This window comes from Triticum urartu, chromosome 1A (genome assembly GCF_056163025.1).
Source record: "Triticum urartu cultivar PI428250 chromosome 1A, HENAU_Tu73, whole genome shotgun sequence".
NCBI classification, from domain to species: domain Eukaryota; kingdom Viridiplantae; phylum Streptophyta; class Magnoliopsida; order Poales; family Poaceae; genus Triticum; species Triticum urartu.
In genome coordinates this window covers 480,542,266-480,613,158 of record NC_141873.1, presented here as the reverse complement: position 1 = coordinate 480,613,158, position 70,893 = coordinate 480,542,266, and the positions used below count along the sequence as shown (strand labels likewise).

At 47.5% G+C, this 70,893-nt stretch overlaps 2 protein-coding genes across 4 annotated transcripts; one reads left to right on the top strand and one right to left on the bottom strand.

The window, feature by feature from the left end:
* Positions 1 to 33,762: 33,762 nt before the first annotated feature.
* On the top strand, positions 33,763 to 46,762 carry P5CS1 (delta1-pyrroline-5-carboxylate synthase 1). Of its 3 annotated transcripts, XM_048685323.2 has the most exons (20): positions 33,770 to 34,213; positions 34,889 to 34,960; positions 35,043 to 35,249; positions 35,339 to 35,500; positions 35,659 to 35,936; positions 36,543 to 36,693; positions 36,808 to 36,972; positions 37,095 to 37,172; positions 37,252 to 37,341; positions 37,451 to 37,537; positions 37,629 to 37,715; positions 37,787 to 37,883; positions 38,002 to 38,105; positions 43,869 to 43,944; positions 44,782 to 44,932; positions 45,046 to 45,114; positions 45,266 to 45,332; positions 45,414 to 45,484; positions 46,411 to 46,490; positions 46,572 to 46,762. In XM_048685323.2, the coding sequence occupies exons 1-19, from the start codon at positions 34,154 to 34,156 to the stop codon at positions 46,487 to 46,489; spliced, it is 2,151 nt and encodes a 716-aa protein (XP_048541280.1). In that variant the 5' UTR covers positions 33,770 to 34,153; the 3' UTR covers position 46,490; positions 46,572 to 46,762. The 3 variants fall into 3 exon arrangements, with proteins under 3 accessions (XP_087382342.1, XP_087382340.1, XP_048541280.1); XM_087526214.1 differs by lacking the exons at positions 44,782 to 44,932; positions 45,046 to 45,114; positions 45,266 to 45,332; ... (1 more) ...; positions 46,411 to 46,490; positions 46,572 to 46,762 and adding an exon at positions 44,163 to 44,221 and having other exon boundaries at positions 33,765 to 34,213; XM_087526216.1 differs by lacking the exons at positions 43,869 to 43,944; positions 44,782 to 44,932; positions 45,046 to 45,114; ... (2 more) ...; positions 46,411 to 46,490; positions 46,572 to 46,762 and adding an exon at positions 40,398 to 40,842 and having other exon boundaries at positions 33,763 to 34,213.
* A 5,516-nt stretch (positions 46,763 to 52,278) lies between these two features.
* Positions 52,279 to 54,426, bottom strand: LOC125520391 (transcription factor ILR3). The gene is made up of 5 exons (XM_048685316.2): positions 54,057 to 54,426; positions 53,847 to 53,924; positions 53,210 to 53,287; positions 52,920 to 53,082; positions 52,279 to 52,831 (listed from the first exon to the last, which is right to left on the bottom strand). The coding sequence occupies exons 1-5, from the start codon at positions 54,164 to 54,166 to the stop codon at positions 52,538 to 52,540; spliced, it is 723 nt and encodes a 240-aa protein (XP_048541273.1). The 5' UTR covers positions 54,167 to 54,426; the 3' UTR covers positions 52,279 to 52,537.
* Between the last annotated feature and the right edge of the window lie 16,467 nt (positions 54,427 to 70,893).

Sequence of the window (70,893 nt, the reverse complement as noted above, 5' to 3'; positions counted from 1 at the left end):
TCCAAGTCCGGCTTTGTGCCGGACACCGCGCCGGAATCTTCCACAGTTCCGGACCGCGGTAGGCGAACTCCTTCCAAGAGGAGCAAGCCTTCTGAGCCGGCGGCCTCCGTCCAACCGGAGGTGCCGGACAATCTGCTGGAGGTGCTCGACGGCGCCTCCATCGACGAGGGGCACCGTACTATTATGAGTACGGTGATCCAGAAGGTTCAGTCCGTCAAGAGCGGACTGACTGAATATGTAAAAATATTACCGCATAGACAGTAGCCCCTGATGCTCTGTTTGGCGTTCGGAAAGAAAAGCCGAATAGAGGATCTATTAAATATCACACGAGTCTAACAAAAAAGAGTCAATATGCGTATGCAGGCTTCGTTGCTATCCACCGCTGCACTGACTGCGGAGGTGGGTGTCCTGAAGCAGGACCTCGAGCGGACCGAGCAAGAGCTCGGCCTTGCCAAGCGGCGGCTCGAGGAGAGAGAAGGTAAGAAATACCTTACAGAAAAAGTGCCTATAAAAAGGCGTGATTGCAAAATAATAACAGGATTGTACTGCTTATTGTAGGGGCCACGACTGAGGTGGCGACCCTTAAGCAGGCTGTCTGAGGCCGAAAAAGAAAACGACCGCGGAGCGCACCGAGCGAGACAGACTTGGGGCTCAAGTCGGCGAGGTGCAGCAAGAGCTTCAGGCTCTCATGAAAAAACATGAGAGTTTGGAGCTTGAGTCAAAGGCGCAAGCATCCGAGCTCGCGACGGCCCTTGAGACTACCAAGTCTGCCAAGGCCGAAGCCCAAAAGGCCCTCCGAGAGTTGGAGGAGATGAGGAAGATAGCAGCGGGTAAGGCATTCTTTATGCAAAGCAGAAATATAAAAGTAAACTACTTGTTACTTACCCGAATCCGGAGCTCTCCAGGGGCATTCACAGATCTTCCCCGCAGCGTATCCGACGCCGCCGCATTCTACCGAGCTGAAGAGGGCAGCTCGACGGAGAAGGTGTTCTGGTCTCAGTATTCTGAGGCCGGACACCCTGTGCCTTTGAGCGACCAGCTGAAACAGCTGGTCGAGCTCCACAAGGCGGCCGAAAAGGCCATGAAGGGCTTCATAGTTCGGCTGTGGCCCGGAGAGGCCCTGCCTGGGAGCTATTTCAGGCTGGTGCGGCGGCTGGTGGAGGCCTGTATGAGGCTCAAGGTCATCAAGCGCTCCGTCTGCATCGAAGGTGCCCGTCGGGCCCTTGCCCGTGCAAAGGTGCACTGGGGTAAGCTGGACGGTGAGAAGCTTGTGAAGGACGGGCCGCCGCCGGGGAAGGAGCATCGCAAGCCCGAGAACTACTACAAGGATGTTCTTGCAGGTGCCCACCTTGTGGCGGATGAATGTACCAAGGATGTGATTTTTGAATGAACTCGCTCGTGTTTATCCTGTGCGCTGAAAACTTGTTCATATGCGCTAAGCAATGCTTATTGAATTTAAAATATTACTTTCTGTGCGGCCGTTTATCAAAAAAATGAGAGATGGCCAGTCGTCGGCTTCTGCCCCCATGCCACTAGTGCTGGGGTGTTCGGGATAAACCTGAGCGCTCTTTTTCCCATAGTTGGGTCCTTCGAGGGAGGCGCTCAGCACAACGAACTAGGCAATCGGACTATAATGCTTGAACACTCTCACTTAGCCATAGAACTCTATAATTTTAAATTTCGGCGAAGCCCCTAGTTCGGAAGACCGAGTTCGGGGCGCTATCCACGCCTTGGTCGGACAAAGCCAGCTCCTCGCTCGAAGCGGCATAAGTCTTTAGGGACTCGAAAAACCTCTCAAACAGCGACCGGTCTCTCGCCTCATCATGACAGTCAGTTTTAGCTTTCTCCACTGAGGTTCTTAACCCAGCTGAACCGGGGCACAATCGCAGTGGTTCTCCTAGTGCTACCTTAGCCGATATAGCGGAATGTAAGGCACCAAAACATAGGAGCCGGGCAAACCCAACTATTGACCCAAATCATGATTCGGAGCCGATGCATATAGTGCTATAAGTTCGGGGTGCCGCACTTGTGAAAGTGTACTGACTTCTCACACCATAATGAGGGGTACTGAAGCCCCTAGCATGTTTGCCGTACCATGGTGTACGGGTGCAATCATGTCATTTAATAAACATATATGTGAAAAGAGGATAATGCGAAAAATAGACAAAAAGCTATGCATTGTTTATAGAGAGGCTATTTATCAAAGCCGAAAGATACAAATAGTGCGATAAGCAAAAAGATATTGGACTATTTAACATGTCCTGACCAGGGGCAGGCCGCGGAATTGTATTCAAAACAGGTATACCGCTTGTAACAGAGACCACCTGGGAGTTCCATAATGCGGCATGGCTTGTCTGCCTCCCTGGATCTTGCATCGTTTGTGCGGCAGTCGAATTGCCGAACAGGTCGTTCGAAGTATGGAGTCCTGAAAGTAAGAAAAAATTAAGAAAAGAATCCGGCAGCCCCTAGTACGTTTGAAGCCGTATTTTGGGCGTGCCGTTATTGTGCCCCTTCCCCTGTGCCCATGGTATTTCAAGGGCGTAGTTATGTACGCGAGGCACTGGTTTCGCTATGTCGCGAGAGCTGGGGTTGGGGCCGCATTGCTACGCTTGCTCAGAATGTGCCAGGCGGTCCTGCTGTGGGTTACTCCGGGCGCGCTTGGTGGTGTCTGGCTTTTTAACGGCCGGACTGGAGAATTGCCTAAGAAGGCTACTTTGTACTTCCGCTGCGAGAGCCGCCGTGTGCTCCTCCGTACAGAGGGAGCGTTCGGTGTTTCCATTGACCGTGATTACTCCTCGAGGACCTGGCATCTTGAGCTTGAGATATGCGTAGTGCGGCACCGCATTGAACTTTGCGAATGCGGTTCGTCCGAGCAGGGCGTGATAGCCACTGTGAAACGGGACTATGTCGAAGATTAACTCTTCGCTTCGGAAATTGTCCGGGGATCAGAAGACCACGTCAAGTGTTACTGAGCCTGTACAGTTGGCTTCTACACCTGGTATAACGCCTTTAAAGGTTGTTTTTGTGGGCCTAATCCTTGAGGGATCTATGCCCATTTTCTGCACTTTATCCTGGTAAAGCAGGCTCAGGCTACTGCCGCCGTCCATGAGGACTCTTGTGAGATGAAATCCGTCGATGATTGGGTCGAGAACCAATGCGGCGAAGCCGCCATGACGGATGCTAGTGGGATGGTCCCTTCGATCAAAAGTGATCGGGCAGGAGGACCATGGGTTGAACTTTGGGGCGACTGGCTCCATCACGTATACGTCCCGTAGCGCACGCTTCCGCTCCCTCTTAGGAATGTGGGTTGCGTATATCATGTTCACCGTCCGCACTTGTGGGGGAAGGCCCTTCTGTCCATTGTTGTTCGGCGGCCTGGGCTCCTCCTCGTCGTCGCTGTGCAGCCCCTTGTCTTTGTTTTCGGCTCTTAACTTGCCTGCCTGCTTGAACACCCAACAATCCCTGTTAGTGTGATTGGCTGGCCTTTCGGGGGTGCCATGTATCTGGCACAAGCGGTCGAGTATTCGGTCCAAACTGGACGGGCCCTGAGTATTCTTTTTGGATGGCTTTTTCCGCTGACCGGATTTATAGCCTCTGAATCCGGCATTGACTGCTGTGTCTTCATTGTTGTCGCTGCTAACGCAGCGTTTTTGCTTATTCCGACGTGTCCTGCCACTTTTGTCCTTGGTATCCAAATTACCAGGGTTCTTTGATAAGTTGTTACTGCGAGCTAGCCAGCTGTCTTCTCCCGCGCAAAAGCAGGTCATGAGTGTCGTGAGGGCTGCCATAGATTTCGGCTTTTCCTGTCCCAGGTGCCGGGCAAGCCACTTGTCACGGATGTTATGCTTGAAGTCTGCTAGGGCCTCTGCGTCTGGACAGTCGACTATCTGGTTTTTCTTTGTTAGGAACCGTGTCCAGAATTGCCTGGCCGATTCCTCTGGCTGCTAAATTATGTGGCTTAAGTCGTCGGCATCCGGTGGTCGCACGTAAGTGCCCTGGAAGTTGTCGAGGAATGCGGCTTCTAGGTCCTCCCAAGAACCGATTGAGTCTGCTGGCAAGCTGTTAAGCCAATGCCGGGCCGGTCCTTTAAGTTTGAGCGGGAGGTATTTGATGGCGTGTAGATCATCGCCGTGTGCCATGTGGATGTGAAGGAGATAATCCTCGATCCATACCGCCGGATCTATTGTGCCATCGTATGATTCGGTGTTTACAGGTTTGAAACCCTCTGGGATTTTATGATCCATTACTTCATCCGTGAAGCATAGCGGGTGTGTGGCGCCTCTGTACTGGGCTATATCACGACGCAGCTCGGAAGAGCTATGTCTGTTGTGTTCGGCCTGGCCGGATTTGTTGTATTCGGAGTGAAGATCATCGTCACGTGCTGTAGGGCGCCTGCACGATCCATAGATCGATCTTGTTTGTCTTGCCTTATCCTCCAGTACGTCTCACAGGTCTGGCACATTTTCCCGTGCCTTAGTTGAGCGGCGTCGGGACATGGCTTGGGTGGAGGACCGAGAGGCCTCTCTGTCGCGGCCGCGAGGTGGCCGGTCTGTTATGTCATGCGCTGGTGATGTAGGTGCTTCCTCCTCTAATCGGGGTAGCGGCCTGCGCTTTGGGTAACTCTTGGAGGGGCGTTCGAGTTCATACTCTTCGGCTGCAAGGACTTCAGTCCATCTGTCAGCTAGCAAATCTTGGTCAGCTCTAAGCTGTTGCTGCTTTTTCTTGGGGCTGCTTGCCGTGGCTAAAAGCCTATGTTTGAAACTCTCTTGTTCCGCGGGGTCTGATGGTACGACGAATTCGTCGTCATCGAGGCTTGCCTCATCTTCGGAGGGAGGCATATAGTTATCATCCTCTACCTCTCAGTCTGCCGCTCTCTCATGAGGGCTGGCTTCTCCATCTTCCTGTGCCGAATCTTGCTGGGGTGGGTGTTCTTCGGCGCTATCCAGGGTAGTATTATCTCCCGTGCCGGAATCACCGTTTTTGCTTTGGCGGGATTTAGAGCGGCGCCGCTGACGCCGGCGCTTTGGCTGTTTCTTGGAGGTGTCATCCCCCGCTGTTCCATCGCCATCTCCATCTTTTGGAGTATCCACCATATATATGTCATATGACGAGGTGGCCTTCCAGCGCCCTACAGGTGCTGGTTCCTGTTCGTCTCCTACATCATCATCCATACCGTCGATGTCTTCGGAGCCGAAGTCAAGCATGTCGGTTAAATCGTCGACAGTGGCTACAAAGTGGGTGGTGGGTGGGCTTTGAACTTCTTCATCGTCCGTATCCCATCCTCGCTGACCATAATCCGGCCAGGGCTCTCCTGATAAAGAGAGAGACTTGAGAGAATCCAGGATGTCGCCAAAAGGCGAGTGCTAAAAGATGTCCGCGGCAGTGAACTCCATTATCGGCGCCCAATCGGATTCGATTGGCAAGGGCGCGGGGGGTTCGGAGTCCGGGGGGAGTCCGGATCCTCGGAGTCACGGGTCATGCAGAGTACGGGGCTGGCGTTCGGCTCGATCGCCTTTGAGATCGCAGCCCCCGAGGTGACGTCCAACCGCTCATCCTCAATTGGTGCAATAGGCTCCGAGTTAGGGGTCGGAACCGGTGCGTGTGTGGCCTCCAGGACACTGTCCGGAGGCAGAGCTAGATCATGCCCCTCGGGATAGTGCGGCGCGCTTGGCCGTGGCTCGAACCCGTCGAAGATCAAGTCTCCGCGGGTATCAACCGTGTAGTTTAAGCTTCCAAACCTGACTTGATGGCTAGGGGCGTAGCTTTCGATCTGCTCCAGGTGGCCAAGCGAATTGGCCCGCAGTGCGAAGCTGCCGAAGACGAAGATCTGTCCGGGGAGAAAAGTCTCACCCTAGACCTCATCGTTGTTGATGATCAAGGGAGCCATCGGGCCTAAAGGCGACGACACAGAGGAACTCTCAATGAAAGCACCAATGTCGGTGTCAAAACTGGCGGATCTCGGGTAGGGGGTCCCGAACTGTGCGTCAAGGCCGGATGGTAACAGGAGACAAGGGACGCGATGTTTTTACCCAGGTTCGGGCCCTCTCGATGGACGTAATACCCTACTCCTGCTTGATTAATATTGATGATATGGGTAGTACAAGAGTAGATCTACCACGAGATCAAGGAGGCTAAACCCTAGAAGCTAGCCTATGGTATGATTGTTGTATATGGAGTTGATGTCCTACGGACTACAACCCTCCAGTTTATATAGACACCGGATAGGGTTAGGGTTACATAGAGTCGGTTACAATGGTAGGAGATCTTGAATATCCGCATCGCCAAGCTTGCCTTCCACGCCAAGGAAAGTCCCATCCGGACACGGGACGAAGTCTTCAATCTTGTATCTTCATAGTCCTGGAGTCCGGCTGAAGGTATAGTCCGGCTACCCGAACACCCCCTAATCCAGGACTCCCTCACTCTTCCCAGCTTCCATGGAGCTTTTGGGGAGGCTTTTAAGCCAGTGCCGAGCGGGCCCTTTGAGCTTGAGGGGTAAGTACTTGATGGCATGGAGATCGTCTCCTCGAGCCATATGGATATGGAGGATGTAGTCCTCAATCCAGACCCCAGGGTCTGTTGTTCCGTCGTACGCCTCTACGTTTACGGGTTTGAATCCCTCTGGAAATTCATGGTCCAGCACCTCATCGGTGAAACATAGGGGGTGTGCGGCACCCCTGTATTTGGGTGTACCGTGGTGTTCGAATGTTTGTTGTGTTGCATTGCATGCCGGAGCGCCCTTGCGTGGTCCGTAGATGGATCTGGTTGCGCCGTCATTTTGATGCGGGCCCTCGCGTGGATCGTGTACTGGCTTAAGTGCGGCATCGTTTGCCGCTCTATATTGGCCACGAGGTCGTCTATCCGACTGGATGGCCGTTTTATTTTTTAGTTGCGTAGGATCTAAGGCTTCCTCATCGAATTCAGGTAGCAACTTTCGCTTCGGGTAGCTCTTGGTGTGGCGATTACTGCCATATTTCGCTGCAGTGTTGAGTACTTCACTCCATCTGATTTTGAGTGTGCCTTGTCCAGCCCTGAGCCTTTGCTTCTGCTTCTTCAGACTCCTCGCAGTGGCAACCAGCCTTTGGTGGGCATTCTGTTGCTCCGGGTGCCTGTCCGGTGTGATGTTGTTCGGACTGCTATCTTCGACGGAGTCGGGTTGTTCGGTTTGATTCTCCGTGTTGCCCTGGCCGGGCGATGGTTCACCCTGCTCTATCGCTGGGTCTATATGACCATTGTTTCTGCCGAGGTGGGACTTGGAGCGGCACTTACGTCGCCGCTTTGACTGCTTCTCGAGGGAACAACCCTTCGTTGTGTCCTTCCGTTCCTCGTCGTCGTTTTTTTTGGGTGTGTCCACCATGTATACATCATATGATGAAGTGGGCGTCCAGTGCCCTGTGGGCAGTGGTTCCTCTTCGTCTCCCGTGTCGTCGTCCATACCGTCGATGTCTTTGGAGTCGAAGTCGAGCATGTCGGTTAAGTCGTCGACATTGGCTACTAAGTGGGTGGTGGGTGGGCGGCCAACTTCCTCGTCATCCGCATCCCAATCCTGTCGGACATAGTTCGGACAGGACTCTCCTGACAAGGGGAGAGACCTTAATGATTTCAGTATGTCGCCAAAGGGCGACTGCTGAAAAATATCTGCAAAGGTAAACTCCATGATCAACGCCCAGCCGGATTCGATAGGCACGGGCACAGGCGGTTTGGAGTCCGTGGCCGGAGAAGGATCCGGCAGTTCGGCAACACAGATCTCGTGAAAGGTAAGGTCGATGCTCGGCTCGATCGCTGATGAGAGTGCGGCCTCCGTGGCGGGGTCTATCCACCCGTCCATGGATGGCGCAACCGGTTCCGAATTGATGGTCGGAGCGGTTGCCGATGCGATCTCCTGAACACTGTCTGATGGTAGAGCTAAATCATACTCATCGTGACCATGTGGCGCACAAGGCAGGGGCTCGAATCCGTTGAAGATCAAGTCTCCGCGGATATCGGCCATGTAGTTTAAGCTTCCAAACCTGACCTAGTGGCCAGGGGCATAAGTCAGTTGGCCTGCAGTGCAAAGCCGCCGAATACAAAGATCTGTCCGGGGAGAAAAGTCTCACCCTGGACTGCATCGCTATCGGTGATTGAAGGAGCCATCAAGCCTAATGGAGACAACACAGAGGAACTCTCAATGAAAGCACCAATGTCGGTGTCAAAACCGGCGGATCTCGGGTAGGGGGTCCCGAACTGTGCGTCTAAGGCGGATGGTAACAGGAGGCAGGGGACACGATGTTTTACCCAGGTTCGGGCCCTCTTGATGGAGGTAAAACCCTATGTCCTGCTTGATTTATTCTTGATGATATGAGTAGTACAAGAGTTGATCTACCACGAGATCGGAGAGGCTAAACCCTAGAAGCTAGCCTATGTTATGATTGTATGTTGTCCTACGGACTAAAACCCTCTGGTTTATATAGACACCGGAGGGGGCTAGGGTTACACAAGGTCGGTTACAAAGGAGGAGATATACATATTCGTACTGCCTAGCTTGCCTTCCACGCCAAGTAGAGTCCCATCCAGACACGGGACGAAGTCTTCAATCTTGTGTCTTCATAGTCCAACAGTCCAGCCAAAGGATATAGTCCAGCTGTTCAGAGACCCCCTAATCCAGGACTCCCTCAATGTGCCTGTTGTTGTTGCCAATGTTACTATTTTGACTGACTTTGTTATACTTAAGATGCCCGAGGACGACAACATATCGATTATCCTTGGTAGACCCTTCTTGAATACTACAGGGGCTGTTATCGACTGCAATAAAAGCAAGGTCACTTTTCATATCAATGGTAATGAGCATACGGTGCACTTTCCGAAGAAACAATTCCAAGTGAATGGTATTAATGTTATTGAAAAATCTCTGACAAACACTACTGGAAGTTTTCAGCCACCTCTACCTACTGTTGGGGACATTCATATCCCCATTGAGGTAACTTAGTGATTTATGAAAGTTCTTCGGTTTCATGCTAATCGAAAGTGGTTGTTAATAAGACTTGATCAACCGTATTAATTGATCATTTTTTAGAGGTATGAAGTTGATGAATTTAGTGAGCACTACCTTCTGTCCCTACCTTTTGTTTTCTGTTTCTATTAGTTAAATAAAATAAAATGCCATGGTTTGTCTGTTTTTTGAATTTCCTATGCAATAAAAAAATGACCTATAAATAAAAGTTCTCAGAATGCTCTGAAAATTTAATATGATTTTTTCTGAATATTTAAGAATTTTTGGTGCAAATAACATCAGAGGTTGGTGCACCAGGTGGGTTGTGGTCCCCACGTAGGCCATGTCGGTGTCAAAACTGGCAGATCTCGGGTAGGGGGTCCCGAACAGTGCGTCTAGGCGGATGGTAACAGGAGACGGGGGACACGATGTTTTTACCCAGGTCCGGGCCCTCTCGATGGAGGTAAAACCCTACTCCTGCTTGATTGATCTTGATGATATGAGTAGTACAAGAGTTGATCTACCACGAGATCGAAGAGGCTAAACCCTAGAAGCTAGCCTATGGTATGATTATTGTTCTTGGTCCTATGGACTAAACCCTCCAGTTTATATAGACACCGGAGGGGGCTAGGGTTACACAAAGTCGGTTACATGGAAGGAGATCTACATATCCGTACTGCCAAGCTTGCCTTCCACGCCAAGGAGAGTCCCATCCGGACACGGGACGAAGTCTTCAATCTTGTATCTTCATAGTCCAACAGTCCGGCCAAAGGATATAGTCCGGCTGTCCGGATACCCCCTAATCCAGGACTCCCTCAGTAGCCCCTGGACCAGGCTTCAATGATGATGAGTCCGGCGCGCAGATTGTCTTCGGCATTGCAAGGCGGGCTCCTCCTCTGAATACTTCATAGAAGATTTTGAACACGAGGATCGTGTCTGGCTCTGCAAAATAAGTTCCACATACCACCGTAGAGAGAATAATATTTCCATAAATCTAATCTGCTGACGTACCCCCCAGTGTGACATCACACCACAGCCAGGTCTTTATTCGAATCGTTTTTCATAACCAATCTCAGCGTGTTTCGCGAGGCGGTTTCCTTGGCACGTCTTGTCGAAGCAGAGATCGTGTCCCCTTTATTACGAGATTCTCATCAATACGGACGTGGGTAACCCAACCGTGCCTATTGGTAGGACTCCTAGATCTTAGGCAAGTCCCAAACGGCCACGAGGAGGACGCTTGATATTCACCCTCTTTATAAAGGGGACAAGGCTTTTTCTTTTTTCCCTCTAGTGCTCAATCAAATCCTTCCCCCGCCTCGAGTTCTAACACCCAAAACTTAGGTCAGGTGCTTCGGACCTTCAACTATGTCCGGATCCAACCTTCAAGGTCGGTGGATGCCTTCCTCCGTCATGGAGGAGGACATCAAGAGGTTGAGAGAGGCCAGATATCTGACCGCCAAAATTTCGCATCGGCTGCCCGCCCGTGGGCAGATCGTCCCTACTCCCGAACCCAACGAGAGCATCGTGTTCGTCTCCCACTTCCTCCGAGGACTAGGCCTCGCTCTGGATCCCTTTGTTAGGGGCCTTATGTTCTATTATGGGCTAGATTTTCACGATCTGGCCCCGGATTCCCTTCTTCACATTTCGTCATTTATTGTCGTATGTGAGGCCTTCCTCCGCATTACCCCTCACTTCGGCCTGTGGCTCAAGACCTTCGATGTGAAGTCGAAGATGATCGAGGGGCAGCACGCAGCGTGTGGAGGCGCTTTAATAAGCAAAATTGCTGACACCCCATGGCCTGAGGGTAGCTTCCCAGAGGTGTCCGGATTGTGGTAGCGGGAGTGGTTCTACATCACAGCTCCCCGAAGTGCCAAGTGGGTAGCTGCCCCCACCTTTCGCTCAGGCCCCCCCACCACAACTGACGTCATGGATCAGCAGGGGCTGAGCTGGGGTCCAGCCAAGGACGTGCCAATACTGCAAAGCCGTATCCGAGATCTCTTTGAGAGAGATTTCAGTCTGGTTATGGTGTTGCAAGTTATGCTAGTTCGTCGAGTCCAGCCTTGCAAACGCTGGCCCCTCCACATGTGGGAATTCAACCCGGAAGGACCGCAAGCTATTCAACACTTCCTTAGAATGACGCCCGATGAGATGTACAAATTGTTCTTCGAACCACAAATAATGTGTCCGAACATCACTAAGGATGCAGGTCTGAGCTGCAATCGCCCGGATACCCAAGTAAGTAGCCCCGCATCCGAACACACTGTCCGTTTGTTTATCGCAATGTCGCCCTAAAAAGCCGCTCTTTGAATAGGATTGGATAGTGAAGGCAAAGTTGATCAGGTGTCCGGCCCCCCTCCCTGAGACATCACCAAATCCCGTGCTAACCAGGATGCTGGAGATCGCGCCTTATCAAGCGCCCTCAGGAGAAGATAAAGGGGGGACAAGGAGGCTAGCGCCTCCGCGAAGGAGGTTAACCGGGGAGGAGGAACTGAAACTTCCTCTCCCCAGGGAAGGAAGAGGAACGCCTCTGAGGACCCGGAGACCATGGTCTCCAAACAGGGGAAGAAATCTTCGTCGGAGGGTCCTGCCCTGGGGGATACCCCGGCCGCACTATGCCCTCAAGGGGATCAGCCCTCCACCAAGCTGTAAGTAAAAGGGTACTTAATAATGAAAATATCTCGCCTTACTTCTGAGGAAAATAACCGAAGCATTTATCTTGCAGTTCGGATCTTAGCCCTTCTTAGCAGAGCTCGTCTTCAAGGGATCTTCTTCCAGAGATGATGGAGAGCGAAACGCCTCCTCCTGCCATACCGCCTCATGAGGCGGGCGACCCTGAGGTGTCGTCGCGGAGGGTTTCTCCTGATCCGGCAAGGCCAGAAGGTAATCCTATGGCCACCCGAAGTCCTCAGTATCCGGCTCTTGAAGAGGACAATCGAAAGAGTCCGGCACCGTATGGTGTACGGTCGGACGTACTGAGGGATCTGCTAGAGCAAGCGGCTATCTCAGAAGAGCACCACACATTGATGGGTACGGTGATTGAAAGGATTTCGTCCGCCGAAAGCGGGTTGCATGAAGCCTTTATGAGTCTACTGATGGGTTTTGAGGTACGCGAAATGGTGTACATTTTTTACAGTTTCGCACATTTTTTTAGATGTGCCCTGTGTAGATAGTAGCCCCTGAGACTCTGGGTGCTGTCGAAGACGACAGCGCACAGAGGATCATAGTCCCAGGAATAATCGTGCCGCCTTAATATGCAGGTGGCGGAGGGTCTGGTGGCCAGCCAGACTGATGAGTTTGCCGAGCTAAAGCGACAGCTTGACGTGGCAGACGCCGACATCGTACTTGTCAACAAGTGGCTTGACGAGGCACAGGGTATGTGATTCCTCCGGTGACACATGGGAAGAGGAGCATGATGCTAGTATCTATAACATGTGTGTGAATGCAGATGAAGCTGCGGCCATGGAGAACCTTCAGGCGGAACTTGCCCAAGCCAAAGAACAAGCCAGGAAAAGCGATGCGGCTGCCCTAAAGGCAATCGAGGAGCTGAAAGCCGAACAGGCTGCTCACTGCCAAAGCAAGGAGGAAATAGCCAGGATAGCTGTAGAATTGAAGAACGCCGCTGACCGTTATGAGCTTCTTGAAAAGGAAGATCGAGCGAAGAGGACAGACCTGGAGAAGGCCACGATGGCGACCAAAGACGCCCGCTCTGTAATGAGACCGATGAAGGAGGAGCTGCGTCAAGCCGGGGATATCGCGGCTGGGAAGCCCTTTATGCTGCGGATGAAGTTTGGAGATCCTCGGTACGCCCCTTTGGACCGGCTGTGGAGTTCTGCGGACGCATATCTGGACTTAGCGGCGAGTGTTGCCGATGCAGCCGAATACTTCCGAGATAAAAAAGATCGCGAAGGGGAAAAGCTGTTCTGGTCACAATTTAACGTTCCAGAACGTCCACTTCCATTGACTGATCGGTTGGCCGAATGGGCCGAGCTGAATAGATTGTCCGGACTCGCCATGAGGTCTGTTGTGGATCATCTGTGGCCGGAAAGGCCAAAGCCGAACAGTTATTTTAGTTTGGTGCAGTAGTTCCTTGGTGCGGTGCCGCACATCAACACGATGAAGAGGTCGGCGTGCGTAGAGGGTGCGGATGGCCCTTGCCCATGTGAAGACATACTGGGCGGAGATGGAGGCCACCGCCATTGCAGCCCAAGATTCGGACGAGAGCCGAGTACCTGCCGAGCACTACTTTCGAGAAGTTCTTGAGGGCGCTCGTTCGATATAAGCGCAGTGCTCGAAGAATATTATGTTCTAATGACATGTATTCCCATTGTAAAAACAATGTTTTATTGAGTTTATCAAGGCTGTATTTATACTTTTGCCCGAAAGTACTATGATGCCTCATGTGCGGCCGTTTATGTATATATGTATATAACCTGAAAGATGGTAGTCGTCGGCTTCAGCCCCCACGCATATAATGTGGGGGTGCGCGCAGAAGACGCATGTTCACACTTGATCCAACGTCTTGGTCCATTAAGGAGGTGATAGCGCAGCGAACTAGGCAATCGGACTATAATGCTTTAACACTTTCACTTAGCCAGAGGAGTTTGACAGTGGGGCTACTATATAGCCCCTGGTGGCTCCGCGCTCATCCGAATTCGGGGCGCGTACATGCCTGGCCGGGAAACGGCCCTTCGTTAAGGCGGAAGAATCCCGAAGATTCTGCTAGGTCATCGAGTGGTTGACCAGTCTCACGCTATATCATGATAGTCAGTTTTCGGCTTTCTCTACTGAGGTGCTCATCCGGATGAACCAGGGCACAATCGCAGTAGTTCTCCTGGTGCCGCCCTAGCCGATAGAGCGGAACGTAAGGCAGCAAAACACAGGAGCCGGGCAAACGCAACATTTCACCAAAGACATGATTCGGAGCTGATGCATATAAGGCCAAACTCGCGACGTTGAACACTCCCTAAGGTATCCGGTCTTTATGATGTAAACCGGGCTAAACAATGCCCTTTGTAATAAGCCCCCGGTGTCCAGGTACGTGCAATATTCTGACATGGCCACATGCCAATACGTCAGCATCCTTCTTAGTTGTACTGAGAATCTGGGGGATGTGTATCAACAAGAGACAGTAAAAAAGGTTTACGCAGGGTCTTAATCTAAAAAGAATCCTTGGAACGGGTCCCTGCTGCATGTTTGTGCCTGTGTCTCCATTGTGCCATATCCTGGACGGGTGTAGCACGATGGTCATCTGAAAAAGAGAGGAACTTAGTTGAAAAGTTGTCGTGCAAAAGGTAGGTTATACTAAATAAACCATGTATAGTTCTAGATGAGTAAAGTTGAGCCTAATTGTCACTTCTTCACACGCGTTGAGCCCCTTGTATTGTTGTAGGGGTATGGCCATCAAACCTGTATCAATTATATATAGCTACACCGGACTCGTCTAACCGTGTCCGTGGTCTTAACGACCTGTCAGATGCTCTAGTTGGTGAGGTCGTCTAGCATGCGGCTGCCAGCCGCACGGTCTTTCGCGCGCAAGGAGCGCTCAATATTTCCATTTACTATAATGATGCCACGTGGACCGGGCATCTTAAGCATGAGAGAAGCGTGATGTGGTATTTAAAGTGAGCGAAAGCTTCGCGTCCGAGTAGTGCTTGATGGCCACTTTGGAACGGAGCAATGTGGAAGGTTAACTTTTCGTTGCGAAAGTTATTGGGAAAGCCGAATATAACCTCTAGTAGCAGGGAGCCCGTACAATGGGCTTCTGGGCCTGGCGTTACTCCTTTAAAGGTAGTATTGCTATGGCTGATTTTTGTTGGGTCTGTCCCCATTTTGCGGACTGTCCTAATATATCATGTTTAAACTACTGTCGCCGTCCATCAGGACTCGTGTGAAGTGGTATCCGTCAATTATCAGGTCTAACACCAAGGCAGCCCATCCTGCATGCCGGATACTTGCCAAGTAATCCCAATGGTCAAAGGTGATCGGTTTGGACGACCAGTGGCAGAACTCCGCAGTGATAGGCCCTGGGGCATGTGTCTCTAGGAGTGCCGCTTTGTTTCTCCCCTTCATCACATGTAACACGTTTACTGTTTTGACTTTTGGTGGGAATTTCTTTTGTTCCCCAGTGCTTTGCTTGCGAGGCTCGTCCTCGTCTTTGCTTGGTGTATCCTGCCCCTTGTGTTCGGCGTTGAGTTTGCCGGACTGCTTGAAGACCCAACATTCTCTATGGGTATGATTTGCAGGTTTATCGGGGGTGCTGGATCTGACATAGTTTGTCCAGAATCTTGTTCAAGCTGGACAGTTCATCTCTGTTGCCTTTGGAGGGCAGCTTTTGCTGACCTGGCCGAGAGCTTATGAATCTGGCGTTTACCGCCGTGCTCTTCGGGCTGTCTTCTTTATTCTGGCGCTTGTTTTTGCTGCATTGTGGCTTCCTGTTTCCGTCCCTGACTTCGAATGTACTTGGGTCGCTGGTGTTGCCTCGGGCTAACCAGTTGTCCTCGCCCACGCAAAAGCGGGTCATGAGGCTTGTTAATGTTGCCATTGTTCTCGACTTGTCTTGGTCGAGGTGTCTGGCAAGCCATTCGTCTCGAACGCTGTGCTTGAAAGCTGCTAAGGCTTCGGCGTCCGGACAGTCGACTATTTGGTTCTTTTTAGTGAGAAACATGTTCCAAAGCTTTCGGGCTGACTCTCCGGGCTATTGAGTTATATGACTTAAATCGTCTGCATCCGGTGGTCGAACATAGGTCCCTTGAAAATTTGCCCGAAAAGCGTCTTCGAGCTCTTCCCAGCTTCCAATGGAGTTTTCGGGGGGGCTTTTAAGCCAGTGCCGAGCTGGCCCTTTGAGCTTGAGGGGTAAGTACTTGATGGCGTGGAGATCGTCTCCTCGAGCCATGTGGATATGGAGGATGTAGTCCTCAATCCAGACCCCAGGGTCTGTCGTTCCGTCATACGCCTCTATGTTTACGGGTTTGAATCCCTCTGGAAATTCATGGTCCAGCACCTCATCGGTGAAACATAGGGGGTGTGCGGCACCCCTGTATTTGGGTGTACCGTGGTGTTCGGATTTTTGTTGTGTTGCATTGCATGCTGGAGCGCGCTTGCTTGGCCCGTAGATGGATCTGGCTGCGTCGTCCTTTTGATGCAAGCCCTCACGTGGATCGCGTACTGGCTTGTGTGCGGCATCGTTTGCCGCTCTATGTTGGCCACGAGGTCGTCTATCCGACCGGATGGCTGTTTTGTTTTTTGATTGCGGGGGATCTAAGGCCTCCTCATCGAATTCAGGTAGCATCTTTCGCTTCGGGTAGCTCTTTGTGTGGCGACTACCGCCGTACTTTGCTGCAGTGTTGAGTACTTCACTCCATCTAATTCTGAGTGTGTCTTGTGCAGCCCTGAGCCTTTGCTTCTGCTTTTTCAGACTCCTCACAGTGGCAACAAGCCTTTGATGGGTACTCTGTTGCTCCGGGTGCCTGTCTGGTGTGATGTCATCCGGACTGTTATCTTCGCCGGAGTCGAGTTGTTCGGTTTGATTCTCCGTGTTGCCGTGGTCGGACGGTGGTTCAATGCCGTGTTTGTCATCCGCTGGCTCACCCTGTTCTATCGCTGGGTCTATATGATCACTGTTTCTGCCGAGGCGGGATTTGGAGCGGCGCTTATGCCGCCACTTTGACTGCTTCTCGAGGGAACGATCCTGGGCTACGTCCTTCTGTTCCTCGTCGTCGTTTTCTTTGGGTGTGTCCACCATGTATACATCATATGATGAAGTGGGCGTCCAGTGCCCTGTGGGCAGTGGCTCCTGTTCGTCTCTTGCATTGTCGTCCATACCGTCGATGTCTTCGAAGTCGAAGGCGAGCATGTAGGTCAAATCGTCGACAGTGGCTACTAAGTGGGTGGTGGGTGGGCGGGGAATTTCTTCGTCGTCCGCATCCCGATCTGGCCGGCCATAGTTCGGCCAGGACTCTCCTGACAAGGAGAGAGACCTTAATGAGTTCAGTATGTCGCCAAAGGGCGAGTGCTGAAGGATATCCGCGGAGGTGAACTCCATGATCGGCGCCTAGTTGGATTCGATAGGCACGGGCGCAGGCGGTTCGGAGTCCGTGGCCGGGGAAGAATCCAACAGTTCGGCGTCACGGCTCCCGTGAAGGGTAAGGTCAATACTCAGCTCGATCGCCGCTGAGAATGCGGCCTCCGTGGCAGGGTCTATCCACCCGTCCATGGATGGCGCAATTGGCTCCGAATTGAGGGTCAGAGCGGTTGTCGGTGCGGTCTCCTGAACACGGTCCAATGGTAGAGCTAAATTATGCTCATCGTGACCGTGCGGCGCACTCGGCAGGGGCTCGAATCCGTCGAAGATCAAGTCTCCACGGATGTCGGCCGTGTAGTTAAAGCTTCCAAACCTGACCTGGTGGCCAGGGGTGTAACTCTCGATTTGCTCCAGATGGCCAAGCGAGTTGGCCCGCAGTGCGGAGCCGCCGGATACAAAGATCTGTCTGAGGAGAAAAGTCTCACCCCGGACTGCATCGCTATCAATGATTGAAGGAGCCATCCAGCCTAACGATGACGACACAGAGGAACTCTCAATGAAAGCACCAATGTCGGTGTCAAAACCGATGGATCTCAGGTAGGGGGTCCCGAACTATGCGTCTAGGCGGATGGTAACAGGAGACGGGGGACCCGATGTTTTTGCCCAGGTCCGGGCCCTGTCGATGGAGGTAAAACCCTACTCCTGCTTGATTGATCTTGATGATATGAGTAGTACAAGAGTTGATCTACCACGACATCGAAGAGGCTAAACCCTAGAAGCTAGCCTATGGTATGATTGTTGTTCTTGGTCCTATGGACTAAACCCTCTGGTTTATATAGACACCGGAGGGGGCTAGGGTTACGCAGAGTCGGTTACAAGGAAGGAGATCTACATATCCGTACTGCCAAGCTTGCCTTCCACGCCAAGGAGAGTCCCATCCGTACACAGGACGAAGTCTTCAATCTTGTATCTTCATAGTCCAACAATCCGGCCAAAGGATATAGTCCGACTGTCCGGATACCCCCTAATCCGGGACTCCCTCAGGCCCCCTCACTTATCTCTTCATCCCACATCACCACCTACCTCTAGAAAAAATCACCATTGCTCTCTCTCTCTCGTGTTCTTGCTCCCGAACCCGCGGATTTCGATCTCTTTGCACAAAGCTCTGTTTCTGAAACTGTTTCGGGGTATTGTTGCTTGATATGTGACTCCTCCGTTGGTCCAATTAGTTTTTACTTTAGTGGTTTGTATTTTGAATAATTAGCTACTCTTGGTGCTGATGTAGATGGGCTTGCATGTTGAATTCTTAGAGTTCTAAGTAGTTTGAATGCTTGATATGGCCTCTATGCATACCAATGAGTTGTTGCTACCAATCTTGTAAAGTTTTGTTAACAATTTTTTGTGACCCAATTTTTTAGAAAATTGTACGTGAATATGATGAACCTCTTTGGAAGGAGTTCTTCGAGGAGGAGATCCTTGGAGGCATCTTCTAGTAGCAGCTCCGCTCGTCGGTCTTATGTTGAACCAAGTGAAAGTTCCATACGAGATGCCGCCACCAAAACATGCTTATGGCCATGCAACAATTATATGGTGCGTGTAGGCACTAAGGAAGAATTTTGTCGGATTACGGGTTCCGGCAAACCCTTGTGAGGTTCGAACTCTGGGGTGCGCACGAAGAACACTCTCTTCCTAGCTCGCTCACTCAACGATCCCACGGCCTAGCTTGACGGACCCAAAGAACAAGAGACACAGGGGTTTATACTGGTTCGGGCCACCTTGCGGTGTAATACCCTACTCCAGTGTGTGGTGGATTGCCTCGAGGGGTAGAGGATGAACGAGTACAGTGGATGAACAGCCTCAGGAGGTGAGGTGTTCTTGGGCTCGATGAGCTGATGTGTGTGAGGATGATCTCAATGCTCTCCCTTCGCTACGGTGATGGCTAGGTCCTATTTATAGTGGCCTTGGTCCTCTTCCCAAATGTTAGGCGGGAAGGGATCCCACAATGGCCAAGTTTGAAGGGGACAACTAGTACAAGCTATCCTGATGAAAGGTGGTCTTCGCATGCCAAAGGCTCTGGTGGTGATGCTGTTGTGGGCTCCGCGATGACCTCCGTCCTATCGTCCTGGCGGTCTTGGTCTTGTTGCACTGATATGGAAACCTTTGCCTGATGCCTCGGGACACCGCGCCTGTGCTTGCCTCCTTAGCACCAAAGAGCAAACTGGTACACTGCGCCCCCACATGGCCTTGGTCGTCATGGCTCATGTCACGTGAACCTCGCGAGATGCCCCTTGCATAGATATCTTCGCTCCTCGGGAGCCGGCCTAGTGAGGCCACCCCCAGGGAGGTCTTGGTGTCGTCCTCCTCGTGAGGCCTGGCCCCTCGCGCGGGTCTTGGGTGGTTGCTTCTCAAGTTGGGTCGTACCAGGCCGTTGGTGTAGCCACGCTTTGGGCCGCAAGCAGGCAAGTCTGGGCACCCCCGGTCCCAGAACGCCGACAAATTTGAGCAGTATGTTCACAATGCCGAACTCGGTCCCTACATTTCAGATAAGTGCAACCAACACCTCAACCTCACTGAATCATTTACCAAAGGGTTTAAATTCCATCCCCGTGAGTCTAGGGTGTCATTTAAACAGTATGAAAATCCATTTACCATATCTCTAGAGAGATTTTCCCACTGCTGCAAAATCCCATTCTGGGGTTCGCTTGACGAACCACCAAGGTCCGAGTTTGAGATATTCTTGACTAGTCTTTGTTATGGTGAGACTAGGGGAGTGATGCAAGGTAGAATAAAGTGCATTCATTTTCCCTCAATCCAGTACTTTGCATTATTTAATGGAAAATGCATTGTAGGCAAACAAGATTGTAGTACAATTTGTGCTCTAGACTTGAGCCTCATACGCACCGCTCTCACCGGTGACAAAAGTTATAACCTTGGAGCTATTGTTGCATGCAGGTTGCAACACCACGCTGGTAGTGGATATTTTTATGATGGAATTTGTGCCACACGCTTAGCAAGAGAGTTGGGTGTTTCACCTTGTTCTTATGACCCTATTTTACCCACGTAGTACTTGAACTTTGATGCTATGAAACGTCATAAGATCCTTAGTGGTGAACCCCATAATTTCACTTATAACTTGTTGTTTAATAAAAGTTCCATGGTGGACACATATTTGTCTGCACCTGATCTCTTTGATGTTCACAGTAGGGGAAGATATTATGTTCTTGAGAGCGAGGCCCGAGCTCATAACACGATAGTCATGGCTGCACGGCGGGCTGAGGCATCCGCACCGAGAGCCTCCATGAGCTATCACTCCGACCATTATGCAGGCTACCGACTGATTACCAAGTTAGGCCAAAAGCCTAAGCTTGGGGGAGTACCTATTTCCACCAACATTACATTCATGTTCACAAATTTCATTCCAGTTGTCGGTGTCCACACTTTTTCATTGTATTATCCATGCTGGATTTATTTTCTCGCCTTCTTCTTGTGTGTTTGAAAAACTTTGAGAAAATACAAAAATATTTCCTACTTCTTTTTTATTTTTCTTTCTAGTGTAGTTAGTTGTAGTATCTAAAAAGAAAACTCAAAAAGATTTCCTTATTATTCTTTTACTTGTTGGGAGCATTCCCGGGTAAATAGTCTTTCTCGTTTTTGTTTTTCCTTTTTATTTGCTCGTTCAAGAAAAACCAAAAACTCCAAAAACATTTTAGTGTTTCTCATGCCATGCATAAGTATCTAGGAGTGGATAATGATTTATCTTGGATGTCAACATTCCGTTAAAATGATTGTGATGTAGTATGATGATATGGTATCCTCCTCTGAATGTTCGAGTGGCTTGACTTGGCACATGTTCATGCATGTAGTTGAATCAAAACCAACATAGCCTCTATTATATTTATGTTCATGGTGTCCATATCCTACTCATGCTCGAGTGGCTTGACTTGGCACATGTTCATGCATGTCTATTATGCATAATGTATGATCATGACCATCGTTGCTCTCCAACTGGCCGCTTCCCAACCTAATTGCTAGTCATCGCATGTACTAAGCGGAAATACTGCTTGTGCACCAAAATCCTAAAACCCAAGTTATTACAGATGAGTCCACCATACCTACCTATATGCGGTATTACCCTCACGTCCTAAGTAAATTTGCATGTGCCACATCTAAAAACTTCAAATAAATATCCTTTTTGTGTGCTTGGATTGTTCACAAAGTGATAGGAGGTAGTTAGTATCTTCCATGCTAAACGGGTTATTCTCATGACGAGTGTTTATTCACTTGTCCTTGCACGAGAGGGGCGGTAATATGGATCCCCGGTCCCAAACTGCAAAAAGAAAAGAGCTTACAAATAATCAAACAAAAACTCCTATGGAGTAATAATCTTTACTTTATCGCTTGGGAACTGCTACTAATGTGTTTAGCATGGAAGATATTGATAACTGATGGTCGCAAAGTAAATATGAAGGGTGCATCTCTCAAAATTTCATTCACCTATGTTTTAAAAACCTGATCTCTGGCACCTCTGCAAATCCCTGCTTCCCTCTGCGAAGGGACTATCTATTTACTTTTATGTTGAGTCATCACCTTCTCTAATAAGCGCCAGATCTGAGAGCATGGTTGTCATGCTCACGCATTGTGTGTAGTGAATGTTGGGTGTTAGCATGACTGGATTTTTTAGACCATGAATTACAATGTTTAGTCGTTGCTTGAACTTTGGAGGTGCTCTACATTTATGTTTTGCGGTCTCACAAAGGGCTAGCGAGATACCACTGTTGTCATATTATATCATGGTTGCTTTGACAAAGTGTTGATATTTGATATATCTTATTATTGCTCTCTAGTTGTTTATGTTATTGATATGGGTTAATATAATTTCTAAGAGTTATTGTTGACATGGTTAGTCATGATCTTTGCTGAAAACCTGGGTGCTACTTAAGCTTATTTATGTAAACAAGAGAAAAAGAGTTCGTAAAAGTTTTTCTTTTTCACTTCCAGTTTATCAACTGAATTGCTTGAGGACAAGCAAAGTTTTAAGCTTGGGGGAGTTGATACGTCTCCGTCCTATCTACTTTCTCTAACGCTTTTCCTTTTGTTTTGGACTCTAATTTGCATGATTTGAATGAAACTAACCCGGACTGACGTTGTTTTCAGCAGAACTACCATGGTGTTATTTTTATGCAGAAATAAAAGTTCTCGGATTGGAACGAAACTTTGCGAGGATTTTTTATATAAATAAAGAAAAATATTGGAGCCAAGAACCACCGGAGGGGGCCTCCTGGGTGAGAACAACCCACCAGGGCGCCCCCCTCCAAGCGTGCCCAGGTGGGTTGTCCCCACCTGGTGGCCCCGCAGACCCTGAAACCGACGCTATAAAACCACATATTTCTAGAAAAAAACAGAGAGGAAGAATTATCTCATTTCACGATACGGAGCCGCCGTCACCTCCCGTTCCTCATTCGGAGGCCCAGATCTGGAGTCCGTTTGGGGCTCCGGTGAGGGGAATCTTCGGTCTTCATTATCACCAACCCTCCTCCATCACCAATTCCATGATGCTCTCCACCAGGAGTGAGTAATTCCTTTGTAGGCTCGCTGGTCGGTGAGGAGTTGGATGAGATTCATCATGCAATCGAGTTAGTTTTGTTAGGGCTTGATCCCTAGTATCCACTATGTTCTGAGATTGATGTTGTTATGACTTTGCTATGCTTAATGGTTGACACTTTGGGCCCGGGTGCCATGAATTCAGATCTGAACCGTTTATGTTATCACCATTATATCTATGTTCTAGATCCGATCTTGCAAGTCATAGTCACCTACTACGTGTTATGATCCGGCAACCCCGGAGTGACAATAGTCGGGACACTTCCCGATGATGACCGTAGTTTGAGGAGTTCATGTATATGTGTTAATGCTTTGTTCCGGCTCTCTATTAAAAGGAGGCCTTAATATCCCTTAGTTCCCAGTAGGACCCTGCTGCCACGGGAGGGTAGGACAAAAGATTTCATGCAAGTTCTTTCCATAAGCACGTATGACTATTTACGAAATACATGCCTACATTATATTTATGAACTGGAGCTAGTGCTATATCACCCTAGGTTATGACTATTATATGATGAATATCATCCAACGAATTCACCGATCCAATGCCTACGATTTTCCTACATATTGATCTTGCTAAGTTACTACTGCTGTTGTTACTATTGTCACCGCTACAAAACTATTACTATCACTGTTACCGTTACTGTTGCTGCTACTACTACTATCAAAACTATCATACTATTTTGCTACTGATCACTTTGCTACAGATAATTAATCTCCAGGTGTGGTTGAATTGACAAATCAACTACAAATACTTGCAAGTATTCTTTGGCTCCCCTTGTGTCGAATCAATAAATTTGGGCTGAATACATTACCCTCGAAAACTGTTGCGATTCCCTATACTTGTGGGTTATCACACCATGGCAAAATCCCCTGATTTCGTTTTGAGTTGTTTCTACAACAGATTTAGAGCGATATGTCATCCCAAGATTCGGAGGGAGAGAGCCATGTAGCTGATTACATTGCAGACCCCAAGGTCTATGGGGACGTGGAGCATTATGGTTGGACCACGGAAGAAGAAGAAGACTATGATCCAACGGGAAAGGAGGAGACAAGCTCAGATGAAGATGAAGCCCCATTACCCCAACCTGGGGACATGCACGTGGAGTTCAAAAAGTCAAGTCTCCCTAATAAGACAAATAAACCTAAGATCGAGTTTATCCCTTTCCGTCTTTTGCAGGAGAACAAGCAAGAATTATGCAAAAATATATTAACTCTGGAACAGGAGACTGATGATTTGAGGGGGGGAAATCTCATCCTCAACTGTAAGATGAGAAAAAGGGATACGATTTCATCGTTAACAACTCCATCATCACCACCACTAAATAAAGAGACATAAATACTTGGGTATGGGCACCCCCCTTGGCAACTGCCAAGCTTCGGGAAGGTACCCCGGTATCGTATCACCATCATACTTTTACCCTTATCATTTTTCTTAGTTCGATCCTTTTGGTTATATTTTGATCCAGTAGAATAAAGTTTTAGTATGATCTAGCTTTGAGTTTTGCTGTATGTTCCCTCTATGTAATCGAGTCCATGAGTTATATATAATAAAAAGTAGTTTTGAGTTGAGGGCTTTGCTTTCTTGCTATGATCTTGAGGGAATAAAAATAAAAAGAAATAAAAGGATCATATATTGATCTTATGGAGAGTAATGACTTCACATATAAAGAGTATGATGAATAAAAGTTATTGAGAGTTGAGAAACATAATTTTGGTCATTGTTGCAATTAATAGGAAGTAATAACGAAAGAGAGGCTTCACATATAAATATACTATCTTGGACATCTTTTGTAATTGTGAGCAGTCATTAAAATATGATATGCTAAAAAGTTGATGTTGGACAAGGAAGACAACATAGTGGGTTATGTTTTCTTATATCTGAATAGAAGCTATGTTGTCATGGATCCTACAACATGTTGAGCTTGCTTTTCTCTCATATGCTAGCCAAATCCTTTGCACCAAGTAGAGATACTACTTGTGCTTCCAAACATCCCTTAAACCAGTTTTGCCATGAGAGTCCACCATACCTACCTATGGATTGTGTAAGATCCTTCAAGAAAGTTGTCATCGGTGCAAGCAATAAAAATTCCTCTTTAAATATCTATGATCTATTAGTGTGAAGAAAATAAGATTTATACGAACTTGTGATATGGAAGAAATAAAAGCGACCAATTGCATAATAAAGTTCTTTATCACAAGCGGCAATATAAAGTGCATCCAACCATAAAAGCGCATGACCACCTCTGCTTCCCACTGCGAAGGGCCTATCTTTTACTTTTATCTTCTACCCTTATACAAGAGTCATGGTGATCTTCACCTTTCCTTTTTACACTTTTTCTTTTGGCAAGCACTATGTCTTGGAGAAAGATCTAGACATATATATCCACTCGGATGTAGGTTTTCATAAACTATTATTGTTGACATTACCCTTGAGGTAAAAGGTTGGGAGGCAAAACTATAAGCCCCTATCTTTCTCTGTGTCTGATTGAAACTTTGTACACATAAGTATCATGTGAGTGTTAGCAATTGTGAAATACTAAATGATAGTTGAGTATGTGGACTTGCTGAAAAGCTCTTATATTGACTCTTTTTGATGTTATGATAGATTGCAATTGTTTCAATGACTGAGATCATAGTTTGTTAGTTTCCAATGAAGTTTCTGATTCACACTTTACCTTGTGAATGAATTGTTACTTTAGCTTAAGAAATTATATGACAATGTATGTTGCTATTCTAAAGATGATCATGATGCCCTCATGTACATATTTTATTTTATCGACACCTCTATCTCTAAACATGTGGACATATTTTTTGATTTCGCCTTTCGCTTGAGGACAAGCGAGGTCTAAGCTTGGGGGAGTTGATACGTCCATTTTGCATCATTCTTTTATGTTGATATCTATTGCATTATGGGCTGTTATTGCACATTATATCACAATATTTATGCCTTTTCTCTCTTATTTTATAAGGTTTGCATGAAGAGAGAGAATGCCGGCAACTGGAATTCTGGACTGGAAAAGGAGCAAATATTAGAGACCTATTCTACACAACTCCAAAATTCCTAAAACTTCACGGAGAATTATTTTGGAATATATAAAAAATATTGGGCGAAGAAAGCATCAGAGGGGGGCCACCTGCCATCCACAAAGGTGGGGGCGCGCCCTACACCCCTGGGCGCGCCCCCTGCCTTGTGGGCCACCTGGCAGGTCCCCGACGCCCATCTTTTGCTATGTGGTGTGTTTTGACCTAGAAAAAATCAAGAGGAAGCTTTCGGGCTGAAACGCCGCCGTCTCGAGGCGGAACTTGGGCAGAACCAATCTAGGGCTCCGGCGGAGCTGTTCTGTCGGGGAAACTTCCCTTCGGGAGGGGGAAATCGAAGACATCGTCATCACCAACGATCCTCTCATCGAGAAGGGGTCAATCTCCATCAACATCTTCACCAGCACCATCTCCTATCAAACCCTAGTTCATCTCTTGTATCCGATCTTTGTCTCAAAACCTCAGATTGGTACCTGTGGGTGGCTAGTAGTGTTGATTACTCCTTGTAGTTGATGCTAGTTGGTTTATTTGGTGGAAGATCATATGTTCGGATCCTTAATGATAATTAATACTCCTCTGATTATGAACATGAATATGCTTTGTGAGTAGTTAAGTTTGTTCCTGAGGACATGGGAGAAGTCTTGTTATAAGTAATCATGTGAATTTGGTATTCGTTTGATATTTTGATGAGATGTATGTTGTCTCTCCTCTAGTGGTGTTATGTGAATGTCGACTACATGACACTTCACCATGATTTGGGCCTAGGGGAAGGCATTGGGAAGTAGTAAGTAGATGATGTGTTGCTAGAGTGACAGAAGTTTAAACCCTAGTTTATGCATTGCTTCATAAGGGGCTGATTTGGATCCATATGTTTCATGCTATGGTTAGATTTATCTTAATTCTTCTTTCGTAGTTGCGGATGCGTGCGAGAGGGTTTAATCATAAGTGGGAGGCTTGTCCAAGGAAGGGCAGCACCCAAGCACTGGTCCACCCACATATCAAATTATCAAAGTAACGAACATGAATCATATGAGCATGATGAAAACTAGCTTGACAGTTATTCCCATGTGTCCTCTGGAGTGCTTTGCTATATATATGAGTTCGTCCAGGCTTGTACTTTTCTACAAAAAGGATTGGGCCACCTTGCTGCACCTTAGTTACTCTTGTTACTTGTTACCCGTTACGAATTATCTTATCACACAATTATCTGTTACCGATAATTTCAGTGCTTGTAGAGAATACCTTGCTAAAAATCGCTTGTCATTTACTTCTGCTCCTCGTTGGGTTTGACACTCTTACTTATCAAAAGGACTACGATAGATCCCATATACTTGTGGGTCATCAATAACCTTCACTGCCGTGCAGGGAGATTATCTTCGTCATTTGCATCAAACTCCTCGATGCTTCAGGGACCTGTTAATCTGTGTGCACTGGCAAACACATAACTCTCATATTGTTTATGTCAACCAACCCCAAAACATAAGGGGCCTATCATTGCACCAACACTAGGGGGTGCTAATCACGTCAACCCCCCAATAGTGGGCAGGGCCGAGGACCCCCGGATAATCAACAACTGGGCCACGTTTACCATACCCCATGGCGTGCTCAAGATGGAATCCTCTGAAGACTTAGCACATACTCCAAGACATGTTTAATCATCGACATGTTTATCCATATGCAATAGACCTACATGTAACCCTTGGTTCCCCCATTGTGTATATAAGGTGAGGGGTTTTAGACCATAGGGTAGAGAATAATCCATTCACATACGATCTCGAGGTAGATCATCCTGTACTTTGTACTTCATCGCAATCAATTTAATAGAAGCATGACGTATGGTTTTACATATTTGAGAGGGCTCAAACTTGGGTAAAACATCGTGTCCCTCTTTGTCTCGTTACCATCTAGCTCAGGGCCCCCTACTCGAGATATGTCAGATTCAACTCCGACATTGGTGGCCCATGTAGGTCCCGCTATGCTCGTCTTCGGATCGATGACACCATTGGCTGTGGGAAGAACTTATTTCTCGAACAACCTTTTGTTTCCAACAACGTCACGCTCTAAGTCGATTCGACTAGCCACCTCGGCCAGATCGAAAATTTCGCTCCAAGCCAGACCATCGGGTTTGAAAACATGGAATATGCTACGAATGCCCGCGACGAACTTACGTTTTTGGGCTAGTTTCAAACCAGTCCGAGCATCTCGCCAACACCTTCACTCCGATCTCAGATTCAATCTCGGATCAAGACCACGACAAGGATCATGCCTCAGATCTGGCTTCGAGCTTGGAGCCGAACACTACCTTGTCAGATCAGACGTCAAGTTTGGCCAACGAAACCCCCAAGACCATGTCAGATGGGACATCAGGCAAGCTTCAACTAAGCCCAACCTTAAGTCAGGATATGGGCGAGGCCGGCAAAGTGCTTCTAAACGAGATGTTAGAGTGGATTCAGAGCCTCGCAATCTCGGGCGGTCGGACCTCGGTGTACGATTAGATCTAGGATAAATCTGGAGGAGTCGGAATTTGCAAACCCACCCTCCACCCACCTAGTCGCTACCGTCTAGGACTTAACTGACGTTCTAGTGTACGCATCCGACGAAGAAGCTGACATGGATGAAGATGTCGACGAGATGTCAGACACAACCTCACCGCATGTCGCTACTCAAACAACGGTCTCATGCACCGAATCAAACAACTCGTAGGGCGACCAATTTTCTACGTGCATCAGCCGACTGACGGGTAGTGTGCACAATTTTCTATGCTTATTTGCACTAGTTTATTTAATGCATAGCTGGCCAAACGGGCCGCCCGACACGACACAGCTGATAGAGGCGAAGATGTCCCGATGTTTCGATGAGATATTTATCGTTTTCTATGGGAGTCGTCTTTGATGATCCGACTACGAACGTGCGAAGACGTCGTGCCTTAGCAATCGCTAAACCAACTTCCGAGGGGTTATTGGTCACGCCGGAGCACGATCGACCTGACCATGAGGGTCTATTTCCTGGGAGCAAACAAAGAACAAGCAAGAAACTGAGATTGTAATCGGGATAATGCGAATATAAGAGGAAATCTTTATTGATGAAAGTGGGGTCCTATGACGCCTTGGTCTGGTCGTTGAACACAAACGAAGTACGCAAAGTTGCAACTATGACGAACTTTTAATATAAACAAAACCCAATGTCTAAATGGTGCCCTAAGGGCTATGTATATGAAGAAAGAGGGGGGGATTTCGTGGCCCTTGGAGGAGGGGTCCGAAACCAACTCTATGTCTTGTTTCCCCACACATACGGATTCTAAAAACAGCCTATACTCAAGTATTTCGAAATTACATAGGCCTGACCCAATCATAAGGTGACGCAACACCTATAATAGTCTCTGAACAAAATTTATGAAGTGACATCTTGTATATATTTCGTCCAAGGCTTCATGCACTTATTATGGTGGCTTCAAAGTCCTGAAATTATCACTTGTAACTCCGTTCTTATTCCTCTTCTGCATGCCATCATATCCATGCTTGATCTTGCTCCAATGTCCATCCTTCTTGTCCAAGCTAGGCCCTTCATTTGTAAGCAAGACAAATATATATATGCAATTTAGACATCATCATATTCTCATGAGTATTAGAATCATTACCAAGAAACGAAAGTACCTGATAATTTAATTGGCATGCGCGAGCTCTAGTAATTGGTCCAGTATGTATAGCAGCAGGGGTTGTGGGTGTAACAATGGTATTAATGTCCTCATCAACAGCCTGGCCGATTGTAATCATGTCTGGCCCGGTCTGACCCGCTGAGGCACGATTACTATACGGACCGTGTCGTGCCAGCCCGTATCCTGCACCTTAGAGCCCAGGCACGACTCAGCTGCTAATCGGGCCGGCCCATTGGCATGCCAGGCCCACTGGCCCGCATGCTGTTTGGCCTACGGGGCGTTTTTAGCCTATTTTTACTTACTGAGCTAGTATTAGGCCTTATATAGGTATATAAAAAAATTAAAAAAAATAATCAGGTCGTGTCGTGCCGGCCCACGTGCTCAGCCTAGCAGCCCAAGCACGGCCCAAGGCGTGCTGCGTGCCGGGCCCGGCCCGTTTAACCCGTGTCGTGTCTAGCCCATGGCGGGCCGTGCCGGCGTGCTCGCGGGCTCGGCCCGTTTGGCCAGCTATAATTTAATGCTAACATTACGACATCTATTAGAACTTGTTTTTTGAAACATAGTACAGACATAGGCGCTCATATATGCGCACATACATTCATCTTTATAAACGCACGCATGTACACGCTAACCGAGCAGGCGAGCACCTTTGATAGACTAAACTGACACATCATTTTGAGATTGACGAAGTCTCCAACCATCTAATCACATATTGGTTCGTAACATCTATTAGAACTTGGCATTTGTTTTCAATTACCACGCGCTGAGAAAGCAAAGAAAGTGTCCGACACTTGAAATTTCTGTTGCGGCGGCCGTACCAACTGCCATGTGCGCTCGTCGCTACCGTGACAACCACCACGTATACAAATGTAGAGTATAATCTTATTGATCTAATCCTCACTCCACACTCATCAGCCAACCAAGGAAGCAAAGCAACATACGTGTGTTGATCAAGCACAAATTAAGCTCCCGCTGGTTACGGCTGGCGCTCTCAGAGGTTGCTTCAAACGATTCGCCGCAGCCAAGCTCAGATGGTTATCCAGTGTGACGGTGGAGTCGACTTCTACGACGGCACGACACGGGCCACAAACTGCACAAGATGGAAGGCCATGGCACCACCCTGAACCACACGAACGTGTTGGTGGCGTTACGCAATCATCATCGACAGTTTGTTGGTGTCAGACGATATACGATTCTTGATTGAGTACGTAGCGGAGCTACACACTATCCATGATCTTTTTTCCTTGTAGACACACTTCTTTGTTCTCCATTCACGTGTGTTTGAGAGGGAAAAATGCCGAGCCTAGCTAGGTGCGTGCTACTCTGAGCCGAGCACATGCGAGCTTGTGCCTCCCCCGCTACTGCCAACCAACTAGATGAGCCGTGCTGCCCTTCGGGTCTTCAAAACCCAAAAGTCTTGCGCCAACTTTGGTGTGTCTGCCACCTGTTCGGACGCGAGCGAATCCTGCGAGCCCTGTCGAGCTTTACGCCGGGAAGGGGCCAGCCCCCGCCGCGGCCGTGATGAGTGGGCGGATATCCTTTCCTTTCCGGCGGGGTGTCAGCGGCGCACGAGCGTGACCACGATCGATGTCGATCAGAGCCGCATCGTCGGGTTGCACACCGCGACGGATCCCGCCCGACCCGACCCACGCGATCCCAATAAAATGTTTGTCGCGCGCACAGCGAGGCACGGCCCGGCGGCCTCACACTTGTCGCGCCGCACGGGGAGCCAGATGTGCGCGACAGTCGTCCACTGACGGCGACGATCCACGTCGCCGGCCGCGGCGTCACCGCGTCCAGATCCACTCCGCCGCTGTCACGCCGGACACACGTTGCAAGTACGGTGCGTCCAACAGCGACCCGCCCATCTAGTTCCGTGGCGCTCACTCGGGTCGGGTGAAAAAGATGCCGTGCACGCTGGTCACTGGTCACTGGTCACTGGCTAAGGGCAACTCTAGCGAGAGTCGCTGTATTATCACGTGTGCGAAGTGTGTTTCATACTACTATGGAGGCCTCGAGACGAAGCGCAAATTTAGAGCCGTCGTAAACCAAGCATTCAATTTTGTCCATACAGGATCCATTTGACACTGGCCACAAGATCTCTTCCTTTTCCATCTCAGCGATAGAAGTTTTTCTAATGGATTTCGACAAAAGTTACAACTAGAAGTTCGACAAGCATTTAAACTACGGCTCTCTATTAGAATTTGAAATGCATGCTCTTCCTCCGTCTGGAAGTGACCTCGCAGACGAGAGAGGCTACGCTGCCATGACTTCCGCCACTACGCGGTCGACGAGTGCATGGGCGCCTTGATGCAGGAGAAGCCCAAAATTTTGAAGGTCGCCGTGACTGCGAGATCCATTTTGTCAAGGCGGCCGCCGACAATGGTCAAAGGAGCGGAGGATGACGGGGAGGCACTCTAAGCCAATGGTTGACCAAACCTTATATAGCGCACGCTCCTCGACCCACTGGGAGTAGTCTTATACCCTTCCCAAAAATCTCTCTCGGCAGTCCGACGGGGCTGAATGTAGTGACGAGAAAGGGATGATATGGTGGCAGAGTGGCGCATGTGAAGGGGTGCGATGGGAGTGAGTGTGGTGGCGACGAGGAAGGGGAGATAGGGGTGGAGTGGCGTCGCCGAGCCGGGTGCCCAGATTTATATACGCGCGAATGGGCGCGCTTCGGCAAAAGAAGGCCCGAATTTGGGGCGTCGGGTTGGGAAAAGGGTGAGAAAAGCGGCGACATCTATTAATTGACGCTCTTCCCGGTGAAAAAGCGAGTGCATCATAGGTAGTGGGTAAGCAACAGTCTTGTATATGACAATGACATTAACCAAGCGACGCGCGAAAGGAAGAGGTTGGACTGGAACCCTCCTCCCATGTGAGCGATTGCTTCTGGAGGCCATTACATATCAGCGTCCCCCAACCTTCAAATATGGAGACTCGCACGCTTAGTTTGCAGCGGCCTCCGTAAATTATGCAGTCTGAAGGGCGTATAAAGACTCTGCTAAACCGCCCATTTCGGTGGCAGTTCCCATACAAATCGTTATTATGGCGATCAATCTGATATGGCGACTCTTGTATAGTTGCTCTAACTGTGCGGTTGGCTGCATGTTGGTAAAGAGAGCGTATGAACCTTCAGGTGGCGGCCTTGTTCGCCACGCTGATCTGTGGTGGCATACAGGGGATGTATGACAATATTTATGAATTCGTGAGCATGAAGGAGGCGTTCTTGATCGAGCCCATACAGGTGATGGCAACAACGTCGTGCCGCCAGAGGCTGAGGGGCACCATGCCATGTGGATCAACTTTGACTTCTTGTATCCGGTTTCGACGACAACATGAAGAGTCCGACCTCGAGTTCGCTAACCGCCTAGCTTAGCGTTAGTTGAGGACACATGGCACCCCCTAGGAGATGCCAAAGTCCTCACCAAGGTTCAACCACTCTCGCTCCACCATCTTCTCCATCAGCTTTCATCACGTGATTGCCCATGGGCGTGTCAAACATGTCGTACTTGTACGTTGCACGCATGTGCCCTTGCGAAGCCATCGAATGTCGACTTCCTGTACTCGCGTCGATCAATGTCGTCGAGGAAGTTGAGACCGTAGAGCAGCATGCCCCATACCTTGATGTGGAGAAGGCTACATTTTTTAAGGTCAGCGTGAGTACTCTGTGTCGACAATTATTCATCCTTACGCATCCTCCTCAACCCAATGGGAGTATTGCCATACCCTATCGCAGAACTCTCTCTCGACGCGATTCTCTTGTGGCCGAAGGGCACAATGGCCATTTGGATCAACATCGACTTCTTGTACCCGGTCTTGGCGACAACGTGGAGAGCTCGGCCTTGGCCCGTTAACCGCCTAGCCCTGCATTAGTCGAGGGCACGCGGAACCCATTGTAGGAGATGCCAAAGCACACAGTGAGGTTCAACCAGTTTCGCTCCATCAACTTCCATCCAGTGCCCATGGGCATGTTGGACACTTATGTTGCGCCCTTGCGACGCCAAATTTCATATGAAGCCGACGAATGCCATGTTTTCCCACCAGTGTTGATCAACGTCGACGATGAAGTTGCGACTGTAGAGCAGCATGCTTCATGCTTTGACTACCAGCGGGACTAGTAAGGCGCGTTGGCAGCGGCGATGCGGCCCTCGTCGAAGGCTGAGTAGAGGGCGGGGCGGCGCTGGTCGGCGACGACAGCCTAGGGGCCCTCGAGGTGGCTGAATCCAGTTGGGATCGTCCTTTTTCTCGGTGCGCCAAACATGTCTATAGGTTCTAAAGAAGTGTAGGGACCCGCTAATCCAAGGTTTTCCCGACTCACTCGGCTCGTCTCGTCACTCGACATACGTTTCCCCGTGCCAGGTGTGGACCCGAACCTGAACCTGGACCCAGAAGAGATGATATACTCCAAGAGATACACGCCATCTCTCAGTCAGGAGATATACTCCAGCGACCTACCAAAAAACTCTATACGTGCTGCATCGTGCGCTCCATCCCACAAGAGATCGGACGGCCAGCGGCCTCCGTGGGGCACTCCACCCCGCGTCTCCTCCGTCGAAGGTGGGGTGACGCGCGCGGCACGCACGCCAACGGGGCACGGGGCGGCGGCGGCGGCGGACGCAGAGGATCACGGGGGGGTTCGTTGGGCAAGCAGCTGGAGCTGGGGTTTCTGCGCCCCTCGCCACGCTCACGGAACCAACCCCCCCTTTAAAACCGCTCGGCTCTATCCCCCTCCCTTTTCTGACCCCCCCACACATCGCGGCTGCGGCGACGAGGCGACGAGGAAAAAACTCACTGCAGATAAGAGAGGGAGGGGCGAGCGAGAGAGAAGGGAGAGGCGGCGCGCCGAGCCAGCCCACTTCCGCCCGCGGCCATGGCCGGCGCCGACCCCAACCGGAGCTTCATGAAGGACGTGAAGCGCATCATCATCAAGGTTGATTTGTCTGTTTGTTTGTTTGACTAATTTATCAGCCCGTCTCTGCTAGATCTAAGCTGCTGCTCTGCGCCGCATTGCTGCGTCTCTCCGAGGCCTATCTGCATCGAATCGAGGAGTAATCGTGTAGAGTTCTCGTGATTTGTTCTCGGGGAGGGCGGGGGGCGGAGGGGTTATGCCTGGGGTTTGGGTTTTAACTCTGACGCGTTGATGGCGGAGTTCTCGTCATGAATAAACTTTTGAGGCGCCCAGGATGTTTGGGGCCTTCCGTAACCAGGCATCGGAACAGCTTCAGGGGAAAGGTGATTCGCGTCAGATGGGAAAAGGTGATTTGTGTCAGATGGAAATGGATGATAGAAAGGCGGAGAGGAATTTTGGGATGTTTCTCAAATTTCGTTAAATGGGAGGACCTCTTTAGTTCGTGATTTCGTTGTTCAGATACGTGTTTTCATGGAAATCTATGGTGTAAAGGGTAGAACTGTGTTTCCTTGTTATGTTTGGAAAAAAGAACAGTACCTTTGTCAGTTTTGCTGGCTCGCCTCAAAGTGGTCCATTCTGGGAGAGCATCTTAGATACGCTTAAGGAATCTAGTCAAAGATGCAACACAGGAGACGTAGATGGAATCCTTGTCCCTATCACTTTTATTTTCTATTAATTCCTTTTTTTGGATGTCAGGTGGGCACTGCAGTTATCACCAGAAATGATGGAAGACTGGCTTTGGGCAGGATTGGAGCCCTGTGCGAGCAGGTAACATTCTCATCTCCTACCTTCTCTACTCTGTATATATGCAGTCTGAAGCGAATCCTGAATCAGCTAAATGGCAATGTAGGTCAAGGATCTTAATGCTCAAGGATATGAGGTGATTATGGTCACCTCGGGCGCTGTTGGTGTGGGGCGACAGCGGCTCAGGTACCGCAAGCTCGTCAATAGCAGCTTTGCTGATCTGCAGAAGCCACAGATGGAGCTGGACGGGAAGGCCTGCGCTGCTGTTGGTCAGAGTGGGCTGATGGCACTCTATGACATGTTGTTTACCCAAGTGTGTTTATTTAGCCTGGCATCAACTTTACTTGGAAGAAATTGGTACCTTGTGTGTCTGTTTGTAACATCAAACCTCTCATGTTGCAGCTTGATGTGTCATCATCACAACTTCTCGTGACAGATAGTGACTTCGACAATTCAAATTTCCGGGAGCGACTCCGCGAAACTGTCGAGTCATTATTAGAGCTTAGAGTTATTCCAATATTTAATGAAAATGATGCCATCAGTACGAGGAAGGCTCCATACGAGGTGCGTATTGTACAATACATTACCCTGTAATAGCGATATTGTGCTTACCTGTACAGTTTGAGCTTGATTGTTTGCATACATAAAAATCCATGTCTTTCCAGTTTCAATACCTTCCATCATTTTCATTGTGATGTTCATCAACAACAATTCTGTTACAGGATTCATCTGGTATATTCTGGGATAATGACAGTTTGGCAGGTCTACTGGCATTGGAACTGAAAGCTGATCTCCTTGTTCTGCTTAGTGATGTGGATGGCCTCTACAGCGGTCCACCAAGTGAACCTTCATCAAAGTTAATACATACTTATATCAAGGAAAAGCATTATCATGAAATTACTTTTGGAGACAAGTCCCGTGTTGGTAGAGGTGGCATGACAGCTAAAGTCCAAGCTGCTGTGTGGGCTTCAACGGGTGGTGTACCTGTTGTTATTACAAGGTAACTTGAATATTTGCCTTTTTTATTGCATGTGAAATATTGATGCCTAGCATTGCTCATATATATACTTCACACATTCTATGGTATTTATTTGTGCATCATATGCAAGCAATAATGTGCCATTTGGCTACTTGCAATTCTGATTCCATAGACACCAGATCTTATTGAATCAATTCACTGCTAATATTACAGTTAAGTCATATAATTTGACACTCATCAAGGACCTTAAAAGAGTCAGTTGAAAGTTTAAACCATGTTAACAATAAATCTGAAATAACATATGAAGTCCAATATTTAGTTATTTTTATATTAATGACGAACAGTTCTGATTATAACACCATGATAAATCTGCCGAAAATGTATTTGCTTTTGAGACCCATGCACCCTGCATGCTATTGTAATTTTTCTTGTGATGCTTACTGTCTGAACATGGTCTGAAATTATTGTTAAGTAAAGAAGCTTGATAATTGCATTTCTGTTTTTTTTTCTTAAAGAGCTACCAATGCTTCAAACCCAAATAATGAGTAGTAAACTCCATTTTTTGCAAGCTATTTTTGTTTTCCCGGTGAATGGCAGAGTAATTTGACTTGTTTACTGTTCTTGAAGTGGATGTGCATCTCAGAGCCTTGTTAAAGTTCTCCGTGGGGAAAAAATTGGTACCCTTTTTCATAAAAATGCAAGTTTGTGGGAACCATCCAAGGACACCAGTGTCCGTGAAATGGCTGTCGCTGCACGGGATTGTTCAAGGCGTCTACAGGTATATTTTTTTCTCGTACAAATTTCCTGCTCATTGAACGGTCCATACTGTCTTTTCGCTCTTTTTTGCCTGGTTCGTGATACTGATTCTATATTGTATGGATACCTGAAACAGAATTTGTCATCAGAGGAGCGCAAGAAAATGTTATTAGATGTTGCGGATGCTTTAGAGGCAAATGAGGATTTAATTAGATCCGAGAATGAAGCAGATTTAGCAGCAGCACATGAGGCTGGGTATGAGAGTGCTTTGGTTTCTAGATTGACTCTGAAACCAGGAAAGGTAGGCAGTTGGATAGTCTTGCTTGTTAGAACTAAATTGATTTGTTAGATAGGTGACACTTGCTTCTTTTCATTTTTGGATATTATTTATTGGTTGATCCTGCTTATATTCATCATTTGTAGATAGCAAGCCTTGCCAAATCTGTTCGCACTCTTGCGAATATGGAAGACCCTATTAACGAGATACTGAAAAGGACAGAGGTGAGTGCTTATATTTGAACTACACATTGGAACTCTGGGAAAAGCTTCCATGTTTGAACGCATCGGTTTATTTTTTCAGGTTGCTGATGGTTTAGTTCTTGAGAAAACATCTTGCCCTTTGGGTGTTCTATTGATTATTTTTGAGTCCCGACCTGATGCCTTAGTCCAGGTATTGTTTGTTGTTGATGTACTTTAGTTATTTTTTCTATAATCCACATGCTTGCATTTGGTTTGTACTCAAGTATATTAAGCAGCTTGGTTTGAACACCATTGTTTAGATTGCGTCTTTAGCCATTCGAAGTGGTAATGGTCTTCTCCTAAAAGGTGGAAAAGAAGCAATGAGATCAAACGCAATATTGCATAAGGTATTATCTTTTCCTATGTAGTAGCTTCCTTTTGGCATGGTATACTATTGTAGCCTTTAGTGTCCTTAAAATATCTATTCATTGTTTACAGGTTATAACCAATGCTATTCCTGACAATGTTGGTGAAAAATTGATTGGCCTTATTACAACTAGAGATGAAATTGCGGATTTGCTAAAGGTGAGCATTCGTTTCTATTATCTAAATAATTATTCTACCAATATGCCTAATAAACATATAACACCATACAGCATGATGATGTCATTGATCTTGTCATTCCAAGAGGGAGTAATAAGCTTGTTGCTCAAATCAAATCATCAACAAAGATTCCTGTTCTTGGCCATGCTGGTATTCTCTTAATGAACATTATTGTTGCTGCTACTACTGCTTTCTAAAATGTTAAATTCTTAGACTGCTGTTTAAGATTTGAGTTTGTATTGAATAAGTCTTTGCATCCCCTGTGCAGATGGTGTTTGTCATGTATATATTGACAAATCAGCAGACATGGATATGGCAAAACGTATTGTGATGGATGCAAAAATTGATTACCCAGCTGCCTGCAACGCAATGGTACTTGTCTAATTTGATATTCCCTCCGTTGACAAATATAACATGTTTTGGATATTTCAATATGGGCTACATACAGACTGAAATGAGTGAACAAAGACACTAAAACGTGTCTATATACATCCAATTCAGGAAAAAGTTGGAACATCTTATATTTGTGAACGGAGGGAGTAGCATATAATTGCATTGGATAGCTTGTTTTGTTGGTTTGAGGTTTTAAGTACTTCATAGAGCATCTTTTACCGTGAAGCAATGAACTATATATATATTCTTTAAATTCTGCTTGTTGATAATGGCTGCAGTTTTCTGTTGCCAATAAAAAACTTATTTAAATTGTTGATCCTGTCAACTCGACCAATCTGGGGCTAGCCTCTAGTGGCATTTCCCGAATAAGGAAAAACATGAGTACCCACCTGATGGAGTTTGAGCCTCAAAAGCTGGTGGGCAGGCCTGCAAAGCACATCAGCTTGCTCCAGCTAGCAACCTGATCAGACGCTCACTCACGTGTTCTGATATACTCCCTTCGTTCTGTTAAGTATATATGTTGTGTTTGTCTTGTACAGGCCCAGGCCCATAGTCTAGAGTGAGGCCCAGGCCCATAGTCTAGAGTGAGGCCCAGGCCCATGTAACCTTGTATATATCTCTCTCCTCCTCAATACAGAAAACTGTTCGGTCATTCTCTCTTCCTCACGTTTTCTAACATGGTATCAGACCAGGACCAAACCCTAGTCCCTCTTCCAGCCGCCACCCATGAAATCGCCGCCGGTGAGGTGATTCAGGCGGATCTGTCTGGTGAGGAGACATCCACATCGCTGCCCCATCCCATCTTCGTCATCAACCTGTAGGAGCTGCTCTCCAGCAGCTCCTCTGTGTGTCCTCACAGCTACTCTGTGAGAATACTTCCCCTGCTCTCCAGCAGCCATCTCCAGCAAGCTCTTGGTGCCTTCCCTGCTCTACAGCAAGCTCCAGGCGTTCCCCTTCTATCCAGCAAGATCCAACAAGCTCCACCTTCTATCCAGTGAGATCCAGATCCAGCTTCTGTTTGTGGCTGTCTGCTGCTCTTCTCTTGTTGCTGCCTGCAGCTGCTATCAGATTGGGTGTTTCCAGCTGCTGACCGCTCACCACTATGGCAAGAAATGATTTCGGATTTGGTTCTTTGATCATAGATATCAAGCTTGATGGTTCAAACTACAGGGAATGGGCATTTTCTGCCCGGACTGTCTTGAGGACAGCTGGTTTTGTTTCTCATCTGACAGATGATCCACCTAGTCCAAATGATGATGCAGCAAGGAAGTCTTGGCAAAAGATCAATGATCGTGTGATGGGAGTTTTAATTCTGGGTGTTGAACCCTCACTCCGAATGAGTCTTGAGCATCACACTTCAGCTAAAGAGATATGGAAGTACTTTGAGCAGCGCTACCTTCAGCCCAGCAGTGCACTTCATTTCTCCTTGTTGCAGAATTTACACAACACTCGGCAGCCAGAAGACATGTCCATAGAAGAGTACTATGGAGCTTTCACTCGCATCACTGGGCAGCTAGGTTCCATGGTTCCAAAGGGTAATTCTGGTTGTGAGTCATGTGCAGCAAAGGAAAAGTATGACCATCAGACTCTCATGTTTCAGTTTGTGATGGGTCTCAAGCCAGACTTTGAGAACATTCGCACTCAATTGCTTGGTCGTACGACTCCTCCCACCTTGACAGAGGCACTTGCTAGCTTGATCGCTGAGGAGACTCGTCTCCGTTCTCTTGGGGCTACTTCTGCGCAGACTCTACACACTAGTGTTCTGGCTTTTCCTCAGCGGCCAGGTGCCTCCAAGGCCACACCTTCAACTGTCGTCTGCTCGTTCTGCAAGAAGGCAGGACACCACAGAGATGGTTGTTTCAAGCTTCATCCAGAGCTGTTAGCTGAGTTTCAGGCTAGACGGGCCCTCAATCAGCAGCGTCGTGCACCCCAGGCTCCTTATCAGCAGCAAGCGAGGGGTGCTTCTACATCTGTTCTCTCTCAGCCCGCTGTTGCTGCAACCCAGCCTTGGGTTCTGGACTCTGGAGCTTCTTTCCATGTGACCTCTGATCACTCTCAGCTTGTGTCTTGCCAGCCAGTGCGGGATGGTGCCTCTGTTCAGACTGCTGAACACCTTGTTCTATTACTCATCAGGGTTCTCTTTGCACATCCAAGTTTTCTGTTCCTGCCATCTCCTTTGCTCCAGAGCTGTCCATGAATCATATGTCTGTTGGCCAGCTTGCTCATATGAACTACTTTGTTGGTTTTGATGACTCATTTTGTTATGTGCAGGACCGTCAGAGCAAGAGGGTCATTGGAACTGGCCATCGCTGTAGAGGATCCACATCCCTCTACATCCTTGACACCTTACACCTTCCTTCAGCTTCCACCACATCCGCGTTCTAGATGGCTGCATCAACATCAAGATCCACTTCGTCGTTTTCTTTTGCCCAGTGGCACCATCGCTTAGGTCACTTGTGTGGTTCTCGTTTATCTACCCTTGTTCGACAAGGTGTTTTGGGTCATGTTTCCATAGATGCTGGTTTTCACTGTAAGGGTTGTAAGCTAGGGAAACAAATACAGCTTCCATACTCTTCCAGCACTACTCATTCTAGTCATCCTTTTGATTTAGTGCACTCTGATGTATGGGGTCCTTCCCCCTTTGTTTCGAAAGGTAGCCACAAACATTATGTCATATTTGTTGATGATCACTCTCGACATACTTGGGTCTATTTTATGAAGCATCGTTCTGAGTTGTTTTCTATATATAAGGCTTTTGTACATATGGTCCATACTCAGTTTTCCAGTGTTGTTCGTGTTTTTCGTTCTGACTCCGGGGGGGAGTATCTATCTACTGCTTTTCGCGAGTTTCTCTCATCTGAGGGTACTCTCCCTCAGCTTTCATGCCCTGGTGCCCATGCTCAGAATGGCGTTGCTGAGCGTAAGCATCGCCATATTGTTGAGACAGCTCGTACCCTTCTGATTTCTTCCTTTGTCCCCACTCATTTTTGGGGTGAAGCTATCTCAACTGTTGTTTATCTTATCAATCTCCAACCTTCTACTCGCCTTGAAGGCAAGTGTCCTGGTGAGGTTTTGTTTGGTTCTCCTCCCACGTATGACCACCTCCGTGTCTTTGGTTGTACTTGTTATGTTCTTTTAGCACCTCGTGAGCGTACCAAGTTGACTGCTCAGTCTGCTCAGTGTGTCTTCCTTGGATATAGTCTTGAACATAAGGGCTACCGTTGCTATGATTCTTCTGCTCGCCGCATTCGCTTTTCTCGCGATGTCACTTTTGTTGAGGACCAACCCTTCTTCTATTCCCCTTCCACTAAACCATCATCCTCAACTTCTTTAGAGTCTACCTCGTTTCTTTCACTTCCACCTATCTTTTTAGATGAGTCCATAGCTGAACAACCTTCCTCTGTCCTAACATCAGAACCATCTCCACCACATGTTTCATCTCCTTCCTCACCAGCTCCTTTCTCTCTTCCACTAGCTCCACCTCTAGATAGTCTTCCTTTCCATTACACTCGTCGTTATTCTACTCCTCCAGTCAATACTTTCCATTACACTCGTCGTTCTAAAGTTCCATGTGACACACAGTCATCTATGTCTTTGTCTTCTACTCCTCCAGCCAGTACTACTGATCCTTGCACTGACGGCTCTTCTCTAGCAACGCGATACAAAAAGGACTTATATGCAGGGGCTGTTTCTGAGCCTAGTACCTATCAGGAGGCAGTTGTGTCACCTGAGTGGCAACTGGCTATGTCTGAGGAGCTTGCAGCCTTAGAGCGTACTGGTACATGGGATTTGGTACCATTACCTCCTCGTTCAGTCCCTATCACTTGCAAATGGGTGTATAAGGTTAAAACCAAGTCAAATGGTTCTGTGGAACGCTACAAGGCTCGCCTTGTTGCAAGAGGTTTTCAGCAGTCTCATGGGAAAGATTATGATGAGACATTTGCTCCTGTTGCTCACATGACTTCAGTTCGAACTCTAATTGCTGTGGCTGCTACTCGGTCATGGAAAATTTCCCACATGGATGTGAAGAATGCCTTCCTTCATGGTGATTTACATGAGGAAGTATATATGCAGCCACCTCCAGGTATCAAGGTTCCATCAGGTCATGTTTGTCGTCTTCGAAAGGCTCTTTATGGGCTTAAGCAAGCCCCTCGTGCCTGGTTTGAGCGGTTTAGTTCTGTGATTCAAGCTGCCGGTTTTTCTCCTTGTGAACATGACCCTGCACTCTTCATTCATACATCTGAGCATGGCCGTACATTGCTTCTACTTTATGTAGATGACATGTTGATCACTGGAGATGATGTTGGGTATATTGATTTTGTTAAGAAAAAATTGAGTGAACAATTCCAGATGTCAGATTTGGGGTCTCTCAGCTATTTTCTCGGGATTGAGGTTGAGCATACTGATGATGGTTACTATATCCCCCAGCAAAAGTACACTCACGATTTGATTCTTCGCTCAGGTCTCACTGACACGCGCATTGCTGCTACACCTATGGAGCTTCATCTGCAGTTGCGTCCTACTGATGGCACTCCTCTTGAGGATCCCTCTCGCTATCGTCACATTGTCGGCAGTCTAGTGTACCTCACAGTGACCAGACCTGACATCGCACATGCAGTCCATATTCTCAGTCAATTTGTCTGTGCTCCCACCTCAGTTCATCATGGTCACCTATTCCGAGTCCTTAGGTATTTAAGGGGAACTACATCTCGTCGCTTGTTCTATGCTAATTCCAGTCAGCTCCAGCTTCATGCTTACTCTGATTCCACTTGGGCGAGTGATCCTATTGATTGTCGCTCGGTCACTGGCTATTGCATATTTCTTGGTACATCTCTCATTGCATGGAAATCAAAGAAGCAAACTGCTGTGTCTCGCTCCAGCGCCGAGGCAGAGCTTAGGGCTCTCTCTACTACTACAGCAGAGATTGTATGGCTTCGCTGGCTATTGGATGATCTTGGTGTCTTATGTCATACACCAACACCTCTTCTTTGTGACAACACTGCTGCTATTCAGATTGCTAATGATCCAGTCAAGCATGGGTTGACCAAACACATTGGTGTGGATGCCTTTTTCACTCGATCTCATTGTCAACAATCCACTGTCAAGCTACAATATGTCCCATCAGAGCTTCAAGTCGCAGATTTCTTCACCAAGGCACAAACTAGAGATCAGCATAGGTTTCACACTCTCAAACTTGGTGTATCAGATGCTCCTGACCCACCCTAAGTTTGAAGGGGGGTGTTAAGTATATATGTTGTGTTTGTCTTGTACAGGCCCAGGCCCATAGTCTAGAGTGAGGCCCAGGCCCATGTAACCTTGTATATATCTCTCTCCTCCTCAATACAGAAAACTGTTCGGTCATTCTCTCTTCCTCACGTTTTCTAACACGTTCCAAATTACTCGTCGTGGTTTTAGTTCAAATTTGAACTAAAACCACGATGAGTAATTTGGAACGGAGGGAGTACATTCAGTGTCAGGACATAAAATGCAAACAATATATTTTATGTTCCCAATGTTGAATGTAAAAATATTGTTTGCAATTGATAATCATATGTTTGTGTCATGCCTGCTTCACTGTTAATCTCTTGATATCGCAATGTATTCCCATCAATCACCCTTTTCTTTGCCGCAGAAGATTTACCTACTAATCTTGGTAGTTTTTTCTTCTAACATTTTTTGTCTTGATTGTAGTTTTCCATTCTATTTTTATATGTTGACTGATTTTGGCTGTATTGTCTGTAGGAGACGTTGCTTGTTCATAAAGATCTTATGAAGACTCCAGAACTTAATGACATACTAGTAGCACTCAAGACAGCAGGTTTATCTTTTGCTCTCATTCACTGTAGTTGTATCTTTTTTGGTTGATTCATATATAGTGTCCATTCAAGAGTTGACACTATCTTTCACTCACTTTTAGTATTCAGTTGAGTGGAAATGTTACATTCACATTTCACAGTATTATCATCCGCTTATGATTATGTTTGTTATTAACAGTATCGTGTAGAAGGAATTAATTGCCAAACATTAATCTTGTAGAACCTGACATCTACAATTGTAGTTTGAACTTCCAAGGTCTGTAGGAAAGTTCAAACTAGGATGCTATTGTCCTGTGAGATTTTTGTTACATAGGTAACTCCTGAACCATGGCTTCACAATGGGTTTCCTGGCAGTGTATTGAACTCGATTCTCCCATTTCTCTCTCTTTTTTTGCGCTCTTGAACCGCTCGTTTCTAGTATGGAAGTAACGGAAAACAGGATTATACCAGTTTGGGAAAAAATGTATTCTGAATCAGAATAACAGCTACCTTCACTGTGCTTGCCAAATCTAATAATCCACTTAGCAAGTACGACCTCCGTCCGGAATTAGTTGTCGCTGAAATGGATGTATCTAGATGTATTTCAGTGCTAGATACATCCAATATATGCAATTCCTTAGCTTTTTGCATAATTGCTGCTTGCTAGCAGAGTACTAGATGATTGGTTGTAGCTTGGTAAATGTTTGTAATTTTAGGTGCATCATATTCTATTAGTCCTTGTGATTTTTGTTCTTCCACTTAAAGCATGTGAGGTTTGGTTCAGTCAGTACAGTCAAACAAAATACTTTAGAGACATGTGGATTGATGATTCTCCTGTTTTAACTAATGATATATCGCAGGAGTTAATCTTTATTGCGGGCCTGTTGCGCATAAAGTATTGGGCTACCCGAAAGCAGATTCATTACATCTGGAGTACAGTTCTATGGCTTGCACAGTTGAGATAGTTGATGATGTACAATCAGCAATTGACCATATACATCGCTATGGAAGGTAGCTTAAGAGTTATTCTATAGTCTGTCTCCCCGATTCGATTTCTAAGTATATTCAGGAAAACTGAGATTTGGTTTTAACCAATTTCTCTCTGTTGTTTGTCCTATTTTCAGTGCACATACAGACTGTGTGGTCACTACAGATGATAAAGTAGCAGAGACCTTTCTACGTCAAGTTGATAGGTATTTCTGAACAAGTCCATGTCTTCAATTTTAGATCTTGTACAGTTTGAGGCAACAGATACCTTATTTCATTGTTTGTGCTACAGCTCACTTTGATATTCTGTGATGATTAAGTGTCTAACGATACTTTTTACTTGTAAAATTTCAATAGTGCTGCCGTATTATACAACGCGAGTACAAGATTCTCTGATGGTGCTCGTTTTGGACTCGGTGCTGAGGTACTTCTAACATTATATGTTATTTTTTTGATAATTTACTACTATGTCTGCATCTTTAATCCTTTGGAATATCTTAAATAGGTTGGCATAAGTACAGGCCGTATACATGCACGTGGACCTGTGGGTGTTGAAGGTCTTTTAACTACACGATGGTATGTTGCTAACTGGCTATTCTATGTAGTCCCTTTGTTATGTCCATTGCTGTATCTTCAAAAATTGATAGTCCAATCAACCAAACTTTGTAGGGATAAGATTATATGTTAGACTAATCATGTCACTAAGCTACTGAACAGACATGAAATATATTTGCTATTGAACAGTACAGACCTACTCCAAATTAATCCGGGAAGTTGATGCCTAAGTTCTGAAGTAATTTAAGAACATTTTAATAACTGGACTCCAATTTTGATATTCAAGTAATTTAAACTGTCCATCTATAGGAATTTAGGGGACTGCAAATTAAATAGTTATGGCTATTTAGATCTACTAACAAATAGATAAACTATCTGATTTTTTAATTGCATTTAGGTTTTAATCCCATCCATGGCTAGTATGATCAACATGTCCTCCCATACTGCTATGTCTTCTGGGAGATTGTACATCCCCTTAGCTATGTCGTTGTTCTACTGTGCAGTGCAAGCTGTTCATCATTTGAATCTTCGCTGGTTCTATTAGATTTTGAATCTTTGCTGGTTCTAGTTAGATTTTGCTCTTATAGCTGCAAAAACATTACTTTTAACCAACTGCAATACTGCCATGTTTTGGTCAATTTGTAAATCTTAAGTAGCTTTCTAATTATCTCATAAGCATTGTAATGAAGAAACTGTCATCCTTGCATCTAATGTAGTCAACAGGTGGCAATCACAAATCATATAGCTAGAATAAACCTCCCAATTAAATAGGAGTAATTAGCTTTCGTGATAGCAAAAGGACTACATATCAATACTAAAACTGCGCTGGTGGTTCAGTCTTTTATTACTTGTTCTACTATAGCTAATAAATTTTATTATTTTTGAAACAAAATGCAATGAACATGAAAGAATACTGATTGTTGGATCGATTGATTTTTGACATGTAGGCTCTTACGAGGGAAAGGGCAAGTGGTGAATGGTGACAAGGATGTTGAATACACCCATAAGAGTCTTCCTTTGCAATGAGGTGTGCTTGTGATCTCACATATTCTGCTTTAAGAATTACACTACTGTACTTTCTAATTCTCATGTTTGGTTAACTCTTCAGAAAATGGTGTGGTAAGGATTCCGCGAAAACCCTCTGAAGTATGAGAGTCTCATCAGACTAAGGAAAGAAAACCAGTCGATCAATTAATTTGTGTACAAACCATCTTATTGTGGTGGATCGGTGGATCAATTTGTATGAGCTTGGAGGCTTCGGCTCTCCGGTGTTATAATAAAAACAAATCAGCAATTCTAGGAGTGAGAGTACTAGTGTGCCGATACTATAAGCAGTATGTTTGTTGGTCCCGGTAATCCAGCAGATTGGTCGTTCTTGCTATTAAAGTTGTGCATTGAGGCCACCTCGGACGTGCCATCCTTCACTCGTACTCCCGGCCTGGTTACATTGACTGAAATGTCAGTTCAAATAGAACATGGCTTGGGCTAAATCAAATCAAGCAGACAGACAAAAATCTTGGCCCAACCGCTAACGCAAATGGACGTGTCTTTTTTTGCCTGCTGGCGATCCATTTCTGGCCCAAATTTTGGTTGGGTTTGTGTCGGTGTGGATGCACACAACGCCCACCCTTATCCTTCCCCTTTCTCGTCCATTAGTGACATGATGCCCATTCTTCCCTCTCGCTTCCTCCACAATCGACCCCTCTGGCCATGTTGCCATCTGCGCCGCCTCCCACTTTTGGCTGCTTGGACACTGCCCAGGCCGCCGCCCGCATCCACACTCTTCCCCCACCTTCATGCTGCATTCGATGCCTGTTGTTGCCAATGTTGGTTACTTGTTTTCGATGTCGTCTTAACACCTCCATGTCTGCGTCGCCCCCTCACCTTCTGTCTCCACGGTCGCCTCCACTTTGACAGACCAGCTGCTTGTATGGGGAATAGGCCCGGGGCACTTCACCGCCCTGTTTTTCCACCACGCCTGCAAGGTGTTCGACGTCTCGCCCGCAGGGTATCATGGATAGTGGGATGAGTTCTTTTTTCAAAATTTTCATGTGTTCATCGAATGATAAGGATTTTGTGGATACAACTATGGTCGTCAGTACCACATTGCTAGGCAGTGGTTGAGGTTTAGGGGATCGATCCCGGGCCATGCTCCGGCGTTGAACTGCAATAGAGAGATCGACCATTGCCTACTCTTCGCCGATTACTTTCAGTGCACGTACCCATTATTCAACCCCATGCTTTTGCGGGGCCGCTTCCGGATGGCGAGACATGTGTTCAACCATATTTGGGAGGGAGTGATGGCGCATGATGATTATTTCGTATGCAAGGAGGATGCCCTTGGAAAGGTTGGCTTCTCCTCTTATAAAAAATGCACTGCAACTATTCGGATGTTTGCATACGGAATTCTCGGTGATTTTATTGATGAGTATGTCCACATGCCTTGCATCATTGTACAAGTTCTGCAAGGTTGCGGTAGTAGTGTTTGGGCCGAGTACCCGAGACAGCCAAATGTTGCGGATACATCCCGGTTGTTGGTGATCAATGCAGATAGGGGCTTTCCGGGATGCTTGGTAGTATAGATTGTATGCAGCACCAAAGGTGGAAGGACTGTCCATCTACTTGGCAGGGGCAGTACAAGGGGCATGTCAAAGGTTGCACTGTCATACTTGAAATTGTGGCTTCACAAGATCTCTGGATTTGACACTCTTTTTTCGGCATGGCTGGTTCTCACAATGATATCAATGTGCTTCAACGCTTTCCAATATTTGGAAGGCTTGCATAAGGAAACTACCCAGAGGTCAACTTTGAGATCAATGGCCACCATTATAACAAAGGATACTATCTAGCTGATGATATATACCCTCAATGGTCAACTCTTGTGAAGATAATCTCCAATCCGGCAGGAGAGAAGAGGGCTAGGTTTTCTCAAGCACAAGAGAGTGCTAGGAAGGGTGTGGAGCATGCTTTTGGTGTGCTTCAATCTAGATGGGCCATCATTCCGTGTACTGCTAGAACTTGGAGCACCAAGAAGTTGCGGGGTGATGACTGCTTGTGTGATCATGCACAACATGATCGTAGAGGATGAGCGTGAGGACAAAATCTTCGACCAAGGGTTTCACTTTCAGGGTGAAAATGTTGTGCCTGAGAATGGACCGGCAACGTTTGCACAATTCACTCAATTTCATCATGAAATGCATGATTGGGCAACTCACATTCAACTCAAATTATTTGGTTGAGCATATGTGGAATCACCTCGGCAACCAATAGATGTATCAGATTTTTTTTCTATGTATTTGTGACAATTTAAATTTTATTTGGTTTGTAAACTATACATTTTATTTGGTTGTAAACTATTTATTATTGTGGTACTACATGATTTATTTGGTTATAATAAAACTATGTGCAATGTTGCTTATATATATATATGCACATTTGCCAGTCGGCTAGTTGGGTGCACCGTAGACACAAATACAGAAGCACACGGACGGCGCCCATTTGCCCTACCCAAACGAACGAAAAACGGACAACAACCATATCTATTTGCGGCGGCCGGTTGGAGTTGCCCTTAGGCCATAGACACGTGGGTCATGACCGCATGCAGTACCGGATTTTTTTGTTTTGTTTCATGAGAGGTGTAAAATTAAGGAGTTTGTTCTCTATTCATGAAGTGTCATAAATATTGGCGATAAATTTTTTTTTGGCATAACTTACTTTTCAATTTTTCCCTTTCAAACAACTATATTATCCGTGAGTTCAACATGATAAACTCAATTATATTTAAATATCATTTTGTTAGATTTTATACCTTATAAAAAAATAAAGTAGACGCAAATACTTTGTATTGATTTAAAACAAAAATAAATGAAATTTTGAGTAGCTATTTGAATTTTAAATACCACATGCTAGTTAATTACAAATATTTGAATTTATCGATAACTAACAATGAACATGTTAATTCTGGAAGGAAAAAGATATTTAAATTTGAGTTCAAAACACATATATTTGACAATATAATTAATAGTTAATTTTATATTTTATGTCTTAGTTGACTACAAGGACCAGTGAAAGCTCATTTATCAACTATTTGACTCTCTGCCGAAAGTGTTGTATATCCACACTTATTTTTATCCCACAAAAAATAATAATAAATTTACTCTCGTTCTAATACATGTCCAAAAGAACAATATTTTATTTTCATAATTCGTCATTAAACATTTTATTTTAAATAACACTGATATCTATTTATCCATTTTGATTAATTCAATTATATTCAAATTCATACTTGTTAGATTCTCGCATAAAATAAATCAAAATTTCCAACTTTTTTGTTTCTCTAATATTTAGATTCGTAATTTTTTTAAATTCTGAGCATGCAAACATGTGCCTAACTACTATTACTCCATCTGATCCATAAATAAGTGTTCTGGTTTTCGTTAAATTTGAACTAGAACCGCGACGCTTATTATGAATCGGAGGGAGTATTAAATATGCCCATACGTCATGGTGTAAACCTAATTGTACTTAGGTGCAAAATTATTTAATCTTTGGTGTGTTTAAGGGAAGTGTTTTGTTACAACAGAATTATCCAAAAATCTAAGCAAACCAAAGCATCATATTAATAAAAAGTTTAACCATGCGCCCTTAATGTATTATGGTGCATTGTATGTGTCTTTTGTCCATTGTATATTGAAATATCTATTGAACTTGGTAGAGCATTCTTCACTGTATTAATCAAAGAAATAAGCCGATATATGGGGATCTTCTACATGAGAAAAACTTTTTAACAAAATAGAGAATTCTAGATTACATTAACAAACAGTTTGTTCTCTTTGTTTTTGCGAGAACAAACAGTTTGTTCACGAAACCCCTCATCTTCTCTTGCTTGTTGGCAGCGGTCGTTTATTGGTCTTTTTTTAGAAATCATACCATCCGTAACATGAATGATATTCAGAATTCAAAGGAGCAGAATCCTTTTTGTGTACATTTGATCATTATAAATTGTTACTATCTATTTTTTTATGCACATGACACATTTTCTCCCAAAGGGCATCTTGTAACTGATGTTTATTAAGGAAAAATGGCAATTAATACAATGAAAAGATAACAACACATAAACAGCCAGAAAAATAAAATAAAAATATGACCGAAATCACACTAGCCGTCTTGTTTCTTTGATTGTACGCCACATACCGGAGCTTGAAAATTGCACCAAACCGACAGTTTAGGAAAGGGACACTGACAAACACCATCATCATATAGAAAATTAAGTAAAACGTTTGTAATTCTTTGAAGGTCTAGCATTATTGGGCATTACCCCATCTAGTGCAGACTTGCAATCCTTCACCATCTGTCTAGAGAGTTGAAGGAACTAGATCATGTTGCAAAACAAATCAAAAGAAGAAGTCAAAGCTGCCGCACCAAAAGTCAGCCAATTTTGATTTACACAACAACTATCCAGATGCGAACAGAGCCAACAAATCTGGGCACGCCTACCCTCATGGGACCTTAGTCAGCGCCGGATCGGACATCGTCGAGATAGGGAGAGGCTGAAGAGACCTTATTTCAACACGCCATCATCAGGACCACCTCACTAATGCTGCTGACGCGAGGGTACCAAAACATAAGGGAAAGAATGATCTACTAAAACTGAGGAAAACAAGAGGCGCCATCCCCACAAGGCCGCAACACAATTGTTACGACACGCCCACAAAGGGCACCTTCGGCCGATCTAGCTACCTACAAGACCCACGCATGCCATCGAGGATAGAAACACTGCCAAGGCCGTCCACAAATGTCATCGCTATTACTTCTCCCCGAGCAAGTGACTCCAACTTCAGTGCGAATAGCCAACAAGGAATCCCCGACCACGACGAGCAAACGAGAGCCATGTCAGCCACGCCGATAAGCTTGCAAATGTCACAGTAGAAGAAACAATGAGGAACGTACAAATGGTCGAGGGCGCTATTGAGGGCCAGGCGGACTAATTTGATGGTAAATAGACACGCCCACAAAGGGCATCTTCGGCCGATCTGGCTACCTACAAGACCCACACATGCCACTGAGGATAGAAACGCCGCCAAGGCCGTCCACAAACTGTCAACATTATTGCCTCTCCCCGAGCAAGTGACTCCAACTTCAATGCGAATAGCCAACAAGGAATCCCCGACCACGACGCAAGCAAACGAGAGCCATGTCAGCCACGCCGATAAGCTTGCAAATGTCACAGTAGAAGAAACAATGAGGAACGTACAAATGGTCGAGGGCGCTATTGAGGGCCAGGCGGACTAATTTGATGGTAAATAGACACGCCCACAAAGGGCATCTTCGGCCGATCTGGCTACCTACAAGACCCACACATGCCACTGAGGATAGAAACGCCGCCAAGGCCGTCCACAAACTGTCAACATTATTGCCTCTCCCCGAGCAAGTGACTCCAACTTCAATGCGAATAGCCAACAAGGAATCCCCGACCACGACGCAAGCAAACGAGAGCCATGTCCGTTAAGCTTGCAAATGTCACGACAAAAGAACAACGAGGAACATACAAATGGCCGAGGGCGCCATTGAGGGCCAGGCGGACTAATTTGATGGTAAATAATCACCTTCGGTAAGCTTGCCTGAATAAAGTTGGGTTACAATGTAGAAGAGCGGCATTATCAAAACTCAATGCACTCTTTTTCGTTAAGCTCGATTATCATTTTGTTTTTTCTTGCACGTGCATGATTCTTCCTACATTTGCGTTAATGCCATCCAAAGCAGGACACAATTTCCATCGTTCCCTATATAAGCATCATCATCTATCGACCCTATAATTATGAACCATATTCATCGCTATCACATTAGAGCTGTTACACAGACCGCTCCAATGAGCAATGATCACCAGGAACCCGCGTCAGGCGAGCCCTGGATCATTATATCCACAGCATAATCATAGCAACCGCTACACAATCATCAGCGACCCGGCGTTATCTCCGGGCGCGCGCTTTGGTCAACTTCTACGGTACGAGCAAGCTTCAACACACGCATATCCTCCGACGATCGCCGCCGCGCGTGCGTCATCGAGCTGATGAATCACGCGACCGGCGGCCAGTGCGCGGGGTCCTTGGACGTGTCCAGCGACGTCGGCGGTATCCACTGCCAGAACGCGGCCGGCGGCGGGTAGCCCGCGGCGTACGCCGGGACGAACTTGCCGGCGTGCGCGTACGCCGCCGCCGGGTGGAACTGCGGCGCGGCCGCGGCGGCCGGGTGCGGGACGAACTGCCGCGGCGCGGCGGCGGCCGCGCTGACGCCCTTGAGCATCTGCTCCAGCCTCTCCCTCTCGGCCTTCAGCTGCGTCTTCTCGTCCCGCAGCTCCGACTTCTCGGACTATATACATACAGCCACATCGAACCGTAAGATCACTGAGCTTTTCTGTGCCATGAATGGTGCAAAGTGCGACGAGTTGCTGGTTTACCTTGAGGCTCTTGATGGAGTCCTGGAGTGACTCGTTGGAGGCCTTGAGCTTCTGGGCCTCGGCGCGCAGCTGGTCCAGGAGGCGGGTGGCGTCGCTGAGGATGGCGACCTTGTCGGCCTTGGGTGGCTTCCCGGGCTCCAAGACAGCGCAGAGCTCATTGAACCTGGTGGATCAGAGCTGATCAGATTTGGTGGGGCTGCTAGTGTAACACGTCGACCACTGAAGCAGTGGGAGACTGTAATTTTCACTTTTTCAGTCATATAACTGAAACTCTCAACTCTGGAACATACCTCTCGTTGAGCCTGTCTCGCCGGAGCTTCTCGCGGCATGCCTTGGTGCCGGGCTGCGCGCTCGACTCTGGACGGGATCTGCAGATACATATACAGAATAATAACGTCAAACTTTGGTCTTACAATTTGTGATCTGTATGTCATTTAGCACCAGTGATTCGTCATCATTGACTAAGATGTTTTCAGTAACCGTGCTAATTCTGACAGACTTTCGGTTAAGCTGAATCCAGGCTGTGAAGACAGGGGAAAATAGCCACATCTGTAGGTTCCAGAATTGGGTCTAACTAGTAAGGGACATATCAAGTCGTCAGCTAATTTAAACTTGCCTCAAAAGTTTTGAGCCTTGTGTAACTTATCTAGCTGTGAGCTGATCTATTGGACCGACTCAAAATTGTCTCAGCAATCTAACAACCGGGTGCTTTTGGAGTGTTCCGCGAGTCAAGTTTGGTGGCCACTATTATCTCTAGAGGGGCCGGAAAGACAGACCGGCGTTCTCTCAACTACCACTCCTATGTTTCTCATCAATCAATCTAATCAGAGAGGCCCAAATGATCGAAACAGGAGCACCAAAAGTAGCAGGCAAATCACAAAACTCGCAACAAATTCGGAAGAGCGGAAGAACATCACTAGCCAGTACCTTTTCTTGGCGCCGGAGTTGTCCTGGGCAGCCGCCGCGGCGTCCTCCCTCCTGGGAGCGTCGAAGCCCAGTATCACGCTGCAAGCAAAAGTTCATCATCCAGCCGAATATTCGACCGATCGCCGACAGTGAGTAACACAGCCCACCATCCAGAACCCCGACCTCCAGATCGGCGGAAAGAGAAGCGAACAGGGAAGGAAGCTGACTGACCTGGAGACCGGCGGGTCGTCGACCATGTAGATGAAGTCGGAGGCCTGGATCTCCTCCTCCACGAGGCCGTAGTCCAGCAGCCACCCGCCCTGCCCCACGCCGCAGCTCATGGCCGAAGTCCCAGCAGGCCGGGAGCGCCCCCCGCCGCTATCCGGGGCAGATCTTTCCGGGCGTGGGGATGGCACGAGCCGGGGAGGGGAGGTAGGCGGGCGAAAGAGATGGGGACGCCGGGGAAAACCAGTAGTACTAGTCGTGACCAATAATCCGCATATGTATATTGGGCGCTGGCTTTTGGCGCGACCGAAGCAGCACGCAGCACGCAACTAGTATCGCTGGCCTCCGGCGAATGAGGATAGATGCGACGACGTGGGCGCGGGCCAATCGCTGGGCCGCTGGGCTTATTCAAATCGGGCGAGCTGAGTGGGACGGGACGCGTGCGCCTTTTATTCTCCCTCCCTCTGTTGCTCGGTGCCGTGCGTGCCCAGTGCGCGCCCGCGCTCCTTTTTCTTTCTCCCTTCCGTCAGATCGGATTGTGGTTTTTTTATCGGATTGTTTGCTCTGCTTTGTGCAATGATTTGGTTTGTTTTTGCTGGGTGTTTCGGTTTGGTATATGCAGCCGGTGGGGCTGGGCCGGCACTTGGGTTGAGCTGTGTGTGTGGACTGTCGAGTCAAGCGGTGAGGAGGACGTGCTGCTACGTAGCGTAGCGTATCAGCTGCAGTGCAGGCCACCGAGAGAAGAAGTACAGCCACGAACGCCCCGCGGCCACGTCTCGCGATTATCACCCCATCTTTCCACTCGTTTTCAATCAATCAAGAAGAATAAAATCGAGTCTGGACGGCAGTACATATACCCTTGGTCGAGCTACAGCGACCGACGCTTCCGTTTCGGAAAAGAAAAAGGAAAACTACAGCGACGTTTGCTGCTGTGAAAAAACGCCACAAGGGGACGAAAAGATTTGGGCGCGGCCGATTTTCGCGTTCGCGTAGCTCCTCCTCTCTTCTCCACGATTATGTTCGGGGAATCCGACCTCCCTTTCCCCGTCTCCCGTTGCGTTGCCCCCTCGCAAAATTCCCGGAGACTTTCGGAAGCGTGACGGAAAAGGCCGTCGTTACAACACGACGATGGCTAGGGATTCCACTACGTGCGTGGAGGCTTCCCCACCTTCGTCTCTCTCTGCCCATGACGACACCGTGTGTTGGAATTTTGCTAGTAGGCCTTTGGCATAAAACCCAACTAAAAATCTAAAATTCTTTTGGCCCATTCATGCACACATGTGAGTGAAGTGTGTGAGGCTAAAATTTAGTCCCACCTTGAAAGTTGAGAGAGAGTTGCACCTCTTTATAAGGTGAGCTCTTCTACCACTTGTATGAGCATGAGAAGAGAAGACCTGCACGCGCTCCTCCAGTCATTAATTAATAATTAACGGACGCGTTAATTACTGAACTGTTTCCGATTCTTTTGAATCGTGACGACTCGGACGTGGGGTTTACTCCCACGACCTACCCGGCCCGCACTATATAGTCAGGCAGACATCTACCCTATCCGCAGCCGCTTCGTATGGTTTCTCACAACCGTTCCAGGGGCGATCAGGTTTTTGGGGAGCGCTCTCACGCGACTGCTGGCAGCGACGACTTCTTCCCCGACCTCGGCAACCTCGTCCTCGACGACATGGGCGACAACGTCAATGCCGGCGGTGCTGCACCCGTTGCACCGTATGTGATTCTATCCTTCCTGTTTGAGATCGTGGTAGAATTCATGCTTCTAGTATGTGCCCTAGATGTGATATGTTCATCTGCTATGCTAGTTCGCATGATTAGTTTAATCTCTGCTGCTGTGGTCATGATTTATCTTCTGTTTATTCGGATTAAATCTCGTAGTAATTTGCTCATATTTCCAACAATCCAAAAACCTGATTATACGTAATTTACTCCGAGTGGTTTTGCTGCGCATCTGAAGCCGCCTGCCTTTAAGGGGGCGCAATATAAGAGGTGGCGCACGAGAGCAGTCTACTGGTTTCAGACCATGGGCTGCTATGATGCCACCAAGGGCAAGCCTGAGGGCGATCTTAATCCAGCACAGCTGGAAGCTTTTGAGAAGATCGATACCCTCTTTAAAGGCGCTCTTCTGAGTGTTCTTGATGACTCCATTGTGAATTCGTATATGTCGTTTGACAACGGTAAGGACATGTGGGCTGCGCTCGAGGCCAAGTTTGGTGCCTCGGACGCCGGCAGCGAGTTGTACGTCATGAAGCAATTCTATGACTACAAGATGACTGATGAGCGCCTTGTTGTACAGCAGGCTCATGAGATACAGTCGCTCGCAAAAGAACTTGAGTACTTCAAGTGTGTGTTGCCGGAGGCATCATTGCCAAGCTTCCACCTTCGTGGAGCAATTTTGCTACTTTCCTGAAACACAAGAGACAGGAGTTTTCCGTTGCGGATCTCATTGGTACTCTTGATGTTGAAGAGAAGGCGAGAGCAAAGGACACACATGCTCGAGTTGCCGAGGGAGGTTCTAGTGCCCACATGGTACAGAAGAAGAACTCCCAGCCCAACAAGTTCAAAAACAATAAGAACAAAACTCAGGGCAAAGGCAAGTTTGATACAAAGAACAAGCCATCACATTCTACCAACTTCAAGAAGAATTCTCATAAGAAGGGGAAGGGACTTTGCCATGTCTGCGGTGATCCTAATCACTGGGCTCCGAAGTGTCCTAACCGCTTTGAGGAGCGCGAACATGAGAAGAGCGGCAAGTCCGCTAATGTTGTCATCGGTGATACTGATATGAAAGAATCAGGGTACAGTATTTTTCCTACCATCCTTTCAGTATTTTAATCCCCTGATTGGTTAATTGACACCGGTGCCAATGTACATGTTTGTGCTGACGCCTCCATGTTTTCTTCTTACCAGGCAACAGGGACTTCACCCGTGCTGATGGGGAACGGGCCACATGCCATCGTTCGAGGTGTTGGTACGGTCGATCTGAAGTTTACTTCGGGGAAGACTGTGCGTCTGAAGAACGTTCATCATGTGTCGTCCATCAATAAAAATCTCGTTAGTGGTTCCCGTTTATGCCGAGATGGTTTTAAGTTGGTTTTTGAATCCAATAAAGTTGTAATTTCTAAGTGTGGACAATTTGTTGGAAAAGGCTATGAGTGCGGAGGCTTGTTCCGCCTATCTTTGTCAGATATTTGCACTAAAGTTATTAATAATATTTGCCACAATAATGAGTCTGATATTTGGCATTCACGACTCTGTCATATTAACTTTGGTTGCATGACGCAGTTAGCCAATATGAATTTAATTCCGAAAATCTCTATTGTCAAAGGCTCCAAGTGCCAAGTATGTGTGCAAGCTAAGCAACCTCGCAAGTCCCATAAGACTGCAGAGGCAAGAGACTTGGCGCCACTAGAGTTTATACATTCTGATCTTTGTGAGATGAATGGCGTGTTGACAAAAGGTGGAAAGAGATACTTCATGACGTTGATTGATGACTCCACTAGATATTGTTATGTGTATCTTCTGAAATCAAAAGATGAGGCTTTGACTGTCTTTAAAAACTATAAAGCTGAGGCAGAGAACCAACTTGATCGAAAAATTAAATGGCTTAGGTCCGATCGTGGTGGAGAGTATTTTTTCAATGAATTTGATCTGTTTTGTGCGGAACATGGTATAATCCATGAGAGGACGCCTCCCTACTCACCCTAGTCAAATGGGGTAGCCGAAAGAAAGAACTGAACTCTAACTGATATGGTTAACACCATGTTAGACACTTCGGGTCTATCCAAGGAATGATGGGGGGAGGCGCTAATGACTGCGTGTCATGTCCTAAACCGAGTTCCCACAAAGCATAAGACCATGACTCCATTTGAGGAATGAGAAAGGAAAAGGTTGAAACTCTCTTACCTACGTACTTGGGGTTGTTTGGCGAAAGTCAATATACCAATTCCCAAGAAGCGCAAGCTTGGACCAAAAACCGTGGATTGTATTCTTCTGGGCTATGCTTTTCATAGTATCGGCTATAGATTTTTGATAATAAAATCTGAGGTATCCGACATGCATGTTGGTACGATTATGGAATCAAATGATGCAACTTTCTTTGAGGACATATTTCCTATGAAGGATATGTCGAGTTCATCAAATCAGGAGATACCTACTCCATCTAGTGAGGAATTCACTGTAATTCTTGAACCCACCATTGCGATGGAACACGTTGAGAATCCTGTTGAGGGTAACAATGGAACTCCTGTGAGGAGTAAGAGACAGAGGACTGCAAAGTCTTTTGGTGATGATTTCATTGTGTACCTCGTGGATGACACACCCAGGACTATTTCAGAAGCCTATGCATCTCCTGATGCTGACTGCTGGAAGGAAGCTATACGTAGCGAGATGGATTCCATAGCTAACGGTACCTGGGAGATCACTGGCCGTCCTTATGGGTGCAAACCTATAGGATGTAAGTGGGTGTTCAAGAAGAAGCTTAGACCTGATGGTACGATTGAAAAGTACAAGGCACGGCTTGTGGCCAAGGGTTATACCCAGAAAGAAGGTGAAGACTTCTTTGATACTTACTCACCCGTGGCTAGATTGACCACAATTCGGGTGCTACTATCATTGGCTGCCTCACATGGTCTTCTCGTTCATCAAATGGACGTTAAGACGGCTTTCCTCAATGGAGAGTTGAAGGAAGAAATCTACATGGATCAGCCAGATGGTTTTGTAGTACCTGGTCAGGAAGGAAAGGTGTGCAAGTTATTAAAGTCTTTATATGGCCTTAAACAAGCTCCTAAGGAGTGGCATGAGAAGTTCAAAAGAACATTAACTGCTGCCGGCTTTGTAGTAAACGATGGTGACAAGTGCGTGTACTATCGCTATGGTGGGGGTGAAGGAGTTATTCTTTGTCTGTATGTCGATGACATATTGATCTTTGGAACCAAACTTGATTTAATCAAGGAGGTTAAGGATTTCTTATTTTGCTGTTTTGAGATGAAGGATCTAGGAGTAGCTGATGTTATCTTAAACATCAAGCTGTTGAGAGATGAGAATGGTGGGATCACACTGCTTCAGTCTCATTATGTGGAAAAGGTCTTGAGTCGTTTTGGGTATAGCGACTGCACGCCTTCTCCAACTCCATATGATGTTAGTGTGTTGCTTCGAAAGAATCAACGGATTGCTAGAGATCAACTGAGGTATTCTCAGATTATTGGCTCGCTTATGTATTTGGCGAGTGCCACGAGGCCTGACATCTCTTTTGCTGTGAGCAAGCTGAGTCGGTTTGTGTCAAAACCGGGAGATGATCATTGGCATGCGCTTGAGAGAGTTATGCACTATTTGAAAGGCACTGTGAGTTATGGGATTCACTACACCGGGTATCCAAGGGTACTGGAGGGTTATAGTGACTCAAACTGGATATCTGATGCTGATGAGATTAAGGCCACAAGTGGTTATGTTTTTACACTTGGTGGTGGCGCTGTTTTCTGAAAGTCTTGCAAGTAGATCATCTTAACGAGGTCAACTATGGAAGCAGAACTCATAGCATTAAACACTGCCACTATTGAAGCAGAGTAGCTTCGTGAACTCTTGATGGACTTACCTATGGTTGAAAAACCAATACCCCCTATCCTGATGAACTGTGATAATCAAACTGTGATCGTCAAGATAAACAGTTCTAAGGACAATATAAAGTCCTCAAGGCATGTGAAGAGGAGACTAAAATCTGTCAGAAAATTGAGAAACTCCGGAGTTATTACGTTGGATTATATCCAAACGTCGAAAAACTTGGCAGATCCCTTCACACAAAGGGTCTATCACGTAATGTGATAGATAATGCATCGATGGAGATGGGTTTGAGACCCACCGCATGAGTTGTCCATAGTGGTAACCCACTCTATGTGATCGGAGATCCCGTGAAGTAGAAGTGGGAGACAAGCTGTTGGTCAGCTGGGAGGAGAGTATCCCTATATCAATTATCCCACTCCGTGAAGATGCAATACTCTCCTGATTTGCATGGCAGGTTGATACTTATCTTAATGTGTTCCAAGTGTGTTATTCGGGTAAGCAGAGATGTTGTCCTGCAGAACATCTTCTGAGGAACACACCTTTATGAATTTGACTGTTAATGTCGCAGTCTGTGAGAATTGCGTGTTCTCTAATAAATTCATGAAAGGCCCTGGAGTATGACGTATACGCTCCACCCGCGGGGAAGCCTTGCGGCAGCCCAGTATCGGTCAAGAATTTGTGTGAAACTAGTTTCACAGAAAACTTGTAGTTCAAGGCATAGTCCACTATTCAAGTTGTGATCTAGTGTAGCATAAATTTCTAAGTGGAAGTTCAACTTCACAGTCTCCACTAAGCACCGATATATAAAACAATGTTTTGGAACTAAATGATGAGATGTGCCAATGAGACTTTGTGGGGGATTGTTGGAATTTTGCTAGTAGGCCTTTGGCCCAAAGCCCAACTAAAATTCTGAAATTCTCTTGGCCCATTCATGCACACATGTGAGTGGAATGAGTGATACTAAAGTTTAGTCCCACCTCGGAAGTTGAGAGAGAGTTGCACCTCTTTATAAGGTGAGCTCTTCTACCACTTGTATGAGCATGAGAAGAGGAGACCTACACACGCGCTCCTCCTCCTCGCTCGCCTCGCTACGCCTCGTCACGACGCGCCGCGGGTTGCGGGTTTGAGCCGAGCCGAGGACAGAGCTATGCACGTTGTCTATATTTTTGCTGCATGGGAAAATTAATGAATCATTAATTAATAATTAACGGACGCGTTAATTACTGAACCGTTTCCGATTCTTTTGGATCGTGACGACTCGGACATGGGGTTTACTCCCACGACCTACCCGGCCCGCACTATATAGTCAGGCAGACGTCTACCCTAGCCGCAGCCGCTTCGTATGGTTTCTCACCACCGTTCCAGATCATTGCGCCGCTAAGCAAGTATTCTCCATCCCTCCTTCCGGCGTGCACCGCGAGAAGGGACAGCAGGCCTCCGGAACCCCGCCTCTCGTGATCCTGTACGGGAGAGGGGCGATCAGGTTTTTGGGGAGCGCACTCGCGCGACTGCTGGCAGCGACGACTTCGCGAACGACGACTTCTTCCCCGACCTCGGCAACCTCGTCCTCGACGACATGGGCGACAATGTCAACGCCGGCGGTGCTGCACCCGTTGCACCGTATGTGATTCTATCCTTTCTGTTTGAGATCGTGGTAGAATTCATGCTTCTAGTATGTGCCCTAGATGTGATATGTTCATCTGCTATGCTAGTTCGCATGATTAGTTTAATCTCTGCTGCTGTGGTCATGATTTATCTTCTGTTTATTCAGATTAAATCTCGTAGTAATTTGCTCATATTTCCAACACCGTGGCCTCACGCATGGCCCGTCACTCAAGGAGAGCCGTGCCTCTTCCAACCGAGACCATACCTGCTTGCATGATCTTCACCTTTTTGTTTGTTTTGATTTTTGTTCTCTTTCTAAAGGGAATTGCACTAACGATCAACAGTTGATGCTTTTCTTCTTTAACACAACACACATATACTGCCTCTTACACACATCCTATATGGGCGCTTTCGTGAAGAGGCGAGGGTAATTCCCTTTTTAAAAGAAAAAATGAGCATATTCGAGAGACGGAGTTGGCACATCATCTTAAGATTAACGAAATCACGCTCAATCGATTGAGATGATCATCATTGAAAGACTCGAAATAAATTCAGAAAAATGCAAACACCAGTGCCAAGTGTAGAACTTGAACTCTAGTGGGCTATTCGTTGTGATATCACTTTTTTTTGAGAAAATTTTCAATCTATTTATCTTCAATCATGATGGTATAATGAAATTCAGAAATAATAAAAATTGCATCCAGATCTGTAGATCACCTAGCAACGACTATAAGCACTGAAGCGAGCCAAAGGCGCGCCGCCGTCATCGCCCCTTCCCCGGAGCCGGGCAAAACTTATTGTAGTAGATAGTCGAGAAGTCGTCGTACTAAGGCCCCATCGGAAAAACACCTTAGAACAACAACCGCCGCCAATGAAGAACAACATAGATCAAAAAGATCCAACCCAAAGGCACACGAACATAGACGAACAACAACCATATCTTTCATCGGAGACACACCTCCACACGCCCACCAACGATGCTAGACGCACCACCGAAACGAAGACTAGGCGGGAAGACCTTTATTCCATCTTCATAAAGCCGTCGCCGTCTCGCCTTTCTGAACTGGATACAAACCCTAACAAAACTTAAAAAAATGACTAACAACGAAGCCCTTCTGCCGGCTGTTGCAAGGATCCACCGTGTCCCATGGCCCTGGGGCACCGGAGACGAGGTGGACCTGCAGCGGCTCACTGGGATATCACTGACCTCCTAATCTTTCAAACCACGTGCTAGCGTGTGCCATACGCGGCATAACTGTATGACGTCTTCCTCCACGGGATTACTGGGATCGCACCACACGCCTTCCAAGAAATTTTCCATGGCATATAGAATCGTTTCTTTTGTATGAGCCTGTGGCGAGAGCACGCAGGCGGCAAAAGCCTCTCGAATCGGAGGGATTAACGTAATCGCTTACTTAGCACCGAGAGCGACTTTAGACAGTGCCCACTCTCCTGGCTTGTTCGAAAGAGCTTTTGGAAAACAGAAAGGCCAGCCTATGTGGCCAACTTGTCTTACGTATTTATTCGTTTTTTTTTGGGAGTGTGTGGCCGGACTTGTCAAGCCCTGTGATAGGGATAACACTGGCTCCGACACAGTACTGGCATTCTTCTTACCGAGACGCTATCCCGTTAGCAGAGCTAGCTGCGTATGATGGGTTTAGAAGCCCGGCTGGAGAGGCAGTCGTTGTCATTGACTTGTGCAGTGGTGGCCAAATTGGGAGGCTGCCTTCTGCCCAACAATGTCACTGGCCAAGTCGAGACCTTGTCAAAGGGTGCAAATATTCTCTTCTCTTTTTTTGCGAGAAACTTGTCTTTTTTTTAGCTGTTGAAACATGCTGTTTGTTCTTCCTCTGAGAAGGGTCGAGCCTTCGCTGAACCAACTCTGCCTTTCACAAGTAGATTGTATCACACTTAATTTGCTCAATCATGTGATCAAGCAAATTGTCTCTTTCCAAATGGTCCAAGCGACCAAAACGACCGAGCTATTGAGCAGCTTATATCGAGCATCGGGCCGAGAAAGAAACGCCAACAGGTGGAGCAACACCTGAAAGGCCAAGGGAACTTGGGGGTGACTTGCAAGGCATCGCTCCCCTGCTCGGTTCATCGGAGGGACTCTCGGTGTGTTCCCCTGCGCTCTACTTCTCATCTTAGGTGGGCGAGAACTATCTGGAGTTAGAAGGTGGGATAAGTGATATGGACCGGCACCTCATTCAGACTTTAGCAGGTATTGTGATTTTGTGCCGGAATTATCGAGGTTTGGGTATGGATTCCACGGTTGGTGAGCTGCGCTAGTTGGTGCACACCTATCACCCATTGTCGGTGTCAAAACCGACGGATCTTGGATAGGGGGTCCCGAACTTTGCGTCTAGGCCGGATGGTAACAGGAGGCAGGGGACACGATGTTTTACCCAGGTTCGGGCCCTTTTGATGGAGGTAAAACCCTACGTCCTGCTTGATTGATATTGATGATATGGGTAGTACAAGATTAGATCTACCACGAGATCAGAGAAGCTAAACCCTAAAAGCTAGCCTATGGTATGATTGTTGTTCGTTCTATGGACTAAAACCCTCCGGTTTATATAGACACCAGAGAGGGCTAGGGTTACACAGAGTCGGTTACAATGGTAGGAGATCTACATATCCGTATCGCCAAGCTTGCCTTCCACGCCAAGGAAAGTCCCTTCCGGACACGGGACGAAGTCTTCAATCTTGTATCTTCATAGTCCGGGAGTCCGACCGAAGGTATAGTCCGGCCATCCGGACACCCCCTAATCCAGGACTCCCTCGGTAGCCCCTGAACCAGGCTTCAATGACGATGAGTCCGACGCGCAGATTGTCTTCGGCATTGCAAGACGGGTTCCTCCTCCAAGTACTTCATAGAAGATTTTAAACACAAAGGTAGTGTCCGGCTCTGCAAAATAAGTTTCCACATATTGCCATAGAGAGAATAATATTTACACAAATCTAATCTGTTGACATATTCCGTAGCGTGACATCACACCACGGCCAAGTCTTTATTCGAATCGTTTTACCGTCCCACCTCAACGCGTTTAGCGAGGCGGTTTCCTTGGCACGTCTTGTTAAAGCAGAGATCGTGTCCCCTTATTCCGGGATTCTCATCAATACGGGCGTGGGTAACCCAACCGTACTCGTTGGTATATTTTCTCGATCAAAGGCGAGTCCCAAACGGTCATGGGGAAGGCCCTTGGTATTCAACCTCTTATAAAGAGACCAAGACCTTACTCCTTTCTTTCAATCTCAAACGAGTTCGCCCTTCGCCTCGAGTTCCAACACCCAAGGCTCCAGATTTCAGGCGCTTCGGACCTTCGACAATGTCCGGTTCTGACCTTCGAGGCCGATGGATGCCCTCCTCCGTCACGGAGGAGGACGTGCTGAAGTTGAGAGAGGCCAGGTTCTTGACCGGCGAAATCTCGCATAGGCTGCCTGCTCAAGGGCAGGTCATTCCCACTCCCAAGCCTGGTGAGAGTGTGGTGTTCATGTCTCACTTCCTTCGGGGGCTAGGCTTCCCGACGGATCCCTTCGTGAGGGGGCTCATGTATTATTATGGGCTGGAATTTCACGACTTAGCCCCGGAGTCCATCCTCCATATTTCCTCATTCATCGTCGTGTGTGAAGCCTTCCTCCGTATCACTCCTCACTTCGGACTATGGCTCAAGACCTTCAAAGAAGAGCCGAAGATGATCGAGGGACGGCACGCGGGGTGCGGAGGTGCTTTTATAAGCAAGAATGCTGGTGCTCCATGGCCCGAGGGCTCTTTTCAAGAGGAGTCCAGCTTATGGCAACGAGAGTGGTTTTATATTACCGCTCCCAGGGCCCCCAAGTGGGTGGCGCCACCTGCCTTTCGCTCGGGTCCCCTGCCACGACTGGCGTCATGGGTCAATACGGGGCTGGACTGGGGGCCTGCAAAGGACGTGCCCCTGTTGCAGGGCCGCATCCAAGATCTCCTAGAAAGAGACATCAGTTTGGTCGTGGTGACGCAGGTTATGTTAATTCGCCGAGTTCTGCCCTGCAAACGTTGCCCCCTCCGCCTGTGGGAGTTCAACCCGGAGGGACCACGAGTTCTCCAACATTTTCTTGGCATGGCGCCCGTGGAGATGTACAAATTGTTCTTCGGACCACAAGTAGTGTGTCCGGATTCTACGGAGGACGCAGGTCTGAGCTGCAATCGTCCGGATACTCAAGTAAGTAGCCTTGTGCCCGGACTCGCTATCCGTATATTTATCATAAAATTGCCCCTAAAAGAGCTGTCCTTTAAACAGGAGTGGATAGCAAAAGCAAAGCTAATCAGGTGTCTGACCCCCCTCCCCGAGACCACGCCGGGTCCCGTGCTAGTCAGGATGTTGGAGGTTGTGCCTTCAAAGGGAAGCGAGGGAGGGGACAAGGAAGCTACAGCCTCCTTGAAGGAGGTTGTTTGGATTCCTTCCTCTCCTCAGGGGAAGAAGAGGACCGCCTCTGAAGACCCGGAGACCATGGCCTTAAAGAGGGGGAAGAAATCTTCGCCAGAGGGTCCTGTGCTGGGGGATACTTCGGCCGAATTATGCCCTCAAGGGGATCAGCCCTCCACCGAGCCATAAGTAGAGAGGACTTTTCTTTTTAAGAAACGAGAGAAATCCCTGCTTTATATCTGAGAAAAGTAATCGAAAATTTACCTTGTAGCTCGGACCTTAGCCCTTCTCAGCAGAGCTCGTCTTCGGGGATCTTCTTCCGGAGATGATGGAGAGCGGAACGCCTCCCCCTGCCGTACCGCCTTGCGAGGCGGGCGACCCTGAGGTATCGTCACGGAGGATTTCTCCGAATCCGACGGGGCCAGAAGGTAGTCATATGGCCCCCCAAAGCCCTCTGCGTCCGGCCTTCGAAAAGGGCCATCGGACGAGTCCGGCGCCGCCTGGTGCGCGGTCGGAGGAGCTGAAGGATCTGCTAGGGCGAGCATCTATCTCAGAGGAGCACCATGCATTTATGGGTATGGTGATTGAGAGGATTTCATCCGCGGAGAGCGGATTGCACGAGGCCGTCAGGAGTTTACTGACAGGTTTTGAGGTACGCGAAATAATGTACCCTTTTTGGACAGTTGCGCATAAATAAGATGCGCCCTGTGTAGATAGTAGCCCCTGAGACTCTGTGTGTTGTCAAAAGTGACGGCGCACAGAGGATCATAATCCCAAGTCTAATATGCCGCCTTTATACGTAGGTGGCGAAGTGTCCGGTGGCCAGCCGAACTGATGGATTTGCCGAGCTAAAGCGGCAACTTGACGTGGCAGATGCCGACATCGCGCTTGTCAACAAGCGGCTTGACGAGGCACAAGGTATGTAATTCCTTCGGCGGCGCCTGGTAAGAGGAGCTTTATGCCAGTATCTTACAATGTGTGCGCTTGATGCAGATGGTGCTGCTGCCATGGAGAATCTTCGGGCGGAACTTGCCCGAGCCAAGGAGCAAGCCAGGAAAAGTGATGTGGCTGCCGAAAAGGCAATTGAAGAGCTGAAAGCCGAATAGGCTGCTCACTGCTGAAGCAAGAAGGAAATGGCTGAGATGGCCGTGAAGCTGAAGAACGCTGCTGACCGTTGCAAGCTTCTTGAAAAAGAAGATCGGGCAGAACAGACGGACCTGAAGAAGGCCGTTGCCGATGCCAAGGATGCTCGCTCTGCGATGAGAGCTATGAAGGAGGAGCTGCGTCAGGCCGGAGAGATCGCGGCTGGAAAACCCTTTATGCTGCAGAGGAAGTTCTGTGATCCTAAACATGCTCCGTTAGACCAGATGTGGAGTACGGGGGACACCTATCTGGATTTAGCAGCCAGTGCCGCAGATGCGGCCGAACACTTCCGAGATCAAGAAGATCACGAAGTGGAAAAACTCTTCTGGTCGCAGTTCCACAATCCAGAGCGTCCACTGTCATTAGCCGATCGTTTGGCCGAATGGGCCGAGCTAAATAGGTTGTCCGGACTTGCCATGAAGTATGTCATGAGTCATCTGTGGCCAGAGAGGCCAGAGCCGAAAAGTTATTTTAACTTGGTGCAGCAGTTCCTTGGTGCGGCGCGCATATCAATGCGATGAAGAGGTCAGCGTGCATAGAGGGTGTGCGGATGGCTCTTGCTCGTGTCAAGACATACTGGGCGGAAATGGAAGCCGCCGCTGTTGCATCCCCAGACTCGGATGGAAGCCGAGTACCTGCCGAGCGCTATTTTCAGGAAGTTCTGCAAGGCGCTCGTTTAATAGAGACGCAGTGCTCGAAGGATACTATATTCGAATAGCATGTATTATTGTAAAACAATATTTTGATAAATTGTAGAAGCTTTTTATACTTGTGCCTGCAAGTATTATAATACCTCCTGTGCGGCCGTTTAACATATATGTATATATAATCTGAAAGATGGCAGTCGTCGGCTTCAGCCCCCACGCACATAATGCAGGGGTGTTCGTAGAAGGCACATTTTCACACTTGATCCAACGTCTTGGTCCTACAAAGGAGGTGATAGCGCAGCGAACTAGGCAATCGGACTATGATGCTTTATCAGTTTCACTTAGCCATAGGAGTTTGACATTGAGGCTACTTATATAGCCCCTGGTGGCGCCTGCGCTCGCCCGAACTCGGGGCGCGTATGTGCCTGGCCGGGAAACGGCCCTTCGTTAATGCGGAGGAATCCTAAAGATTTCGGTAAGTCATCGAGTGGTTGACCAGTCTCACGCTATATCATGACAGTCAGTTTTCGGCTTTCTCTACTGATGTGCTCGCCTGGCCGAACCGGGGCACAATCGCAGTAGTTCTCCTGGTGCCGCCTTAGCCGATAGAGCGGAATGTAAGGCAGCAAAACACAGGAGCCGGGCAAACCCAACATTTGACCAAAGACATGATTCGGAGCTGATGCATATAAGGCCAAACTCGCGACGCCGAACACTCCCTAAGGTATTCGGTCTTTATGAGGGCGGGCGGGATAACGCCCTTAGTAATAAGCCCCTAGTGTCTAGGTATGCGCAAAACTCTGACGTGGCCACATGCCAAAACGCCAGCCTCCTCCTTGGTTATACCAAGAAACTAGGGGATGTGTATCAACAAGAGACAGTAAAAAAGGTTTACGCAGGGTCTTAATCTGAAAAGAATCCTTGGAACGGGTCCCTGCTGCACGTCTGCGCTTGTGTCTCCGTTGTGCCGTATCTTGGACGGGCATAGCACAGTGTTCATCTGTAGAAGAGAGGAACTTAGTTAAAGAAAGATCGTGTCGAACATGAGTTATACTAAATAAACAAAGTATAAATCGAAATGGGTAAATTGAGCTTTATTGTCTCTTGTTTTATATGCGCGGAGCCCCTAGTACAGGGGTATATGGCTATTAAGCCTTTATTAATTGTATGTTTATGCCGGACTCGTCTAGCCGTGTCCGTGGTCTTGACGACCTGTTTAGATGCTTTGGCTGGTGAAGCCGCTTTATTGTGGGGCTGTCAAGGCAGCCGCACTGTTTTTCGCGCGGAAGGAACACTCAATGTTTTCCCTTTAATGAGATGATGCCTCGTGGACCGGGCATCTTAAGCGTAAGAGATGCATAATGCGGTATTGCGTTAAAGCGGGCGAAAGCTTCGCGTCCCAGTAGTGCTTGATAGCTACTTGAGAATAGGGCGATGTGGAAAGTTAGCTGTTCGCGACGGAAGTTATCGAGGGAGCCGAACATAACTTCTAGCCGGAGAGAACCCATGCAACGGGCATCCGGGCCTGGCGTTACCCCTTGAAAGGAGGTTTTGCTATGGTGAATTTTTGTTGGGTCTATCCCCATGTTGCGGATTGTGTGCTGGTATAACAGGTTTAGACCACTGCCGCCGTCCATCAGGACATTTGTAAAATGGAGTCCGCCGATTATTGGATCTAATACCAAGGCAGTCCAGCCTGCGTTCCGGATACTTCTAGAGTAATCCTGATGGTCGAAGGTGATCGGTTTTAACAACCATTGGCGAGACTCCTTCGGGATAGGCCATATGGCGCGTATCTCTGGTGGCGCTGTTCTGTTCGTCACGTGAAGTAAGTGTACTGTTTTGACTTCTTGTGGGAAATTCTTTTGTTTCCTGGTGCTCTGCTTGTGGGGTTCGTCGTCGTCCTCACTTGGTGTGTCGAGCCCCTTGTGTTCGGCTTTGAGTTTGCCGGCTTGCTTGAAAACCCAACAATCTCTGTGGGTATGGTTCGCAGGCTTCCTGGGAGTACTGTGTATTTGACATATCTTGTCCAAGATTTTGTTTAGGTTGGATAGCTCGTCCCTGTTATCCTTGAGGGGCGGCTTTCTCTGATTCTGCCGCGAGCTTTTGAATCCGGCGTTGATCGCCGTGCTCTTTGGGCTGTTTCCCTTATTCCGGCGCTGGTCCTTGCTGTGTCGGGGTTTTCCGTTTCCATCCCTAACTTCGGATGTACTTGGGTCGCTGGTGCTATATCTTGCCAACCAGCTGTCCTCTCCTACGCAAAAGCGGGTCATGAGGCTTGTTAATGCGGCCATTGTTCTTGGCTTTTCTTGGCCGAGGTGTCTGGCGAGCCATTCGTCTCGAACATTGTGCTTAAAAGCTGTTAGGGCTTCAGCGTCCGGACAGTCGACTATCTGATTCTTTTTAGTAAGAAATCTGTTCCAGAATTTCCGGGCTGACTCTCCGGGCTGTTGAGTTATGTGACTGAGATCGTCTACATCCGGAGGGCGGACATAGGTCCCTTGAAAATTTGCCCGGAAAGCATCCTCAAGCTCTTCCCAACTTCCAATGGTGTTTTCGGGAAGGCTTTTGAGCCAATGCCGGGCTGGCCCTTTAAGCTTGAGGGGTAAGTATTTTATGGCATGGAGGTCATCTCCTCTGGCCATGTGTATGTGGAGGATATAATCCTCGATCCAGACCCCAGGGTCTGTTGTTCCGTCGTACGCCTCTATGTTTACGGGCTTGAATCCCGCTGGAAATTCATGGTCCAGCACCTCATCGGTGAAACATAGGGGGTGTGCGGCACCCCTGTATTTGGGTGTGCCGTGATGTTCGGATATTTGTTGTGTTGCATTGCTTACTAGAGCTTGCTTTCTTGGCCCGTATATAGATCTGGCTGGGCCGTCTTTTTGATGCGGATCCTTTGGTGGATAGTGTGCCGGCTTGTGTGCGGCGCCGCTTGCCGCTCCATGCTGGCCATGTGGTCGTCCATCCGACCGGATGGCTTTCCTATTTTTTGACTGCGGGGGCTCTAAGGCCTCCTCGTCAAATTCAGGCAGTAGCTTTCGCTTTGGATAGCTTTTTGTGCGGCGACTGCCGGCATATTTGTCTGCGGTGTTGCGTACTTTGCTCCATCTGATTCTGAGTGCATCTTCCGCAGTTTTGAGCTTCCGCTTCTGCTTTTTCAGGCTATGCGCAGTGGCGACGAGCCTTTTGTGGAGGTTCTTTTGCTCCATGAGTTTATCCGGCGTAAGGTCGTCCGGAATGTTGTTTTCGCCGGGGACGGGGTGTTCGGTTTGTTTATCCAAGTTGCCCTGTTCGGATGCTTGCTCGAAGGCATGTTCGTCGTCTGCTGGCTCGTCCTGCTCTATGGCTGGGTCTGTATGGCTGCTGTCTCTGTCGAGGCGGGGCTTGGAGTGGCACTTACGTCGCCGCTTTGATTGCTTTTCAAGTGAACGATCCCTCGTTGCATCCCTGTGTTCCTCGTCGTCGCTTCCT

What these genes read in the sequence shown, in the direction of transcription:
- P5CS1 (XM_048685323.2), top strand. Translation starts at nt 34,154, where the DNA reads ATGGCCGGCGCCGACCCCAACCGGAGCTTCATGAAGGACGTGAAGCGC. An exon ending in TGACTCTGAAACCAGGAAAG is followed by an intron (nt 36,973 to 37,094) that starts GTAGGCAGTTGG and finishes CATCATTTGTAG; the next exon opens with ATAGCAAGCCTTGCCAAATC. An exon ending in AAATTGCGGATTTGCTAAAG is followed by an intron (nt 37,716 to 37,786) that starts GTGAGCATTCGT and finishes AACACCATACAG; the next exon opens with CATGATGATGTCATTGATCT.
- LOC125520391 (XM_048685316.2), bottom strand. Translation starts at nt 54,166, where the DNA reads ATGAGCTGCGGCGTGGGGCAGGGCGGGTGGCTGCTGGACTACGGCCTC. An exon ending in AACTCCGGCGCCAAGAAAAG is followed by an intron (nt 53,288 to 53,846) that starts GTACTGGCTAGT and finishes ATGTATCTGCAG; the next exon opens with ATCCCGTCCAGAGTCGAGCG. An exon ending in ACTCCATCAAGAGCCTCAAG is followed by an intron (nt 52,832 to 52,919) that starts GTAAACCAGCAA and finishes GTATGTATATAG; the next exon opens with TCCGAGAAGTCGGAGCTGCG.